Here is a 71720-nt window from a genome sequence, read left to right as displayed (position 1 = left end):
ATCTGTCTGAGTAAGGTAATCTCCATACAATCCTGTGGCTTTAATCACAGTTATGGTGACTTGAGCAGCTCCTCTCTGAGTGGGGCAGCAGTTGAGGGCCACATCTGGTTTGTTGTGGCAGGTGCAGCTGCACGGTTCCTTGGGGTTGGTCTTCACACCAATCTTACATGGGCTTGCACACTTTTTCAACAGAGCTCTCTGGAGGATGTAGTCCTTGATGGCATTGCGCAAATGCACTCGCTTTTGTGTCTTTGCTGGCAGCAACTCATGAAGGGGCTCGAGTGAGTAGGAAAGCACATCAGGGTGAGCAGGCAGAGATGAAACCCACTCCTTATATGCCTTGGGGTCATTATTTGATGAGAAGAGGAGATCGACATTCTGCGTGTGACCACCGATCACATTTGTTTCCCTTTTGGAGACAATAAAAACATGTTTTAGAATAATCTCACATTTTATTTATTTCATTTAGGCACTTTTTTTATCAATGGTGATTTGCAACAATATTGACAATAAGTGGGTGAGAGAGAGAGAGAGATGAGTGGTACAAACCTGTCACTGAAGCTGCTAGAAAAGCTCTTTTTGCTCAGAGTCTTGTCCTTGGATTGCTTGCAGTGATGAGCCTCGGTTTGCAGGTTTACCTTTATTCCCATGCTGACAGACGCCTCCACGTCGAGACACATCTTCACCTCATCCACACTCAGACCCTGCAGGGTTGCCTCGCACTCCTTGATGCTGGTCACAGAGTGAACCTCTCCACCCAGAGTCACCTGCACACAGCCACAGTTTCCGGTCAACAAAAGCACTCTTATATCCATTCTAGATCTGTAGAGTTATATTCATTGTTCATAAATAGATTAATACTGGAAATCTACTATCACATTCACCTTTGTGATATAATGAGTACCAAACTTGTCAATCAGCTTGTAATATAAGTGCTTTGTAGACTCATCATATATCTCAGGGAGATTTCCGAACTCGTTACTTAGCTCTGGGTGCAGGAGTGGACTGCTCGAAATCCTGTAGCTAGAAGACAGACCATAAAGTAGAACTCAAAAGCAAAGATAAATGATACTGTATTTGTAGAATTAAATATAAATCAGCATGAGACTGCATTGTCAAAACACGTTTTCACATCCTACCTGTAATATCCACAGGAGACAGCATGACTGGTGAAGCTGTACTTGTCTTCTTTGGTTTTCCCCATTGAATATTCAGCCAGCTTAGAGTTACTGCCTGCCAACATCAATGATCCCTGGACTTTTGGAGTTATTATTTGCAAGCCTATCTTCCAGTTGTTGTCAATAGAGGATGTGCTGGCACTGACCAAGGCTTCACTGGACTGGTAGACAGAGCTGGACACTTTCATTTTGCACTTCTGACTCGGTTTCCAGTCCAACACAGAAACTGGGAGTTTCTGCGTTTGACCTTTCAAGTAGGGGTTTTTACACAGAGTGCAGGATTTGTCCTTTTGGAGCCAGGAGCTCATGTCGATGACGAAGGCCCCTTTACGTTCCATGGTGGTGATGTCAAAGCCTTCTCCTGCTAGGTCAGATCCAGGAGCAAAGTCCACGTTGCGACACTGAGACTCAGTGGCCTTGAAGCAACTCTGGCTGGTTGGAGGCGGGAGATTTGTGGCAAACACGGCCAAAATCAGAAGTGTGTGCAACATGGCTGGATTTGGTGTTGTGTCCTGTTTCAGGATTAAAAGAATTCAGAGTTGTAAACATAAAAATATTTCAAATTACTCACTGCATAGACATCATGTATTTATACCACCTTTGCTTGCATCTTAATAAAATTAATCTGTCTCCTGTATGATAAATTATAATTAACACAGCTGAAGTGAGTTTCAGGCAGAAGGAAAAGATGTTTGTGTCACATTTGCTAATATTCAGCATGCACTTCGATACTTCTCACTATCGTCGTCGGCTGTCCATTGATAGTGATTATGACTGCTTCATTAGGATGCACAGAAACGTAGATGGGCTGCGAGGCCCACACCAGATTAACAGAGTTGCCTGCAGTGGTGACACAAACAATCCAGCTGAGCTGCCGTGGACTCCCTGGCCTCATGAGCCCACACATACTATTCTCCTCTCCTAATGAAGCACCTTACACAGTAAGGTAAGACAAATGATGTTGTGCCCCCATCAAGTTGTCTCTCTGGACCTCCAGACCTGATGTCAAATGGTGCACAAAAGTGCCATAGACCTGACGGGTATGGAATTTGCCCAGCAGTGACAACTCAAGTCAAGTTTATTTGTATAGCACTTTTAACAATAAACATTGTCACAAAGCAGCTTTACAGAATTTGAACGACTTAAAACGAGCTAATTTTATCCCTAATCTATCCCCAATGATGAAGCCTGTGGCGATGGTGGCAAGGAAAAACTCCCTCAGATGACATGAGGAAGAAACCTCGAGAGGAACCAGACTCAAAAGGGAACCCATCCTCATTTGGGCAATAACAGATAACATGACTATAACATTAACAGTTTTAAAATTAAGTCAGTTTTGTTGATGTTATAAACTCTTCATTGATGGGAACTTGAGTGCAAAACTGTTCATGACAACTGCAGTCCTAAAGTTAGTAAGTCAACTGTAGTCCTCAGCCATAAAAGCATTACTGTAAGAGTCCAGAGCGTCCTCCAGGTGTGACTTTCAACTGTCCATATGGGGCTGTCCTCTACAGGAGTGATGCGATGAGACTCCGACCAGACACAGGGTACCAGGATGGATCAGGCAGGTCTGAGGAGCAGAAGAGGTTCAGCATCTCAATCTCAGGACCGACATGTAACTCAGAGGGACAGATGGGGGGGGGGGGGGGGGGACACAGGTTGTTAGGTATGCCCAATGCCACCTGAATAAGTAGGAACAGTATATATATTGCACTGACTACAAGCAGGGACTCCGGCAAAACTAACTATGACATCATAACTAAAAGGGGAGAGCCAAAAGGTAACACAGGCATGAGGGAGCCCCGGGACATAAAGCAGCAGCCACTACACCATCAACAAACTCGAGTGAGCAAGCGAGTGGGGACTGACAGCATCCATACATCCCAGTTTACCAAAACACTCTGTCTGAGGATCCTCCAGATCTACACCTTTACCTCATAAACACCATTAACCCAAGGCTTGACTAAACAGATATGTTTTCAGCCGAGACTTAAATGCTGAGACTGTGTCTGATTCCCAAACATTACTTGGAAGGCTGTTCCATAACTGTGGGGCTTTGTAAGAAAAGGCTCCGCCCCCCGATGTAGCCTTCACTATACCAGGTACCAGCAGATAGCCTGCACCTTTTGATCTAAGTAGGCGTGGCGGGTCATAGAGGAGCAGAAGTTCACTCAGGTACTGTGGTGCGAGACCATTCAGTGCTTTAAAGGTCAATAGTAGTATTTTATAATCAATACAAAATTTGATTGGGAGCCAATGCAGTGTGGATAAGACAGGGGTGATGGGGTCATATTTTCTAGTTCTAGTAAGGACTCTTGCTGCTGGATTTTGAACTAACTGGAGCTTGTTTATGCACTTATTGGAACATCCAGACAGTAAGGCATTACAATAGTCCAACCTGGAGGGAGCAAAAGCATGAACTAGTTTTTCTGCGTCATGTAGTGACATTAAATTTCTTACCTTAGCAATATTTCTGAGATGAAAGAAAGCTATCCGGGTAATGTTATCAATGTGAGTTTCGAATGAAAGACTGGGGTCAATAATCACTCTGAGGTCTTTCACTGCTGCACGTGAAGAAACAGAAAGGCCATCCAGAGTTACTGTGGAATCAGAAAACTTACTTCTAGCTGCATGTGGTCCGAGTACAAGTACTTCAGTCTTGTCAGAGTGAAGCAGAAGGAAGTTAATAAGCATCCAGTGTCTAATGTCCTTCACACATTCCTCAATTCTATTAAGCTGGTGTCTCTCATCAGGTTTTGCAGAAACATACAACTGTGTGTCATCAGCATAACAGTGGAAACTAATACAATGTTTACGAATAATATCACCCAGAGGTAACATATATAAAGAAAAAAAGCAGTGGACCCAAGACAGAACCTTGTGGAACACCAAACTTTACCTCAGTATGTCTAGAAAAATCACCATTTACCTCAACATACTGATAGCGATCAGTTAAATAAGAGCTGAGCCAGGAGAGGGCCGTTCCCTTAACTCCCACAACATTTTCTAGTCTATCCAGAAGAATGGAATGATCAGTGGTATCAAATGCTGCACTAAGGTCAAGCAGCGAGACACAGCCCTGATCAGATGCCAACAGTAGGTCGTTTACTACTTTAACCAGAGCTGTCTCTGTGCTATGATGAGATCTAAATCCTGACTGATACATTTCATGGATGTTATTCCTATGTAAATAACTGCTGTGCCACAGCTTTTTCAAGGATCTTGGAGATAAAGGGGAGGTTTGATATTGGCTGATAATTTGACAGCTGACAGGGATCAAGGTCAGGTTTTTTAATCAGGGGTTTGATAACTGCTAGTATAAAGGATTTGGGTACATAGCCAATCCTAAGAGAAGAATTTATTATTTTTAGAAGCGGTTCAATTACTTCAGGTATTATCTGTTTGAATAGACATGTAGGTAAGGGATCTAGTACACAAGTTGAGGCTTTTGATGCCGAGATTAATGAAAGTAATTCAGTTTCTCTAAGGGGAGTAAAACATTCTAATTGCTGATCTGATACAGTTATATTGTTAACTACAGGGTCACTTACATTGTCTGACCTTAAATTAGTAGTTTGAATTTTTTGTCGGATATTCTCAATTTTGTCATTAAAAAGATTCATGAGGTCGTTGCTACTACATACTGCAGGTGTGCATGTGTCTATAGTGGACTTATTCCTGGTTAATTTTGCTACAGTATTAAATAGGAATCTAGGATTATTTTTGTTATCTTCTATTAGGGAGGAGAGATATGTTGATCTCGCAGCACTAAGAGCTTTTCTATACTTCAGGAAGCTCTCTTTCCACGCTAATTCGAACACTACCAATTTTGTTTGACGCCATTTACGTTCCAATTTTCGAGTGGTCTGTTTTAATGTGCGAGTGTCATCATTATACCAGGGTGCTAATTTTTTGTCTCTGACCATTTTCCTTTTAAGAGGAGCTACATTATCTAAAGTATGGCGGAATGTTGACTCTAAGCATTCAGTTGCCTGATCAAGTTCTGCAGGGGCTGACAGTGACCCAATCAAAGTTGATAACTCTGGGAGATCATTTATAAAGCTCTGTGCAGTAGTTGATATGAACGTACATTTAATACAGTAGCGTGGTGAGGTGCATATATTATTACGCAGACATATTTTGAATGAGATGAGATAATGATCTGAGATAACTTCAGACTGTGGAAGTGTGACTATATTTTCTACGTTTAACCTGAATGTTAGTATTAGATCGAGGGTGTGACCACCATTATGGATCGGTCCTATGACATTCTGATTAATCCCTACTGAATCTAAAATGGACACAAACACTGTTTTCAAAGGATCTTCTGGGTTATCGAAGTGAATATTGAAATCTCCGACAACTAAAGCTTTGTCTAAGGAAATAACCAGATCTGAGATAAAATCTGCAAATTCAGAAAGAAACTCAGAATATGGCCCCGGGGGCCTGTAAATAATAAGTAATGGAATTAACTGGGTAGACTTATTTTTTGAGGCTACATACATTATATGAGTATGAAGAACTTCAAATGTATTACATTTATAACCAGGTTTTTGTGTTACACCTAGATAATCATTATAAATAACCGCGACGCCTCCTCCTCTGCCAGTTACACGAGGCTGGTGTATATAACTGTATACAGGAGGACTTGCTTCATTTAATGCTATATATTCATTTGGCTTAATCCATGTTTCAGTTAAACAAAAGTACATTAAACTCCTGATCAGTAATGAGTTCATTAACCTTTAGATGTAAGAGATCTAATTTTTAATAGCCCCACCTTTAGATCAAAGGTGCTGGCAGTAGCTGTACAGTCAGTATGATCTAATTTTATATTGATTAGGTTACTGGAACAAACTCTCTGAGACAACTGACTTGCTGAGTAATTCCATCCATTGGCCATTTGAGTGGCTCTTCCGCATGCCATCTGGTTGCGTGCCATTGACCCTGTTGGGCTCATCTGCCACATTGCACCAAAAAGTGCCCTGCTGCCAGTGCCTTATTGATGATGTACTATTTAACCCATAGCTGGAACCCAGGCAGGTGCTACCACTCCAGGTCAGAGTGGATCTGGAAGCAATGGTGATTAAGGGGTAACTCCTCTTTCCCCGATACTCAAGTCCTCCTGGACCTGAGACTCACCACCGGTTGCAGTTTAAAGTCATACCCAGGACTTCTTAATATTACCACCATCATCAAGAAGGCCCAAAAGAAATTTGACGTCTTCAAAAAGCTGAAGTTATACTGCTGCTGATACAGTTCTATTCTGCAATGATTCAAAGTATGCTGACATCCTGCATAACTGACTGATACAGCAATAGTGACTCACACACCAAGAATAAGGCACTCTGTCCAAGCCCTTAAAAATAATTGGATATGATCTACCATTAGTGCAATCTCCCCTTTCGCAAAAAAGACAGATTCCTGATGACAAAAACGAGCCACTTCAGAAAGATCTTTGTTCCTTGTACCATCAGAGAACTCAACTCTTTGCTCTTCAAACAATAACTAGTGGATTAGTGAATGGATTATGGGGAAATTGATGTTTTTTTGTGAATGGACAGTGGAGTACCTGATGGAATTTATGAATGGATAATGGGGTAATAAGTGGATTGGTGAATGGATGATGGATTGGTGGATCCCTTGTCATTACTGTTCCATATAAATTCTAATCACTGCTGCTGCTGGTTAGTCTATCAGTATAAATGCAACATTTTTCACTTTTTTTCTTCAGATACATTCATACCAGCTCACAACCCAGTCCCAGCTACCTTTTTCCATTGTTCCGTTGTTCAGTTTTGATGCTCACATGCCTATGGTAAGCACTTTCCTTGGTGGACAGGAGTCAGCATGAGCACCCTGACCAGTCTGCAGTTCCTCAGCCATTACAAAGCAAGTTATGATGTGTTGTGCATTCTCACACCTTCTGTCATAGCCAGCATTAACTTTTCAGCAGTAGTGCAGGTGCTCTTCTGTGGTTCACTGATTGTCCTTCCATGGACCACTTTCTGATAGATGATAATCACTGCATACCGGAACACCCCCGTGACTTACAATTTTGGAGATGTGTTGACCCAGTCATCTAACCATTGCATTTGGCCCTTGTCAAAGAGGTGAGGATCCCTAATCATGCATTTTCTTTGCTGCCGTCCTCCCTGCTTTAGCCGTTCCATGTAAGCACATGGTAGAGCAGGGAGGTGTGCTCTCCCTGCCCCAAGGCTTTTCATGTAGGCACGTGGTAGGGCAGGGAGGTCCCAGAACAGAGCCACCTGCCAAATACGACTTGTTTCAAATATTGCAATGTAAATAATATTCCTTGATGAAAGTGGGTGGTTCTGACAGAATTAGTCAAGATACATGTTTGGAGAAAAAGAATTGCCATTAGAACTGAACATAATTGTCCATTAAAATTGAACATAATTCAAATGTTGAGGTCATTTAATTTACTTCGATGTGGAGATGAGCAGATATAACCTGTGTACTTTACATGAGCCTTCTAAATGAATCTTTCAGAGCCTTTCTTCTGTTCTCCTTTAGTTCTACATGGGGTATTTATACATGGGGCAGGCTTACTTATTGGTCTATGAATAGTTCAATAAATTTGGTGGCGTTTGAAAAACAAAGCATGAAATGATGTGTGTGTGGTGTGTTAGGCTGTCAGTGTTAATCATTACACTGCAGTGACGTTGAATTCTAGACACACAAACCTTACATTTTGATAGATCTCATCTCATCTCATCTCATCTCATCTCATCTCATCTCATCTCATCTCATCTCATCTCATCATCTCCAGCCGCTTTATCCTGTTCTACAGGGTCATGAGCTTTGTGTGTGTTCCTACAGTGTAAAAAATGATTTTTGAGAGTTGCGAAAACGTAAAACATTAATTTTTTGACTCTCAACACAACATCGAGATTTTATTTCATCAAGGCAAAAAGAAAACATGCACAGTTCATTCATGTGTATGTTGTCTTTTTGTCTTACCGTGTACCTTGTTTAGTGTGTTGTTTCCTGAACCAAGTGACCACCAACACAGATGTGTGGCAAGAAACATTCTTGTATCCTGTAAATATTGGATGTACTTATGTTTTAAAAATATGCAATCATGATAAAGTATGGGGCCTTTACTTATACAGTACTGTGCAAATGTCTTAGGCACCCTAGGTTTTTTTTAGTAGAAACTTGATTGTTATTGATTTTTATTTTATGACTTCTACATTATGGAGTCAGTACAAAAACATTTTCAATTCCAAACAATAGTTTTCCAGCACAAAATGAAACATTCCAGAAAAATCTTTGTACATCAGTAAAGAAATCAGCAAATTACATAAAAGACCACTTTTCAGACCAAGAACATAATGAAGATGGCTGTGTTTTGCTGAAATCATAAGAAGAAATGTGGCAGTCAACGTCTCCAGAAGAACTGTGGCTGGTTGTGCAAGATGCTCAGCAAAACTTCCAGCGCATTTCCTTATAAAACTGCACTCATTGTACCTGAGGCCAGGGTCATTACACCAAATAGTGACTTTGTCCCATGTTTCATTTATTACTGTTTACTGCTCTTTAGAGTATTTTTAATGCAGAAATATTTAATTTAATTATTTTTGAAGGCATCTTTGTTCTACAGCATTTCTTTGCATCTGCCTAAGACTTTTGCACAGTACTATCTATCTATCTATCTATCTATCTATCTATCTATCTATCTATCTATCTATCTATCTATCTATCTATCTATCTATCTATCTATCTTCCATATAGATGCTTTTGAACGGTTTCTTTCAGGTGAGGCAAATGCACAAAACCTAATTAATTATCAGCCTTTAATTAAATTAGGTGTGGAATACAAGATTAATTGCTAAACTATGCAGTTCCGAGGACTTCTGGGACTAAAACTAGACAACATTTAATTTGTCACATTTTCCAAGTTTTATTGTAACAGGTCTAAGTTCTGACCAAATTAATTTCGACCTTGAAATCAGCATTATGTAGCTTATAGTTACACTGATTTTTCCCCCAAATAGATAGTTCCTGATCTGTGATAACAGCTTTAGGTGAAGGACACTAACAGACTCAATAAGCTCATCAGGAAGGCCGGCCATGTTGTAGGCGAGGAACTGGACTCTCTGACAGTGGTGTTGGAGAAGAGGACACTGTCCGAAATAAAAACAATCTTAGACTGTCCTTCCCACCCTCTCCATGAGGAGCTGATCAGCCACAGGAGCGCGTTCAGTAAACGGCTGGTTCTTCCACGCTGCACAACTGAGAGACCCAGGAAATCATTCCTACCTGCTGCAGTCAAGCTGCACAGTGCCACTGTATAACTGTGCTACACTGTCTTACCATGTATACTGTATCCTTAACTCAGGTGCAATATATGTATATAAAATCACTTCATTTTGCTTTTACTTAAGTTATTGAGCTTATTTAAATTTATTTTTTTTATTTATTCTTTTTTCAGACGATTTTATCTTCTATTTTTAGACATGTTAACTTCTTTGATTCAGGAGCTTGGTAGCAAATTTAAATTTTCCTCCGGGGATTAATAAAGTAATGATTTATTATTATTATTATTATTATTATTATTATTATTATTATTATCAGAATCTGATTCTGATTTAGAAATATATTTACCATTCAGGAGATTTGCTGAAATTAGTCAATATGCATGGCTCAGGGAAAAAAAATTTGCCCATTAAAAATGCGTTTAATTCAAGCGTAGGAGTTGTTTCGCTTACCTTGACACGTAGATGAGCCGATATAACCTGTGTACTTTACTTGGGTCTTCTAAATGAACCTTTCAGAGCCTTTCTTCTGTTCTTCTTTAGTTCTACATGGGGTATTTATACATGGGGCAGGCTTACTTATTGGTCTATAATTAGTTCTATAAATTTGGTGGCATTTGAAAAATGAAGTGTGAAGTTTAAAGTGTGAAAAGTGTGTGTGTGTGTGTGTGTGTGTCACAGGCGATTGCTCTAAGACAACGAGGGAGGCTCAGCCTCCTCTAAAAATGACGAACATCGTGTAGGATGAATTGCGCTAGGCTTATGTTATAGCCGACCTTATAACATTGCTATTTCAGATCCAGAATCACCGAAATATATGTGCTCAACCCACTACAGGGCGAAATCATTCCATTATAACTTTCCCCAGTTCACCTAATGTGTGCGTGAGTTTTTCCCCCTCGTGACAGTGCGATGCAGCCCAGCCTCAGTGCACTTCAATGGCATTTGGGAGCGATGCACTTTTCAATCTCAAAATGCAAGACGGTTATTGGACAAATACTGCGAAAACGCCCGCCCACGGACTCCCAGCCTCACAGTGGGAGGGACATGGCAAAGCTTTCCACGAGGAGACTGGTGATTGGTGAAAGCGGCCGGATATTTTCTTTGATTGACAGCTCGTTTCAAATATAGACAGGCAGCGGTGAATTTCAGTTCAGTCCCATGCGGATTTGCAAGTGCTGTGGTGTATTGTAAGAGATCAGCTTACATTTCGATTTCATTCATTACATACGGTTTCTACCAGCTTTTTTAGTTTGTATATATTTTCATTGTAAATAAAGTGTAAATATAGTGTTGTCAAGTTTGCTATCTTAGTTCCAGAAATTTCGTTTATTTGAGTGACTGAACTTGAACTTGAGGGGGCTAGTCAGCTAGCAAGAAAGCTGCGCACGGATGCCAAGCATTGCTGATTTAATTTTGGCGAAGCCATTTGCCAGTCTTCCTTTCGAGGAAAAAATTAAAATTAAAGAGCAGGGTAGACCAACGCCTCAAACTGACTTGGTGAAAAAGGTAGGGAATAATACTCATTCCTTTCAGCTCTCCTGGTACGAGAAAGTGAATTGGCTAACAGCAAGTGGCCCACATCAACAACAGTAAATAGGCTACTTTAGTAATATGTCATGGATGGACCAAAAATATAGAATCTATTTAAAATGTTTATGCTGAGTATATTATATTGGAATATATGTTTTTCTGGATATGAATTAAACACAGCTACAATTTGGAAAACATTTTTAAACAAAAACACAGCCAAGAACATTTCACACTACAGACCTGGATTAAAAGTGAAGGGTTATCAAAATTGTCAATAAAACATTTCTCAGTCAAAATAAGTAAAATATAGGGAAAGTGTCATTGAATGAAATGTGTGGCCCCCAGCTCTATGTTTGGCTCCCCAAGGTCAGTGCTTGTGCCTATTCCAGAACACTCTGCTGTTACTGCTGAGGTTCCTGAATAAGAGCTGCTTTCAATAATGATCAATTTTTAAACAACATGCCACAATTTTAAAATATAAAATGTTAAAATATACCCCTCCCCCCAACACCACCATCATGTATATTGGACAGTAGGCTAATGGGCCAAAAGAACCTGTTATTTCACAGTTTGTGACCCTGCCAACAATCAGCCAGATCAGAGGCAAGAGTATGGGCAAAATTGATGTTTTTTTCTTTTAAAACCTGGAAATATCGTAACCGACCAGCCTCCCCTGTTTGAAAGACTACCAGCCGCCACTGGTGTGTGTGTGTGTGTGTGTGTGTGTGTGTGTGTGGTGTGTGGTTTTTTCTTTCCATCATTCTGGTAGAGGTTGATCTTGGTTTCATCTGTCCAAAGAATGCTCTTCCAGAACTGTGCTGGGTTTTTTAGATGTTTTTTAGCAAAGTCCAATCTAGCCTTTTTATTCTTGAGGCTTATGAGTGGCTTGCATCGTGCAGTGAACCCTCTGTATTTACTTTCACACAGTCTTCTCTTTATGGTAGATTTGGATATTGATACACCTACTTCCTGGAGAGTGTTGTTCAGTTGCTTGGCTGTTGTGAAGGGGTTTCTCTTCACCATGGAAATTATTCTGCGATCATCCACCACTGTTGTCTTCTGTGGGCGTCCAGGTCTTTTTGCATTGAGTTCACCAGTGCTTTCTTTCTTTCTCAGGATGTACCAAACTGTAGATTTTGCCACTCCTAATATTGCAGCAATTTCTCGGATGGGTTTTTTCTGTTTTCGCAGCTTAAGGATGGCTTGTTTCACCTGCATGGAGAGCTCCTTTGACCACATGTTTTCTTCACAGCAAAATCTTCCAAATGCAAGCACCACACCTCAGATCAACTCCAGGCCTTTTATCTGCTTAATTGAGAATGACATAATGAAGGAATTGCCCACACCTGCCCATGAAATAGCCTTTGAGTCAATTGTCCAATTACTTTTGGTCCCTTTAAAAACAGGGTGGCACATGTTAAGGAGCTGAAACTCCTAAACCCTTCATCCAATTTTAATGTGGATACCCTCAAATGAAAGCTGAAAGTCTGGACTTTATGTCCATTATATAACTATAACTTGAATATGTTTCAGTAAACAGGTAAAAAAACAAAATTTGTGTCAGTGTCCAAATATATACCTATGGACCTAACTGTAGCAAGGCACCCCAGCAATAGTAATGAAGTGGCAGTGGGGGGCGTGGTCAAGTGTCGGTTTGTGAATCAAGGGCGGGGCTAGGGAAGGTGAGTAGCAGAATGATCACACCTGTTGTCAATTAATGTTTTGTGTGTCTGTTTCAGTGATGACAGAACGGAGAAAAGGAGGGGGAGAACGAAGAGGTGAGGTCTCTCACAACCAGAGTGTTTGTGTGTGAGCTAAGGAGCTGAAGTTAGGGAAGATGAAAAGTTAAAACAGTCAAAATAAAGTCTGTGTTTGATATCATTCTCTGCCTGTCCGCGCTTCAGTATTCCACCCACCCAGGGATGTACTACAAACGCTTCGTGAACAGTGAGCTTAGCTGACCACCACTTCATGTCTTGTATATCTAATGAGGTGGATGTGATGTCGGCTGCAACCCAGCAATACTCTCACCTGGTTCTCATTACTTCAGCATTACCGTTGGCTATTTATAGACTCTTTTCTCACATATTGTGAAGTAATGCTCAGTATACTCTTGTCTGTCCCTACCAAGCCTTTTGTTCGTGTTGCTATTCTGGTTTTTGACTAATGTTTGTATTTTGGATTCTGCCTTCGGTCTCCTCCTCTACTAGTCTGTTTGTGCTTCGCCTGACCATAGCTTGTCTTCTGATTATGATTCTGCCTGATGTTTTGGATTTATTCACCAGTCTCTGCAAATTCATCTTACTGTCGCCTGCATTTCAGACAAAAACCTTCACATCTCACATTAGTTGTTGAAATCTACTCACCCCATTTCCAGAAAAATTGGGATATTTTTAAATGCAATAAAAACAAAAATCTGTGTTTTGATAATTCACATGAACCTTTATTTAATTGACAAAAGTACAAAGAAAAGATTTTCATTCGTTGTCCTGACCAACTTAATTGTATTTTGTAGTTATTAACAAAATTAGAGTTTGATGCCTGCAACACACACAAAAGTTGGGACCGAGGCAAAACAAGACTGAAAAGTTTGTAGGATATTCAAATATCACCACTTTGGAAGATTCAACAATAAGCAGGTTCTTTGGTAAGATGATTGGGTATAAAGGAAGCAGCACAAAACCTTAGGCTTTGGAAGCAAGGATGGAGCATGGCTCACCGCTTTGTGCCAAAATTCCTCAGAGAATTGTTAGTCAATTCAATAAGAACATTTCTCAATGTAAGATTTTAGGTCTTTCAATATCTACAGTACATAACATCATGAAAAGATTCAGGGAATTCAGAGACATCTCAGTGCTTAAAGGAACAGTCCACCGTACGTCCATAATGAAATATGTTCTTCTCTGAATTGAGACGAGCTGATCCGTACCTCTCTGAGCTTTGTGCGACCTCCCAGTCAGTCAGACGCGCTGTTACTCCTGTTAGCAATGTAGCTAGGCTCAGCATGGCCAATGGTATTTTTTGGGGCTGTAGTTAGATGCGACCAAACTCTTCCGCGTTTTTCCTGTTTACATAGGTTTATATGACCAGTGACATGAAACAAAGTTCAGTTACACAAATTGAAACGTAGCGATTTTCTATGCTATGGAAAGTCTGCACTATAATGACAGGCGTACTAACACCTTCTGCGCGCTTCGACAGCGCATTGATAACTTCACTCCTGTTTTTTTTCTCTCCCCCGCCCCCCCTAACTTCCGTCAATACAACCAACGTGACGGGGGCGGGGGAGAGGGGGAAAACAGGAGTGAAGGTATCAATGCGCTGTCGAAGCGCGCAGAAGGTGTTAGTACGCCTGTCATTATAGTGCAGACTTTCCATAGCATAGAAAATCGCCACGTTTCAATTTGTGTAACTGAACTTTGTTTCATGTCACTGGTCATATAAACCTATGTAAACAGGAAAAACGTGGAAGAGTTTGGTCGCATCTAACTACAGCCCCAAAAAATACCATTGGCCATGCTGAGCCTAGCTACATTGCTAACAGGAGTAACAGCGCGTCTGACTGACTGGGAGGTCGCACAAAGCTCGGAGAGGTACGGATCAGCTCGTCTCAATTCAGAGAAGAACATATTTCATTATGGAAGTGCAGTGGACTGTTCCTTTAAATCCCAGGTTTTTGTTTTTATTACATTTTGGAAAATATCCCAAATTTTCAGGACATGGGGTAAGTAAGTGCAAGATCATTTCACCTGTTACTCAGCATCAACTCTAAGGTTTTTAGACTCTAGAATATTTATGGTAAGGTCTGAAAGCTGGAAAGAAACATTTAAAGTCTGTTTTTTTATGGTGAATGTTGATGGTGTGATACTTTTGGAAAGCCCTTCCCCGGCGACCACCTCTACAGCTCGACAAGGTGTCAAATCAAAACCACACATGTAGCTTGTGCTCACTGGCTGGAAGTCACGTGGACTTTGGGGGTGATCTTGAAGCATGAAATCTTTTTTAGCCTGAGGGTTGTGAATACAAATTTTTACATTTTGCTTTGAAATACTTTAGCACTGGCTATGAATGAGAGTTTTATTAAACCTCAGAAAATTCAGAGCACTGCCTCAGTGAGCAGGTGAAGTTTTGCAAGAATGCACAAGAACACTATTCATAGCTGTGGCTCTACAAGTCATAACCATGGACACAGTGTGTGTATCCCCCATTTTCTTTTTCCCCCCCAAGTGTGAAATGATAACGTGTGTGTGTGTGTGTGTTGTGCAGTGTATTAGGCTGTTAGTGTTAATCGTTACACCTCAGTGTTGTTGAATTCTAGACGTTCAAACCTTATATTTTGGTCTATTTTGCTTACAATTTGTTTGTTCATCAACACTGTCAGATTACCAGAGATGTACAGAGCTGGTAGACTGTCGAGCGTGTGTGTGTGTGTGTGTGGAGAACAAAATATGTAATTTATGTTAATCTGACAACATTCTTTTGAACCAAAGAGAGTTTTTGAAAGCGATAGTCAGTCTGTTGTTCTGCTGTAGTGAACAAGTCTTCACTCAAGCTGTGAAAATAAAACACACACAGAGCTAGACTAATTTTCTGTAGGTCATGTGGGTTTTGTGGGTGTTCCTACAGTGTGACAATGCTTTTTAAAAGTTAAAAATTTAAACCATTATTTTGTTTGACTCTCAACACAAGTTTTCGTCAAGAATACTTCAGCAATATTTTGCATCATGAGACTTTTATTAAGCTTTCAAAAAGGCAAAAAGCAGCACAAATGAGCAGAAAAGGTTTAGTAATAATGTGCCAGTAATATGTGCACCTATTCTACTTGAAACTTTATAATCGTTGGTGTGAATATGCGATCGCTGCACAAAGAACACAACTGGTCTACAATTCAAGACCTTTAGCTTTGTGAATGTTGCTCTGGTTGAAGCGGGGAATGCATTCATCGAGGAGCACGCCCATCTCCAGCAGCATGCCTCTGGGAATCGGGCGAGCGTTTCGGGACACGTAGACTTTTTCCAGCTGTGGCTCCATGGGTGAGGGCTTGTACTCCATGCATGAAGGACCAGCCAAACCAGGGATGCACTTCACCTGCACTTCATAATACAGCATTCCATGATTGAGCTCACAGATTTTTTTGTCAGATTTCAGTGAAACTCTGCATTCCCCAAGAAGATCATCATCTGAATTACTGTCCTCATCCCACACCTGCAATGTCACACTGTGGTACTGAGTAAGCTCCACAGTTCCAAGATTGAAATTCTGGTTCCAAATGGGTGAGTTGTTATCTCGGATCCTGGACGTTTGGCCTCGATTGATCTTTCCATTGAGGAGGATCTTGACGTATGCATCTGTTTGACTCCACACATCTCCACGCAATCCTTCAGCTTTGATCACAGTTATGGTGACTTGAGCAGCTCCTCTCTGAGTGGGGCAGCAGTTGAGGGCCACATCTGGTTTGTTGTGGCAGGTGCAGCTGCACGGTTCCTTGGGGTTGGTCTTCACACCGATCTTACATGGGCTTGTGCAGTTTTTCAGCAGAGCTCTCTGGACGATGTAATCCTTGATGGCATTGCCCAATTGCACTTGCTTTTGTGTCTTTGCTGGCAGCAACTCATGAAGGGGCTCGAGTGAGTAGGAAAGCACATCAGGGTGAGCAGGCAGAGATGAAACCCACTCCTTATATGCCTTGGGGTCATTATTTGATGAGAAGAGTAGGTCAACATTCTGAGTGTGACCACCGATCACATTTGTTTCCCTTTAGGAGACAATAAAAACATGTTTTTGGAACAATCTAATATTTTATATATGTTTGGCATGATTTAACCAACTGAACCAAGTGTTAAATTGGTTAGAGAGAGAGAGAGAGAGAGAGAGAGAAGTGGTTTTGGAGACAATAAAAGACTTTTTTGGAGCAATTGAATATTTTCTATATATTTGAACTAGTGCAGGGTGGCACGGTGGTGTAGTGGTTAGCACTGTCACCTCACAGCAAGAAGGTCCGGGTTCGAGCCCCGTGGCCGGCGAGGGCCTTTCTGTGCGGAGTTTGCATGTTCTCCCCGTGTCCGCGTGGGTTTCCTCCGGGTGCTCCGGTTTCCCCCACAGTCCAAAGACATGCAGGTTAGGTTAACTGGTGACTCTAAATTGAGCGTAGGTGTGAATGTGAGTGTGAATGGTTGTCTGTGTCTATGTGTCAGCCCTGTGATGACCTGGCGACTTGTCCAGGGTGTACCCCGCCTTTCGCCCGTAGTCAGCTGGGATAGGCTCCAGCTCGCCTGCGACCCTGTAGAACAGGATAAAGCGGCTAGAGATAATGAGATGAGATGAGATATGAATGCAGTGAAAAGTGAGCTGGGTGAGTCCTGTTGGATTTTAACAGAGAACTTAGAAAATAGAAGAAATGCATCGACAAAGTAACAGTGTGGGAAATGAGGCCGAACCTGCGGACAATGACCGGTAATTTTCGCATTTGTCCGTCTGTATTTCAAAAGCATCAAACCGGATGGCCCATGAAAAATTGTAAAGATATGGGTTTAATCTTATTTTCTTCCAAACGTTACACTGGGCGAATTACTGTATGTCCTAACACAGCCTATGATTGGCCAATTGTGGACACTCTTGATGGATGACAAGTCAAGTAGGAGTGTATTCTGGCCTGACATCATGCAACACTGTTATCAGCTGGGTAGGTTCACAACTAATGTTAAAAGAAAATAGACTATTACAGGTTTTGTACCCTGACAAAGTGGGGTTTTTTTCCATCGTATTTTAACCCTCTGAGTTCGAGAGCTTCTCCAATAAAGTTTGGCAGGTTTAGAATGAGTAGGTCATAGATTTAGATAAATATCTTCATGAGTTTTTATCATACAAGCATGATAAACCTATTGACAGAAACTTTATGCTTAACATTTTCCTATGTGCCCACTGCCAAATAATACTACAGTTTTTAAATTACCTAAATTAGATGAAACATAAAACTTGTCCCCGTACTCAGTCACACTGGAGTCGGAGCGCTGAGCGCGCACTTGCACATTCAGAAAAGACTGTTCCCATGGTAACGGAATGATCATCATTTTCACTCAGTTTTGACTGGTTTCTCTTTCACGGTGTTTTCTTCTATTTTCTAAGTTCTAGTGCAGCAGATTTTAGTCTGAATGCCAAATGATATTCCCATGTCTAGTTCTGAGTCATTTTAAAAGTCATTTTGTTACAAAGTTACTTGGAATCTCTGACTCAAAATTTTAACTCTATTATGTAAGAATAGTTGTATTGTTAATGACTAAATTTCTTGTAAACTTATTATAAACATCGTATAAAAAGTCATTGTTGACATAATGTTTCATGAGTGTTATTATAGTACCTATATATGAGGACCAGTAAGTTGTAACCAACTGGAACATCCTTTGCCCCCCAGACTTATTTCTAGACATGGAACTGACCTGTGTGTGCTCCTGATTTCTTGGGTAGAACTTTAATCAGGTTTTTCTTGAATCTTCTGACAATCTTTTCTTGTAAATTATATTCAGTTTGTAGTGTAATTAGCAACTAATATCTAGTGTAATTTGGCCTGTGAAGATCACAAAAATATGCCTGGAAATAGCTGAGAAGCCATCTCCAGGCACCTAAAGCCCTTCAGCTTTAAAGCCCACATTGTTCTGGGCCTTTGGCCCGTCATTTGGACAGACTGAAATTTGGGCAGACAGACAACATGTGACAGTCTGCTTAAAATTCCTTATTTCCCTCACTGTAATAACATCCTGTATTCCTGGACTGCACTGTAGGCTCCATGTAAAGGGTGTGGCACCATCCTTTTATGTTTATGGCATCGTTAACACACGTTTACAAGCCAAAATGATAAGATGCTGCAGCAGACTTACTGCATACACACACGTATCAGCTGACTGTCTACTGCTCGTATTCATTAATAGGGTATCCCTGTACTTACTATAACCTGTGTATGTAGAAGAAGAAGAAACCTTTATTTGTCACATGCACACTTCAAGCACAGTGAAAATCATCCTCTGCATTTAACCCATCTGAAGCAGTGAACACACGCGCGCACACACACACACACACCCAGAGCAGTGGGCAGCCACACACAGCGCCCGGGGAGCAGTCAGGGGTTCGGTACCTTGCTCAAGGGCACCTCAGCCCAAGGCCACCCCACGTTAATCTAACTGCATGTCTTTGGACTGTGGGGGAAACCGGAGCACCCGGAAGAAACCCATGCAGACATGGGGAGAACATGCAAACTCCACACAGAAAGGCCCTCGCCAGCCGCCTGGTTCGAACCCGGAACCTTCTTGCTGTGAGGTGACCGTGCTAACCACTACACCATCGTGCCACCCCATGTACATGGTACACGTGCCGTTTGGGGGTGAGCCTCAATTTGATTTTTATGACAACAGTTCAATAGGTCTGTGAGAGATGTTGATTTTTGCAACGGCTCTGAAGAATATCTGCTTGAAATCACCTGAGTCTTGGGAACTGAGCCTCTGTCGAGACCCCGGACCCCTGCCCTTACTGGGTTGATGCCCCCCCTTCCCATTTTCCTGGATCCGCCCCGTTTGAAATAATTTAAGCAACTGAACCAAGTGTTCATTCAGGCACCTTATTTATCTACAGAGATTTGCAACAATATTGACAATAAATCAGTTAGAGGGAGAGAGAGAGAGAGAGAGAGAGAGAGATGAGTGGTACAAACCTGTCACTGAAGCTGCTAGAAAAGCTCTTTTTGCTCAGAGTCTTGTCCTTGGATTGCTTGCAGTGATGAGCCTCAGTTTGCAGGTTTACAGCTATTGCCATGCTGACAGACGCTTCCACATCAAGACACATCTTCACCTCATCCACACTCAGACCCTGTAGGGTCGCCTGGCACTCCTTGATGCTGGTCACAGAGCGAACCTCTCCACCCAGAGTCACCTGCACACAGCCACAGTTTTTCCAGAAAAGCATGTGCATTCTTTCTGAAACTGTGAAATTATATTTATTTTTAGTACTTTAAAATTGAGGTGGATAAGTCTGCTCCATACTCGATTGTGGAAATCTACTATCACATTCACCTTTGTGATATAATGAGTACCAAACTTGTCAATCAGCTTGTAATATAAGTGCTTTGTAGACTCGTTATATATCTCAGGGAGATTTCCAAACTCGTTACTTAGCTCTGGGTGCAGGAGTGGACGGCTTGAAATCCGGTAGCTAGAATACAGACCATAAAATAGAACTCAAAAACAAATTATGCTGTATTTGTAGAATTAAATATAAATCAACATGCAATGGCGCTGTCAAAACACATTTTCACATCCTACCTGTAATATCCACAGGAGACAGCATGACTGGTGAAGCTGTACTTGTCTTTTTTGGTTTTTGCCATTGAATATTCAGCCAGCTTAGAGTTACTGCCTGCGAGTATAAGTGATCCCTGGACTTCTGGAGTTATTATTTTCAAGCCTATCTTCCAATTGTTCTCAATAGAGGTGGTGCTGGCACTGACCAAGGCTTCGCTGGACTGGTAGACAGAGCTGGACAACTTCACGTTGCACTTTGGACTCGGTCTCCAGTCCACCACAGAAACCGGGAGCTTCTGTGTTTGACCTTTCATGTAGGGGTTTTTACACAGAGTACAGGATTTGTCGTCCTGGAGCCAGGTGCTCATATCGATAACAAAGGCCCCTTTCCGTTGCATGGTGGTGATGTCAAAGCCCTCTCCTGCCAGGTCAGATCCGGTAGCAAAGTCCACATTGTGACATTGAGTTTCATTTGCCTTGAAGCAACTCTGTCTGGTTGGAGAAGGGAGATTTGTGGCAAACATGGCCCAAATCAGAAGTGTCTGCAACATGGCTGGATTTTTTGTATATCCAGTTCCTGTAATCAAAGAATCGAAAATTTGAAGATAAAGCTACTTAACTGCATAGATGTAACATATCCTTACTATACTATATGAAAGAGTTGCCATCTTTTCAACATGCCTGTCAGTAAACCTGCTGAAGACACACAAACTACAAACATGGACATTCAGAACTACAATCCCCAAGATCCACTGCGCCCTCTGTCACGAGAGGATGAGTCACAGCTGACTCTCATCGCCCCAATCTTCCCCTACTTAAGCAACTCTCAAACGACACTCCCATGCAAAGTATTGTTCTGTTTCATCCAGTTCATACCAAGCCTTGTATTTCTTTGTCTGTCTCTCGATTTCCTGACCTTTGCTAGCTTCATTTCGTTTATGCTCTTTGTCTCTTCTTCTCTACATTGTTTGCCGATCACCTGGCCCTCACTTGCTTCCTGACCTCGCTTCTAATCTCTTGTTTTGGCACTGTCGACAGTCTGCTTCCCCGTTCTCCTCTGCATTTAGTAAGTGCCTGCACTCTGACAGGATACTTCACCACCATGGATGTAGCAGAAGAGGTGAAGCAGACTGCTTTGAATGGTCAGGGACACTTACTGGGAGAACATCAACAGATGCTACTGGATCTCAACACCCGTATGATGCAGCTGGCAACTGTGATGTCGCAGGCCCTCGTACCATGCCCTGAGTCTCTTCCTAGCCCTGTGCTACAACTTCATGCACCCAATAAGTTTGCCAGAGATGCTCTTGACTGTAAGGGTTTCTTGCTTCAATGCTCCATGTATTGAACCTCTCCAATAAACATAAGGTCGCTAAATTCCTTTCTTTCTTTACTCACTGGCAAAGCACTACACTGGGCGAGTGCAGTGTGGAGTAAAGACCACAAGCAAACCACATTATATGAGCAATTTCTCTCTATGTTCAAGAGAGTTTTCGACCATGAACCAGAGAGTATTGAAATCAATGAAAGTCTGCTCACCATTTCACAGGGTTCCCGAAATGTGGCTGATTATGCTCTCGACTTCAGAACATTAGCAGCAGCCAGTGGATGGAATGAACCTGCTTTGAAAGCCATCTTCTGCCAGGGTCTATGTCCCACTATTCTTTGTGAACTAGCTTGCCAGGACAAACAACTCATGCTGGACTCTCTTATCGATTTGGCCATTCGACTTGATCATCTGTTGGCACACCGTCCCTCCATTCAGGAAGGCACTAAGCCTATCACAGCTTCCGAGGACAGCTAGCCCATGGAGGTGTCACGCACCAGGCTGTCCTGCTTTGAGTGTGAGAGAAGGAGAAGGGAGGGTTTGTGCTTCTACTGCAGGAGCTCTGAGCATCAGCTGAACCACTGTCCCATTTGTCCATTCCGTACAGCTCCAGCAGAAGGTTCTACACACACTGTGAGTCTGGTGAGAAAATTTTATTCCAAATCTTTTAAAGTCCCAGTGTTATTGAAGTTGACTGACTCCACACACATCCTGTGTGCTTTTATTGACTCAGGGGCAGAAGGGAACTTTATCAGTCATTCTATCATGCAGAAACTCAACCTGCCTATGGTCCCCTTGCAGAGCGAGCTCAACATTAGAACCATCGATGGAGGACCAATAGGAGACGGCTTCGTCATCTCGTGGACCACACCGCTTCACGTCCAAGTGGGCATTCTACATTCTGAACAGATCTCTCTCTATGTCACTAATACAGTAAGTCACAACCTTACTCTCGGCTATCCATGGCTACAGCTACACAATTCCTTGATTTCATGGCAGAACAAGGAGATTCTTCAGTGGTCTCCAACTTGTTTTCAGAACTGTATCTATCATCTCCAAGTCAATCTTTCATCCACAACAGTGGAGATTCCTCAACCTGACTCCTTGGATGGTGTCCCAGAGTGTTACATGGATCTGCAGGAGGTCTTTACCAAGGGAAAGGCATGTGGGCTACCACCACATCGGCCCTATGACTGTGTTATTGACCTACTGCCAGGTATGTTACCTCAACGGGGGCATATCTACCCCCTGTCCCAGAAGGAATACACCGCCATGGAGGAGTACATTCAAGAAGCCCTTAAGCAAGGATACATCCGCCTGTCCAAATCTCCTGCTTCTGCAGGTTTCTTTATCATGGACAAACGAGGCAGCGGACTCTGACCCTGTATTGATTACAGAGGTTTGAATGAATGGAAGACCGCCTTTAGCAAGACCACCGGCCATTTTGAGTACCGGGTGATGCCGTATGGTCTTTCTTCGGTGCCTAGCGTGTTCCAATGCTTAATTAACGACGTGCTATGGGACATGCTAGGCAGATATGCCATCATGTACATTGATGACATCCTGATCTACTCCTCAGATGAAGAAAGTCACAAAAGACATGTCAGAACCGTCCTGAAAAGTCTACTAGAAAATCACCTCTACCTCAAAGTTGAGAAATGAGATTTTCATCAGAAGAAGAAGAAACCTTTATTTGTCACATGCACACTTCAAGCACAGTGAAATTCATCCTCTGCATTTAACCCATCTGAAGCAGTGAACACACGCACATATACACCCAGAGCAGTGGGCAGCCACACCAGAGCACCCGGAGAGCAGTCAGGGGTTAGGTACCCTGCTCAAGGGCACTTCAGCCCAAGGCCACCCCACATTAACCTAACTGCATGTCTTTAGACTGTGGGGGAAACCGGAGCACCCGGAGGAAACCCATGCAGACACGGGGAGAACATGCAAACTCCACACAGAAAGGCCCTTGCCGGCCGCTGGGTTAGAACCCAGAACCTTCTTGCTGTGAGACGACCGTGCTAACCACTACACCACCATGCCACCCAGGTTCGAATCTCCTTCCTAGGATACATTATATAGTCTGGCTAACGCGACTTCAAAGCTCTGCGAGCATTTGGTCTGGCAAAGATATTAAGCCCAACCGTTTCCCAAAGTGCGTGGTTGACCCGCCTCCCTGAAATGCCTCAGTTTGCTACTGGTCGAAGCCAGAAAAGGCTGTGACGAAGCTTAAACCAATCACATCACTCTTTCCTCTGACATATGTGATGCGACGGGGCTAACTGGTAGATTAAACTCTTACCGAAGCCGGTCGGGAGCAAGGCGAAAACGTCCTTCCTTTCAATAAATACCTCCAGGGCTGCTCTTTGCTCCGTTTTCAATGAGAACTTGCTCCATGTTCGTAATGTTTCTAGTGAATGAAGCGCTTCCGGCATAGATTCTATAAACAATCTATGGCTTCCGGTTGCAGTTCTACTACGTCACTGCCTTAAACACGCCTCTACCCAGGGCTGTTGGAGATGCTCAAAGTTGATTGGCTCCCGATTTTTCGGGAGTTTGGAAGAGCTGTAGATAGCTTGCCTTGCCAGACTAAGCTCGCAACAGGCCCTCGTGTTACGTCACGCTTAGGATGGGTGGGCCCAGGATATACATTATAAGCACTGAAAGAGTTTGCATGGGCTCCTCCAAGGTCTCCACGGTTACTTCCTGGCTCAAATCTACTTCAATAAGAGAGCTTCAGCATTTCTTGGGGTTTGCGAATTTCTATCGTCGGTTCATCAGAGGCTTCAGCACTATAGCTACCCCCTTAATGACCTTACTGAAGAAGGGTACAAAGCACTGCCAGTGGAACCCCAAGGCCGAGGAAGCATTTCAGCATCTCAAGCAGGCCTTCACATCTGCTCTGATCCTCCAGCATCCAGATCCCACTAAACCTTTTATTATAGAAGTGGATACATCTGACACGAGAGTAGGGGCGATTCTGTCTCAGCGGTTTGGTGAAAAACAGAGACTACATCCTATACCATTCTTCTAGAAAAAACTTTCTTCTGCAGAGAGGAACTACGATGTCGGCAACAGGGAACTGCTTGCCATTAAGCTAGCTCTCAAAGAGTGGTGGCATTGGCTCGAAGGGTCCGCTCACCCTTTTATTATTCTCATGGACCACAAGAATCTGGAATACCTCAAGAAAGCCAAGAGGCTAAACCCTCATCAGGCCAGGTGGGCACTATTCTTCACGAGGTTCAACTTTACCATTTCATTCCACCCCGGTTCCAAGAACACCAAGGCCAATGCTCTATCTCGCAGTTTTGGTTCCATGCACCAAGACTCTGTAAACCACCCCATTCTTCCAACTCAATGTTTCGTGCAATCCATCACCTGGGACCTGGACCAAGAGATAAGGAACACTCAACCACAAATTCTTCCTAATAACCTCCCACCTGGTCTACTCTATGTGCCCAAGCAATTTCGAGGTCGACTAATCACATGGGCCCATTCGTTACCCGCCACAGGTCATCCTGGCAGTCACTGCACCCATCTTATGCTAAAGAATAAGTATTGGTGGGAAAACATGCTGACTGAAATTAACCAATTCATAACTTCTTGTTCCACGTGTGCTCAGGCTAAAGTTCCTAGAATCCCTCCTGCTGGCAAATTGTGCCCCCTCCCCGTTCCTCAGAGACCCTGGTCCCATATAGCCATTGATTTCATAAGAGACTTCCCTCCCTCAAAAGAGAACAGAATGGAGTTACCATTATGGTAACTATTGACTGCTTCTCGAAGGCTGTCAAACTCCTCCCCTTACCAGGCATCCCAACAGCATCTCAGACAGCAGAACTCCTCTTCCAGTATGTGTTTAGGTACTATGGTATTCCAGAGGATATAGTTAGTGACAGAGGCTCACAATTCATTTCTCGCTTCTGCCCCTACTTTATGGAGAGGTTAGGGATCACAGTGAATCTTACTTCAGGCTACCACCCTCAGTCCAGTGGCCAGGTTGAGAGAGCCAACCAGGAAATTGGCTGCTTCCTGAGAATCTTCTGCATACACAACCAAGGGGACTGGGCACTGGGCCGAGTATGCACCAAACTCCCTCAGACACTCCGCAATGCAGTTAACACCGTTTCAGTGCATACTCAGCTAACAACCACTATTGTTCCCCTGGGATGATGCACCAAGCCAGGTACAGGCAGTGGATGATTGGTTTGCACGCAGCCAAATGATATGGGAGGCGGTTCATCAACATCTTGAAACAATCAATGCTAAGTACTATGACTACCATTACTGCTATAATTATTACTATTAATACCATTACTGCTATGACTATTACTGCTGTATTTTTATGACTGCTACTGTATTACTCATCCTCCAACTACCATTACTTCTATTAGTACTGTTTCTATTAGTAGGGTTCGCAAATTTTCAAACACCATTGTATAAAGAATATGCAGACAAACACAGAGGAGAAAATCCAGACTTCTCCCCAGGCAACAGAGTATGGGTGGCTACTAGAAATCTTAGAGAGCCCAACACCTGCAGAAAGCTTCAGCTACGCTACATTGGGTCATTCAAGATATTGCAGCACATTAACAAAGTTTCCTACCGCTTAGAACTCCCCATTCATAGCCGATTATCTCCCACATTTGACGTCTCCAACCTTAAACCAGCTATCCTGGGCCCTCTGGCTAAAAACACTCGAGTCCAAGAACACCATAAACACCTTCTAGAGGGAGAACACATCTACTGGGTAAATAAGATCCCCGACTCCAGACACAGAAGAGGAGAAGTCAAATACCTGGTAGTTTGGGAAGGTTATGGATCAGAAGAACAAAGCTGGGTTTCTGCAAAAGACATCTTACACCCTCTCCTCAGACAAGAATTCCATGCCCAACAGCCACGGAACAATGCAGGCCCAGAACAATGCGCTCGGGGGTCTGGGGCCCTAAGCTGAAGGGCTTTAGATGCCTGGAGATGGCTTCTCAGCTCTTTCCAGGCACATTCTGTGATCTTCAAAGGCCAAATTACATGAAACATTAGTTTCTAATTACACTACAAATTGAATATAATTTACCAGAAAATATCAGAAGATTCAAGAAAAACCTGATTAAAGTTCTACCCAAGAAATCAGTAGCACACACAGGTCAGTTCCATGTCTAGAAACAAGTCTGGGGGGGCCCATGGATGTTCCAGTTGGTTACAACTTACTGGTCCTCATATATAGGTACTATAATAACACTCATGAAACATTATGTCAACAATGACTATATGATGTTTATAATAAGTTTATAAGAAATTTAGTAATTAACAATGGAACTATTCTTACATCATAGAGTTAAAGTTTTCAGGATGAGATTCCAAGTAATTTTGTAACAAAATGACTTTTAAAATGACTCAAAACTTGACATGATCATATCATTTGGCATTCAGACTAAAATCTGCTGCACTAGAACTTAGAAAGTAGAAGAAAATAAAAACTCTATTAAAATATAAATCTACATCCTACAAAGCACTTGACGGTGACGGTCATTCTTATTATGAATGAAAAAACATGCACGTAATAATCATAATAATTAATAATAATAATAATAATAATAATATAACCACTGATTGGCAGTTTGGCACTTTATCTAATACTGTACTGCAAAGTTTCATGTAAACCGAACTCTTAATCAACTGACTGGATCAATCAAATACTGTCAACCCTAAAACACTGGTTCAACTGCTTCATCCAATAAAAACAAAAGTGAATACTGAGTGTATTATTATTGTTTTATTTAGTGTTCCACTCGGGGACAGGAATGTGCCTGTAAATTTTGGTGGGGCTAGGACTTTAGGTGGCCGAGTTACGAATTTTTGAAGCTCATAGGCAACGGTTTTAATTTTATGTACATTTGAAACTTTATATTTTAAAAAACCCTCTGTAATTTTCTTCTGGTCCCAAGAAGTTTTGTTAATAAGTGATAATTAAAATAAGTTAGCGTGGATCGTGGCGAATTTCTGTTTGGCTATTTTCATGACCAATTGGCGCGTGACGTCATTTAAGACAAACAAACCGCTTGAGTTGAGTCCACTTCCTGGAGGGGGCCGAGATGGCTGCCGTGTAAGGTGTGTTTCTGTCAAGCTTCTGCACAAAGTATATGAACTTGTAGAAAATACATACAGTAGAAAACCACCCTAACAACCTCAAAACGAACCATAGTTACCCTAGTGTGATGACCTGCTGCAACCTAATACAAAAACGAGACTTGAAAAGAATGCATAAAAACAATTCTACCAACTCGCAGCCACCAGGTAATGCCCTGATAGCCTCATGTCATGAATATGCTAAAGCTATATCAACAGTAGCTGTAGTGACAGAAGACAAATCTTACTCTCTACCTATAACCCCATGCAAATCACCTGCAGCTAAAAAGGGTTTGTACGGAATGGAGAGCGACTCGGCACAAGACAACGTTGTCATCGCCACTCTCTCTAAACTTATCAATAAGAGAGCTGATTCTCTTGAGATGCTAGTCAACATCAACTCGAAGAAGATAGATGAGAACTCGCTGAAAATAGAGGGGCTAAAAAAAGACACTGGACTTTGCATGAAACAAAATCAAATATACACAGAAGGTAGTAGCGAACGTAAACACTCATCTTAAAGACAAAGAAATTAAGGTTGCTAAACTTCTCACTCATGTGCCTGACTTGGAGGCATACTCCAGAAGATGGAACCTGAAAATCTATGGCTTGGCAGAAAGTAAGGACGAGAACGTGAGGAATAAAGTTTTGGAATTGTGCCGGGCCATCCTTCCAGACTCAAGGATAAACCCTGAAGAAGCCATCGATATTGTACATCGTCTTGGGAGGCCAGTGCAGAGCAACACTAATGACAAGAACAACACCATCGCCAAATCCGAAGATCTTCCACAACCCGTCAAGGAAGCCAGACTTAAGTTCTGGCCACTGATTAAGAAAGCGAGAGGAGAAAGAAAGGTGGCCTATTATGTTGGTGCAAGAGCCTTCATCGAGGGAAAGGAACTGACTGATCGTGGATGATGTGCAGTCTGCATAGCAGTGCCAGTGCGCTTCACACGAACGCCTCCTCACCCGTGGCTGCATTTACTGGTAGGTTTCGTTTTACAGCTGAGAGGAAGCTTTTGCGTTGAAAACTGTTAGTAGCCTAGGTTAAGGTTTTTTTTTTAGTGAGATCCTTTGTTCAGTTTGCTCAAAATAACAGTTTTTGATACTTATCTCATATTCCAAGAAGTTTTATCTCTTAAAGCATTTCATTGTGTATAGTTTTCTTTAACCCCCGGGGATTAAGAAATGTAACTAAGCGTAAAGCCTTATTTTTGTTTGCTAAACAGCAGAATACAGGTTTGTGATTTTGTCAGGAATCTCACTCCATTGTAAATGATGTTAGTTTCTGGAGAAGCCAGTGGGGTAATGATACCGGTATGTGGTTTGCTAACTGTAGTGAAAGGTCTGCAGGGGTTTTGACCTTAAAGCATAAATTTGGTGATATTCTACACACAGATGCAGATCCTAAAGGGCATTTTATTTGTCAAGTTATTAATTGTAACAAGGTTATTTTCATAATTTTGAATGTGTATGGGTACAATGCTAATGCAGAAAATATGCAGTTATTTATAGAATTAGAAAGTAAACTTAAACTCTGGTTAACTAAATTCCCAAATGCCCACATAGTAATGGGAGAGGATTTTAATGAAATCCTGAACCCTACCATTGATAGATATCCACCTGGTTGTCACGCTAGAAATTCCTATCTTAAACGGTTTATGGACACTTTCAATTTAGTGGATGTATGGAGAACCAAGTTTCCTGATGCAGCTGTGTTCACCTGGAACAACAAAGATAGTTCTAAACTATCCTGCATAGACTTTTGGCTGGTCTCTAGCAGCGTAAATGAAGAGAATATTCTAGTAAACATCTTGCCATGCCCTTTAAGTGGTCATAAAGCGATTTCTATATCTATTAAATTACTTTCTTTAGACAGTGATTGTAAAAAAGCCAGAAGCTCAACAGCTCCCTTTTAGGCTATGAACAAGTGAAATTTAACATCTCTGGTTTAATTTCGCATTTTTTTTAGTAAGGCTTCTATAGAAAATTCTTTTTGTCTTAATTGGGAGTTATTTAAATATGAGTCATCCAGATATTTAAGGAAATTTGGGAGTGACCTGGCCAAACTTAGAATGCTAGAGGAGAAAAATATCATAAATAATATTTCTTTGCTCTCTCAATTATCTCCAGATGCCCTAACAGAGGATGACAAGATAGAAATGTTCAAATTGCAAAAGAACTTGGATGAAGTATACAAAAGGAGGGCAGAAGGTGCTTTCATTCGGTCGTGAAGATGGTGGCTTGAGGAAGGAGAACAAAATTCTGCTTATTTTTTTAAGCTAGAAAAATACAGTGCTAAGCTTAACACCATCAATCAACTGAACATTGATGGTGCAGTAACTGATGACCCAAAACACATCTCTAAATTTTGTTCCATGTTTTACCAGAACTTATATACTACAGATTACTCTGAAACAGATACTTTAATTTTTTTTAATTTACTTAAGAATATCCCCCAGCTGAATGAGTCAGATAGGGATATTTGTGATTCTCCCTTATCTCTTAGGTCAGTAGTTGCATAAGCCTTCTTAAAGACAATAAATCACCTGGAAATGACAGTTTAACGTCGGAATTTTATAAAACTTTTTCCATGCAGTTGGCTCCTTTCTTATTACAAGTATTTAATGAAAGTATTTCAGGCAACACTCTACCATGAAGCATGACTCAGGGGTTAATAACTCTTATACCAAAAACCTTGTAAAGACCTGCTTTTTATTGATAATTGGTGTCCTATCTGCTTGTTGAACAATAACTATAAAATACTGGCTCTTATTTTCACCAAGAGGATTAAAGGAGTTCTGCCCCCCATTACTGATGAAGAGCAATCTGGGTTCATGCCTTATATCTCATCTCATTATCTGTAGCCGCTTTATCCTGTTCTACAGGGTCGCAGGCAAGCTAGATCCTATCCCAGCTGACTACGGGTGAAAGGCGGGGTACACCCTGGACAAGTCGCCAGGTCATCACAGGGCTGACACATAGACACAGACAACCATTCACACTCACATTCACACCTACGGTCAATTTAGAGTCACCAGTTAACCTAACCTGCATGTCTTTGGACTGTGGGGGAAACCGGAGCACCCGGAGGAAACCCACGCGGACACGGGGAGAACATGCAAACTCCGCACAGAAAGGCCCTCGCCGGCCCCGGGGCTCGAATCCGGACCTTCTTGCTGTGAGGCGACAGCGCTAACCACTACACCACCGTGCCACCCCCTCATGCCTTATACATTGCTGAAAATATAAGATTGGTCTTAGATTTACTTGATTTCTCTCACTTAATTTCAGATTTTCTTCGATATTTTTAAGGCTTTTGACACGGTGGAAAATTATTTTCTTTTTCATTCACTGAAGAAATTTGGATTTGGGGATTACTTTTGTAATGTCATCAGAACCCTGTACAATAATGCTAATAGTTCTATTAATCTTAAATTTGGATCTTCTGCGAGATTTAATGTACAGCGAGGCATTAGACAAGGATGTCCTATATCGCCCTGTTTGTTCTTGCTGGCAGCCCAACTTTTGTGTACTCATCTCAAGTTAAGCAACTTGCAGGGCATCACTATTGCTGACCGAACATTCACTATTAGTCAGTTGGCTGACGATACACCGTTGTTCTTAAAAGACAGCTCACAAGTTCCTCTAGCCATTGATATCATAAAATTATTATTATAAGGCTTCAGGTCTCCGTCTGAACTTAAAGAAAGGTGAGCTGTTGGCTATAAAAGAATGTAATGCTGACTCTATTTCAAACATTCCTGTAAAAGATTCTGTTATGTACCTAGGTATTACTAAAGATAAAAATGACTCTCAAAGGTCTTCTGTTAACCCTATTATTGAAAAGACTAGAAAAAAATTGAATCAATGGTTACTTAGAGACCTTTCTTTGAGAGGCAGCATCTTACTGTCAAAGGCAGAAGGGATTTCTAGATTAACAGATGCTGCACTCTCGTTCAGTGTTGACAAACAAATTTGTGATGCTATAGATAAAATTTTATTTAACTTTGTGTGAAAGAATCGTACCCATTATGTGAAAAAGTCAGTCTTAATGAACGAATATGGCAAAGGGGGCTTGAACGTTTTAGACTTCACGACGCTGAACTATACATTTAAAATCAACTGGATCAGGTGTTTTTTTCAGATGTCCAACTTCATTATGGAACTTCATTCCTCATTATGTTTTTTCTTCCCTAGATGGTCTTAACTTTCTTTTACAATGCAGCTATAGTATTGACAAGATACCTCTTAAATTGGCTTCTTTCCACAAGCAAATGTTGATGGCTTGGTCTTTAATTTACAAGCATAACTTCAGCCCCCATAAATTCTACATATGGAATAATGGATATGTTCTTTACAAAAATAGATCTATTTTCTTTAAACCATGGTTTGATAATAATATTATTTTTGATTAAACAGTTGTTTAACCAGCATGGCCAACTATATTCATACTCAGAATTTGTACACAGGTACGGAATCCCCATTCCTCCAAAGGAATTCTCAGTTGTATTTGATGCAATACTGTCAGGTATGATTACGCTCTTTGGAGGAGTGGGGGTGAGTCGAAATCTCCTACACTGGGCAGAGTGTGTGTGACACAAGTATTGGAAAGAGTTGTCTTTCACCACACAGGAATGTAAACAAAACTATTCGTATTCTTTTCCAACAAGATCTCATTACTACTCCTTGCTCTTTGTCACACTGGTCTAGTTTGGTGGGGGAGATCTGTTGGGAAAAAGTTTGGCTATTACCACAAAAATTATTTTTGACCAATAAGGTGAAAGAAATAGCTTTCAAAATGCTACATAGATTTTATCCTACCAATTTTTATTTGCAGAAATTAAAAAAAAGACATCATTGTCAATGGTTCTTCTTGTGGGGTAGAAAGAGAAACCCTTATTCATTTATTTTGGCTTTGCCCTTATTCAAAACTTTTTTGGCGTACGCTTACTCGTCTTATTATCGACTCCATTCACTCAGACTTTAATCTGAAATGGGAGAATGTCTTGTTTGGCTTTTATGACAGCAGAAATCTTGTCTCTCATTTTTATTTGGTTAATTTGTTCATAATATTGACAAAATACAACATTCATAAGTCTAAATTTCAGAATAAAAAAACTAATTTTACAGAACTTCGTATAGACATTAAACAGTATGTAACCACAATTTCTAGCAGCAATAATAAGAAGGCTGTCAAAACACGAACACTTTTTGTGCTATACAATGTGTTTTTATTATCTGGGTTTTTTTTGTTTTGTTTATTTATTTTGTAATGTACATCCCCGGCATAGTTGCACCAATGCTATTGTATTGTATACTCTTTGTATACTTGATTTGATCTAATAAAAAATAAAAAGTTGAGTCCACTTCCATTTACTTGCCTTGCCGTTCAGCTTGAGTGCAGACGTGCGTTCAAAACAGTATATTTTAACCATTTTATTCAATTTTAGGGTGCAAATTAGACACCAGGAAGATTGAATTCACTTTTTGGGTTGTTCTTCTAGACAATAAAGTTGATATTCTACGTTTCACCACTGACCGTTGCCTATGACCTTTAAAGGCTGGCTTGAGCCAGGGCTCATGTTACGACATAATGTATTCACCCAGTGTAACATTTGGAAGAAAATTAGAAGTAGATTAGACCCACATCTTTACAATTTTTCATGGGCCATCTGGTTTGATGCTGTTGAAATACAGATGGACACATTTGAATTATTTTTTATTGCCCATCTGGTCCAGTGCTTCTGAAATACAGAAAAATGTGAAAATTCCCAGTCACTGTCTGCTGGTCCGGCCTTATTTCCCACACTGGAAAATTTTTTTTTTAAAATATATATTTCATCCATCCATCCATTATCTTTAGACGCTTATCCCAGTCTATCCCAGCTGACTATGGGCGAGTGTGTGTGTGTGTGTATATATATGAGTATTGGCCTTATTATGTTCTACCTTTCTTAATTTAAGGATTGATATCTGTAACTTACATGTAGATTGGTTTGTTTCCCAAAACAAAATTTGTAATGCATGTCAAGAGTTATATAAAAATATTTACCATTGAATACATTTCCTGAAATACAGAAATCTAAAATATTAAAATTACAAAAATATCCATTAAAAGTGGATAAAGGTCGTGGGACTTACCTTAATGTGTGAATAAGCAGATATGACCTGTACACGCTACGTGTGTCTTCTAAGTGGACCTTCTAAAACTGTCCAGATCTTCAGATCTTCATGTCATATTTATACACATATGCAAGATAAGGGGCGAGACAATGTATACGTGTATGAATATATCAGTAACTTAATGATGGGTTTCATAAAAAGGGAAATAATGTGTGGGAAAGTTAAAAATCAGTCTGTCAATCTGCCCTGGTTGATGTAGCTTCCCACAACTTGTCAAAATCAAAACCACACGTTGCAGTTCTAATTTCCCCATAGCATTCAGCAGAAGCCCTTTTCCAGAGTGACTTATAGAACTGCTTTATTGTCTCTATCAGAAACTCATGCTCATGCTTGTTCAATAGGTCAGGGACGAAGAGTATCATCGCATCACTTTTTAAAGACCTTAGTACTTTGATGGGACACATCAACCAAAATGAAAAATGTAATCATTCATTAAATTAACATCTGTTGTAATCATGTCTACTCACACCTTACATCAATTACTCAGCTGGCTCTGTCATGAGATTTGAATACTAAAGATCCCTCCTGATGCAAAATTTGAAACACTCCCACAGTTATGGTGGACGTTTGGGAGGGAAGGAGAATTGGGGGGTGGGGGGGGATGCTCACTAGATAATGGCATGTTCAGAGAAGCAAGATGGCTCACTGGTTCCTGCTAATAAGCAATAGCTTTGCTTTGTACTGTAAGTGAATTATTGCAATGGACCAAATGGATTAAGCAAGTTATGGAAATTATTCAATGGATGAGGTTTTTTTTTTTACACTGAAAGACTTTGATGTAAATTTACAGTGAAATTTCAACAGTATTCTGCTATATTAATATCGTACAGTATCGTACTGTAATGTGCAATGCAATCTGGGAGAAAAAAAGGTGATTACAGTACTTTAAGAGTGCCATTACGTACAGTAATTTACTGTAAACTTTACTGTAAACAACTAAGCATCTTGGAAAGGTGAAGTGCAGGCTCAAAAATTTAAAAGTTAACCGACGTAACAATATCTTCTTGTTTTCTTGTAAAAGATGGTTTTGTAGCTTGTATTTTATTTTTGTTTATTTCAATCTTGGAGTATATCTGCCAGCCGGTCTCTGTCACTACAAAGCTGCAGCCGCACTACAACCTGCTCAGCTTTCTGTCACAGATGTTCAGAACTGTATGGACAACTCAACCTCTTCTGAGTACGTCACCATTTTGTTTGTTTGTTACTTGTGAAAATTGGAGATTTTTGCAAGTATGCTGATCGTCTGTTTATCCATTTGTTTGTTGGTGCTCTAGCATCATCATTTCTTGACCAATCTTCACCAAAATGCACAGGACAACTCACTGGAGTCACACAAAGACATCATTAGTTTTTGGTGGGTCAAAATCAAAGGTCAAGGTCACTAAGGTCAAATCTTGTAAAAACACCTGATCGGCCATAACTTCCATTTCTTTGTGATTTTCACAACTATCGTGCTCTGCATGACTTTTCGTTTGTTTGTTTGTTTGTTTTGCCATTATCCTTGTCATTGAAGTAAAAAATAATTGAGTTTCTCCATTTAAATTTAAAAAGAAAAAGCACAGTGAAATTCATCCTCTGCATTTAATTTAGAACACTGTTATAACACAGCTGTTGAAAAGCTTCATATTAGCAGTGTTCTCACTAAAATTAGCACATTTGTCTCAGTTTACAGCCAGTTTACAACATTAAAACAACTCTGTTGCTTTTGCTAGAAGATAGTTTTATCACACTGACTAATGTGCTGAGGTAGTAAGTCTAGTGTTTTGTGTTTTCCAGATTAGCAAAAAGAATTAGCTAGCATTAAAGTTACTTCAATAAGTAAATGCTAGTTAATGTGAACTAGTTAGCTAATTAATGTTAGGTAAAATAAGTGCACGTCAGCATTTTGTTTCAGTTTACATTAACATTAAAACAACACTTTGTTTTGCTAGAAGATAATTATAATGTGAGGTAGTAAGTCTAAGTTTTGTTTGTTTGTTTGTTTGCTTGTTTCACAATTGGCAAGAAGAGCCAGACAAGACATTTTTTCGATGACCTTTCTAGAACCATGCTCTAATTCACCATTTTTGTTCTTTGTGCCACTGTTGCAAACAGTTAGCTAATGTTAATTTTATCATAAAGTAGATTATGGTTATCACCATGTCAGGTTTGTTGGCCACATAATTATTTTCCCTACAAAAAAGAAAAAGTAAGAGATTACAATTCATTTAGCTTTTTCATGTTTGACAAATTATCTTTCACTTCAATGCTTGGTTTTCATTTGATTTTCCAAAAGGTTTCATTGTGAACTCTGTAGTCATAATTCGTGAAACAAAATTTGCATTTGTAAGGCATATGAAAATTCAAAAAAAAAAATTCTAGTTCATTCATTGTCAATCTGCATGCATCTGCAAGGTCAAATAACTCATTTTGTTGCTGTGTTTTTAAGCTGTTGTCCAGTTGACCGTCCCACTGGCCGATACCCCGTGTTTCATTGTGGTTGGTAAGTATGAGATTTTCACTGTGCATACAATGTGCAGCTTGCCCATGACCCTGTACAGGATAAGTACTTTGCTGGTGAAGTTGCTGCCAGTTAATTACTGTAAATTCACAGTGAAAAGTTTTACAGTGTATAGTTCCTGTTACACAGTGGCATTCAACCACACATGTTCATGTCAGAACACACAGAATAAGAACTGCCCCAGCAAGAAGTGCAACAGGAGGCAAGCACAGAGCAACTGTAGGTCTTTCAAAATTATACTGAGGGGAATAACTGGTTTGCAACAACACAACATTAGCTAGCAGTGTTACATGATTATCTTTGTTAGTGTCTTAATAGCCATTTTACTAGTAGTTACATGGGTCAAGGCAGGCTTTTGCTGAGGGATAACTAGCTGTCCTACCTCAGTTCATTTATTTTTTCCTCAGGCATAGAGCTCCTCTGCAGGGTTAATATAGGTAATGAAAACTTAGACTAAAACTAAAGCTAGCAGTGAGAAAGTAATTTTGTTTGTGTAAATGAAATAAAAATAAAAATGGAAACTAAATAAAAACAACAATGAACAATGCAGCATGAACTAAAACAAAGTAGAATTGCAGGTAAAATAAGCTTCATTTCCCCCCTTGAGACAGTAAGGCCTGGGCCATGTCAGCTGCATTGCATGCGTGTGATGGCTATTTCACTGGACTGCTGCGACTCGCATGCATGTGTTTGTCCACAACACCAATGTATTTGTTAATACATATTTGATTTCATTTTATTTTCATTTTAATTTATATTTTGTTTAGACAGACAAAGGGTAAGAAATGTGTGCTCAGTTGTAAAACAAAAAAAGTTTTTTTTTTTGTTTTTTTTTTGTTTTTTTATAAATGTCTCTGATGCTCAAGCCACATCTAAGGCTCATGTCTCACGCAAGCTGTGTGGTTGCTTTAACCTTTTAACATGGACACAGAAATAACAATGAAGACATTCTGTGACTGCCACACACACGCAATGCAGCCAGTGTGGCCCAGGCCTAAGGGCATGTCTTTTTATGCATTTTAGTTATGCTGTCATGGTTAGTTTTGCTGGAGTGTCTGCTTGCAGTCAGTGCAAAACATATACTGTTCTTACTCATTAGGTGACATTAGGCATACCTACCAACCTGTGTTTTCTCTCTCTCTCTCTCTCTCTCTCTCTCTCTCTCTCTCTCTCTTTCTCTCTTATCCCACCTCTCTGTCTGTCCTTCTGAGTTACATGTCGATCCTGAGATCGAGATGCTGAACCTCTTCTGCTCCTCAGACCTGCCTGATCCATCCTGATGCCCTACTTCTGGCTGGAGTTTCATCTCATCGCTCCTGTGGCAGAAGGCCCCCATATGGACAGTTGAAAGTCACACTTGGAAGATGCTCTGTACACTTACAGTAATGCTTTTATGGCTGAAGACTACAGTTGATTTGTTAACTTTAGGACTGCAGTTGTCATGAACAGTTTTACACTCAAGTTTCCACCAATGAACAGTTTATAACTTTAACAAAACAGACTTCATATTAAAACTATAATGATTTTCCTGTTTTCAAAGTTATACTTTGTGACTATATAGGACACAGTTATAGAAGCGAGTTATTTATAATCATGTTGTCTGTTATCACCCAAATGAGGATGGGTTCCCTTTTGAGTCTGGTTCCTCTCGAGGTTTCTTCCTCATGTTGTCTGAGGGAGTTTTTCCTTGCCACCGTTGCCACAGGCTTCATCATTGGGGATAGATTAGGGATAAAATTAGCTCATGTTTAAAATCATTAATTTTCTGTAAAGCTGCTTTGAGACAATGTCTATTGTTAAAAGCGCTATACAAATAAACTTGACTTTTTCTGGTGGGAAAGTGCTAGCAGGGCGCTGGGGAGCATTTCATCCCAGGTATTCATCAAAAAACATGTTGATTTTGTTTCTATGACAACAATATTTTGAAACATCTCAACACTCTAAACGCCCAAGGATTAGTTGTCTGAAAAGGAGTGGCTCGAAGCATCTTTTTCTCTAGGTGGCCATCTGCAGCAGCACACACTCTCTCCTGTTTGGAAACAACTGAAGAAAGATGCTGGTGCTCGGAAAAGAAAAGAAAAAACACCTTCCAAAAGTAAGAATTCAAATTCAAAACATTTTTGGGCTATTTACGATATTTTGGCATTTGGGTGCTGATTTTCATACAGTACACTGATAAAGGCCTCTCTATACACCGATCAGACATAACATTAAAACCACTGACAGGTGAAGAAGTGAATAACATTGATGATCTCATTACAATGGCACCTGTCAGTGAGTGGGATATATTAGGCAACAAGAGAAAATAGCACAGTCACTTCTTGAAGTTGATGTGTGGATCCAAACCACCCTCTTCAGTCTCCCTTTTAACAGGATTTTTGAAATCTAGATTCTCAAACCTTACATACTACTATGTTTTGCTTCATAATTCATCAGCACTATCAGATTATCCACTGGAAACTTGGTGTTTAAATACATTGTCTCACCCAAGATGTACACAACTGGCCAAATATCTGTGTGTGTGTGTGTGTGTGTGTGTGTGTGTGTGTGTGTGTGTGTGTGTGTGTGTGTGTGTAAAACAAAATAGATACTGTATGATTTATGTTAATCTAAACTTTCTTTAGAACCAAAGAGAGAAAGCAATAGTCAATATGTTGTTCTGCCCTGGTGGACACACCTTCCCTCAAATCAAAACGACATGTATCAGTTCTCATTTTCTGAAAGTCTTGTGGATTTTCTTGGTGCTTTTTAAAAGTTATAAATGTAACCCATAAGTTTATTGGCCATGCTACTATTATGCAAATGTCTGTTTTTTCCATATATGTTTTTTTTCAAGAATACTTAAGGCATATTTCAAGAGATTTTTATTAAGCTTTCAAAAAGGCAAAAGGCAGCACAAATGACCAAGAAAGTAATAAAATGAGCAGGAAAGTAATTAGTAATAATGTGCCAGTAATATGTGCACCTATTCTACTTTAAACTTTATGATCGTTGGTGTGAATATGTGATCGCTGCACAAAGAACACAACTGGTCTACAATTCAAGACCTTTAGCTTTGCGAATGTTGCTCTGGTTGAAGCGGGGAATGCGTTCATCGAGGAGCACGCCCATCTCCAGCAGCATGCCTCTGGGAATCGGGCGAGCGTTTCGGGAGATGTACACTTTCTCCAGCTGTGCCTCCATGGGGGAGGACTTATATTCCATGCATGAAGGACCAGCCAAACTGGGAATGCACTTCACCTGCACTGCATAATACAGCATCCCATGATTGAGGGGACAGCAGTTATTTTCCACTCCAGATTTTAATTTAACAGTGCATGCCCCGAGACGGTCATCATCCCAGCCGCTGTCCCTGTCCCACACCTCCAGCTTCACACTAGTGAACTGAGTCAGGTCCTCAGTTCCAAGATTGAAATTCCAGTTCCATGTTGGCGAGTTCTTGTTCCAGATCACAGATGTCTGGCTGACGATCTTTCCATTGCAGAGGAGCCTGACATAGCCATCTGTCTGTTTAAAGTAATCTCCCCATAAATCTCTGGCTTTGATTGCAGTTACAGTGATCTGAGCAAATCCTCTCTGAGTGGGGCAGCAGTTAAGGGCCACACCTGGATTATTGTGGCAGCTGCAGATGCATGGCTCCTTGGGATCAGTCTTCACTCCGGTCTTGCATGGGCTAGTGCAGTTTTTCCACAGGCCTCTCTGGAGGATGTAGTCCTTAATGGCATTGCGCAAATGCTTTCGGCTCAGGTTCTGCGCCGGCAGCAATTCATGAAGTGGCTCAAGTGAGTAGGAAAGCACATCAGGGTGAGCAGGCAGAGATGAAACCCACTCTTTATATGCCTTTGGGTTATTACTTGATGAGAATAGGAGGTCAACATTCTCCGTATTTCCACCGATCACATCTGTTTCCCTTTAAGAATGAGAGAAACATGGATGCCAGCAGTATTGAATAAATTCCAAAATAAATTCATGGTTCAATTGATTACTAAATTTTGAAATCCCCCCCAAACAAGTTAATTTGAATAAAGAGCCTCTGGATAGAAGTTGAAGACATAAGGACAAATAAGTCCCAACAAAAAAGTTGTGGAAGTGGGCATTTATTACATTACAACAGATCAATTGGTTATGTGGGACAAGCAAAAAAACAAATTGTTTCATTAGTTCAAATACGCTGCTTTGTTTAATAATGCATTTACTTCTTTCCTTGTTTCATCTTCAGTAACTGCTTTGTCCTGATCAATGGTACTGTGACTTAAATCACTAATTTCTTTACATGTTGATTTTGACAAGTAGAACCAGCTAAGTTTGTAAAACAAGCAGGTTCAAACAGCATTAACTGTTAGAGCAGGATTGGCAAAACTTCCTGCAAGAGTGGGATTGGTCAAACCTTCTGTGCAAGTTTTGCACAGAAAGTTTGACCAGTGGTCACACTTGGTAGGTTTCCAAGTCGCACTTAAAAGATGGCTCTGGACACTTACAGTAATACATTTATGTCTTGACTTGCTAATTTTGTGACTGTGGTGTTGTCAGTAAACCCGCTAAGAGAGAACAAACTACAAACATGAACACTCTGGACTACAGCTCCCAAAACACACAGCGCCCTCTGTCTCCAGCATACTGATTCTCAGCTGGCTCTCATTTTCTTAACCACCTGTTCCTCTAGTTAAGCTCCTCAAACAAACACACCATTGTGAAGTATCGTCCTGTTAGCTCAGTTCATACCAAGCCTTGTATCGTTTCTGGCTGCCTCTTGTATTTCTGACCCTTTGCTATTTCTTCCAAGTTTTTGCTCTTTGTCTTCCCTATATTACGTTGTTCGCTGATCGCCCAACCCACGCTCGTTTACCGACACTGATTCCAGTCCGTCGGCTTGACTTTTTTTTTGACTATCTGCACTCTGTTTTCCTCTGTGCATACATTTGTAAGTGCCTGGTTTCTAACAGGTGTCGTGAACAGTTTTGTGCTCAGGTTTCCATCGGTGGGTGGTTTGTGGCTTCAGCGAAGTGGATTTCTTGTTGGAACTGTAATTATTTCCTGGTTTCACAGTTATACTTTGTGACTCTATAGGACACCGTTATAGAAGTGAGTTATTTATAATCATGCTATCTGTTATCACCCAAATGAGAATGGGTTCCCTTTTGAGTCTGGTTCTTCTTGAGGTTTCTTCCTCATGTCATCTGAGGGAGTTTTTCCTTGCCACCATTGCCACAGGCTTGTTCATTGGGGATTGATTAGGGATAAAATTAGCTTGTGTTTAAAGCCTTTAATTTTCTGTAAAGCTGCTTTGTGACAATGTCTGTCTGTTGTTAAAAGCATGAAACAGACTTGACTTGCAAATGAACAATATTGGTCAAACTCTGCAGGAGTAGGAGAGATTGGTCAAGCTTGCTGCAGATGTGGGTTTGGTCAAACTTTCTGATGGAATGGGCAGGATTGGTTAAATTTTCAGTGGCAGTGGGATTGGCCAAACTTGCTATGAGAGCAGGATTAGTCAGACTTTCTGTTAAATTAGAATTGGTCAAACCTTCTGCAGGAGAAGGATTGGTGAAACTTTCTGTGGAAGCAGCCAAGATTGGTCTAATTTTCTGTGGAAGCAGGATTTGTCAGACTTTCTGCATGAGCAGGATAAGTCGAACTTTTTGCTCGAGTGGCTGGGGTTAAAGGCAGAGTGCTAACCTCCTAGCGGTTTTCCCTGGGCAATGGCTGCTGCAATGACCCTGGGTTGCGATACCATCGGGAGCGGGGCGGTGAACTAGCAGTTTTCCCTGCAAAGGCTCCCCCTGCTCCTGGCAGGTTCAACCATGGTGGGACGGTTCCCAGGGGAGCTGCTGCTGGCTAATAGCACCCGCACTGCCTCAGCCCCCAATGGGCAGTTTACAAATCCAGCTGAGGTTGTGTGGTGAGTGTGCAACCCCCCACATAAAACAAACCGGCTACAAAACCTCGCAAATGAAACCCAAACTGGGCTGACCCCAATGGAACCCCGACCATGGACTGGATGGACCTACAAGTTAAGCCTAATGGAACTACAACAATAAGAGTTGCAACCTGGAACGTACTGTCCATGAAAAGGGAAGGATCAGGAGAGCTGGTTGCCAACAAACTGGCACGCCTGAGTGTCGCAGTAGCAGATCTTACAGGAGTATGCTGGCCTGGATCTAGCACACATGTAGCAAATGACTATAACTTCCTTTGGTCGGGCAGGGATGACGGCCAACATCGCCAAGGGGTTGCACTTGCCCTAGCTCCACTTGCCTCCCAAGCACTAGTCCACTGGAAACCAGTGAACAACAGACTGCTTCTTGCCTGCCTATGCCACAGCCATGGCAGAATTTCTGTCATTGTAGCCTATGCCCCAACCAACATGGCAGCAGACGAGGAAAAGGACGAGTTTTTCACCCAGTTATCATCGCTTATGACTGACATCTCCAGAAACGACATCGTTTGGATCCTTGGTGACATCAATGCTACAACCGGGCCCGATAAAGCCGGGTTTGAGAGTGCCCTAGGCCCCCATGGAACTGGCACCTGCAACAACAACGGCCTGAGACTCCTAGAGTTCTGCTCCAACTTTTGCCTATGAACAGAGCGCTCCTTCTTCCAGCACAAGCTCATACACAGCATGACCTGGATCAGCAACGATGGCCACACAAGGAAAGAAGTGGACCACATCTTTACCAGCTGACACTGGCACACCTCAACAGACTGCCATGTCTACTGCAGTGCCAAGCTGGGAAACTCTGACCACAGGCTGCTCGCCATGACGGTCTGTCTTCGACTGAAAAGGAACCACCCCACCAAAGCACAGTGCAAGGTCGATGTCTCCAAACTGCGGTCTCCTGAAGTCGCAGCCCACTTCCAGCTGGACCTTCACAACCGCTTCGCCGCCCTGCCTACAGACCCAGATGAGGACAATCCAGAGAAGCTCTGGAATGACCTCAAGCAAAGCATCATCACTGCTGCAGCCAGGGTGCTTGGGCACAAGAGAATGAAGAAGAGGAAGGACTTCCTGTCAGAGGAAACTCTCAGTGTTGTGGAGGCAAGAAGAACAGACAGACTGGCAGGAAACCGCAGGGAGTGCAGACATCTTAACGCCAAACACAGCAAGCTGCTCCGCAAGGACAAGCTGAACTGGCTCAACAACCTAGCAGAAGAAGCAGAGGCGGCTGCCCATAGAGGCGACCAAGGCTCCCTCTACAGGGCCCTAAGGACCCTCTCCGGGAAGACATCACCACCTACTGCCTGTGTGAAAGCCATGGATGGAACCATCCCAGACACTCCAGATAAACAGATGGCATGGTGGAAGGAGCATTTTCAGAGCTTGCTCAACCGTCCAGCGCCACCCCCCTCTCCCCAGCTGGAAGAACTAGCTGCCTCGGCCAGGGAGGACAATTCTGTCCCTACTGGTCCCCCCACTCTAGCTGAAGTGGTCAAGGCCATACGGAAACGCAAACCTGGCCGGGCCGCAGGGGCCAACGGAATCGCCCCAGAGTTGCTGCTGCATGGTGGACCCGCAGTAGCAGGTCAGCTCCAACAGCTGTTTACCGCCAATTGGAGTACAACTGGAGTAACGAGACCATTCTGGGCAGACTGGCTGCAAGATGTCATCCTTCCCTTCTGGAAGAAGGGGCCCAAAGACCTCTGCAGCAACTACAGAGGGATCACCCTGCTGAGCGTCCCAGGGAAGGTGTTTGCCAACATCATCCTTGTGAGACTGCGCCCACTTCTCATCCGCAAGCAGAGAAAGGAGCAGAGCGGCTTCACACCAGGTCGCTCCACAGTGGACAGAATCCTGACCCTCCGACTGCTGGCTGAAAAAAGAAGGGAGTTCAGGAAACCTCTCTATGCAGCCTACATGGACCTGAAACAAGCCTTTGATTCCATGGACAGACCAGCCCTTTGGAAGATCCTCAAGATCCTTGGCATCCCGGTCAAGCTGCTAAACCTTCTCTCTCTCCTCTACCTCCTCCTGTGTGAGAGTAAACGGGCTGCTGTCAGACAATTTCAACATCAACAGCGGCATCCACCAGGGCTGTGTCTTGGCCCCGACAGTCTTTAATACAGCTATCGGCTATGTCATGGGGAGAACTGTGGCTCAGTGTGCCTGCAGTGCTAGCTTTGGAGACATTACCATCACAGACCTGGATTACACAATGTGGCAATCCTGGCTGAAGTCATGGAAGCCCTCCAACTTGCCCTGCAGGCCATGGATACGGAAACCCAACCGCTCGGCCTGATGATCAGCTGGGAAAAAACCAAGGTTCAGTGCCTCAGTGACTATGAGACACCCCAAGCAGGACTGGTGATTAACTCCCACCCCATGGAAGCTGTTGACAGGTTTTGCTATCTCGGAGGCACAATAATGTCTGACTGCAAGAGCGATTCTGACATCCAGCTTCGCATTGGTCGTGCCCCCTCTGCGATGGCAAGCCTTGACAACATATGGTCCAACAGGAAACTCTTGGTCCAAACTAATGTCAGGCTGCATAACAGCCTCGTGCTGTCCATCCTCGTGTATGGAGCCGAGACCTGGACTCTAACAGCTGCCCAGGAACATTGCCTGGATGCCTTCGACACCAACTGCCAACGAAGGATCTTGGGGATCAGGTGGTATGACCACATTTCCAATGCCACCCTGCGTGAGATCACCAACCAGCCTTCACTCATTGTCCAACAAGATCCGCTCGGCCCGTCTCTGCCTTTTTGGCCATATCGCCAGGGCGGAGCCACCCCTGGAACCAGCCGTGCTACTGAGGGAACCGACCCCCACCACCTGGTCCCATCCCAGAGGCCGACCCAGACGCACATGGTCCGACCAGCTGAGCGACAACCTGCAGGCTGCTGGCCTCAACATCGCCACCGCCTGGGAGGCTGCCAGGAACAGACCCGCTTGGAGAGCCATATGCAGAGGTGCCACGCTCCTTTCAGGAGCATGCGGAGCTGAGGTGAGTGAGGGCTGGAGTTGGCCAAATTTTCTTCAGTAGCAAGATTGGTTACATTACATTAATGGCATTTAGAAGAGTGATGTACAATGTACACAGAGCAGTCTGGGGAGCAGTTAGGGGTTAGGTACCTTGCTCAAGGGCACTTCAGCCATTCCTGCTGGTTCAGGGAATAGAACCGGCAACCTTTTGGTCCCAAAGCTGCTTCTCTAACCATTAGGTCATGGCTTCCCATTGGTGAAACTTTCTGTTGGGTAGCTGAGATTGGTCAAATTCTCTGTGGTCTTCCAGTGTTGTTACAGTGTTGTAACTTTTGTTGAAGGACTTGACATGCACAAAAAGTTATCAGGTGATTTTCCACTGCCCCTGCCAAGAATCTGGTGTTCATTGAACCACAGTTACTTAGAAAACCTTAAGAAAGCTACATACCTTTCACTGAAGCTGCTGGAGAAGCTTTTTTTGTTCATAGTCTTGTCCTTGACCTGCTTGCAATGATGGTACTCAGTCTTCTGGCTTACAGTTCCGAGACTGGCAGATGCCTCCACATCCAGACATGTCTTCACTTCATCCACGCTCAGACCCTGCAGGGATGCCTGGCACTGCTTGATGCTGGTCACAGAGCGAACCTCTCCACCTAGAGTCACCTGTACACAGCCACAGCATTTCCAGTCAACAAGACCATAATTGAATTCATTCTCGAAAAAAATGGACTACTCTAAATCTGAAGTGGACAAGGCTTTCTTTCCTACATGCGAGAAGAAGACAATATGCATGGCTGTTTAAAGTCTGTGGAAATGTATTCTCATTCACCTTTGTGATGTAATGAGTACCAAACTTGTCAATCAGTTTGTAATAGTGGTACTTTGTATGATTGTCATATGTTGCAGGGAGCCTACTGAATTCATCCTTCAGCTCTGGCTGCAGGACTGCATGGCTTGAAACCCTGTACCTACAATTTTGAACAGAAAATAGAATACAAATATAACAATAAATGTGCAGAATTTGTATAATTAAATATAGATTGTGCATATTTCAACATATGGAATTGACATAACACATGTTTTCACATCCTACCTGTAATATTCACAGGAGGCAGCATGGCTGGTGAAGCTGTACTTGTCTGTCTTGGTTTTCGCCATTGAATATTCAGCCAGCTTGGAATTACTACCTGCCAGCATCAATGATGCTCCATTTCTTATAGTCGATATTTGCAAGTCTGCCTTCCAGTCGTTGTCAATAGAGGAGCTGCTGGCACTGACCAAGGCTTCGCTGGACTGGTAGACAGAGCTGGACACCTTCATTCTGCACTTCGGACTCGGTCTCCAGTCAACAACAGAAACCGGAAGCTTCTGTGTTTGAGCTCCCATGTAGGGGTTTTTACACAGAGTGCAGGATTTGTCATCCCGGAGCCAGGAGTTCATGTCGATAATGAAGGCCCCTTTCCGTTGCATGGTGGTGATGTCAAAGCCTTCTCCTGCTAGATTAGATCCGGGAACAAAGTCCACGTTGCGACACTGAGTTTCACTTGCCTTGAAGCAACCCTGTCTGGTTGGAGGAGGGAGGTTTGTGGCAAACATGGCCCAAATCAGAAGTGTCTGCAACATGGCTGGATTTGTTATATATCCAGTTCCTGTAATCAGAGAATTGGAAATTTTGAAGATAAAACTACTTAAATGCATAGCTGTAACATATCTTTAGTATACTATATGAAAGAGTTGCCATCTTTTCAACACGCCAAAACTTAGCACCTCTATGCCCAAGCACACATTTAAGGTCAAAGTTCAACTATACTTACCCCAACTGATTCTTCTAGCTATACATTATATTTGACCTTGCTGGAATCAGTAGCTGTTGGTTCTTTAAAACAAGTATGTAGACATCGTTACAGTCTGAAATCAGTTTCAATGCAGATTTCTCCTGCGACATAATTTGAGTTTTTACTTCTCAGGAATTTCAGTAACACTTTCAATCAATCCCTTTCTGATACATAGACTGTGTATAATTTATGAAATACTGTATATTATCCATCCAGGACACTTTTTCAATGGAATAAAAACGTTCTATTCCCTTCTAGCGGGTTTCATTCATTTGGTTTAATAGCATGCAATATTGTTAGCATATTGCTTATCCTACATGTATTATGTCACTCTACCCGATGGAGAATGAGCGTTGAATATGGTTTATGATATTGCATGGTTGCCAAGACAACATAATGTCACACATCAGCACTGTTGCAAATATCCAGTGAGAGTTTTCTGCTGTGCATAAGCATTTTTTTTGTTCACCGGCGGCGCCCACAGTAAACTGTTGCAGTGAATTGAAAATTTTGAGAGTAACCCCCCTGTTAACTTTTTGTAAAATCTATAATTGTTGCATCACATGTGTATGTATTATAATATTGGCTGGCTTTTTTTCATGGTCTATCAGGTATATTCCATTCAGCTACTCGTCTTTAACTCGTTCAGTATACTGCTAGCTGAATGGAATATATCTGATAGACCACAAAAAAAAGCCAGCCAATATTGTTTAATTATAAATATAATGTTGGCGGCACGGTGGTGTAGTGGTTAGCGCTGTTGCCTCACAGCAAGAAGGTCCGGGTTCGAGCCCTGTGGCCGGCGAGGGCCTTTCTGTGCGGAGTTTGCATGTTCTCCCCGTGTCCGCGTGGGTTTCCTTCGGGTGCTCCGGTTTCCCCCACAGTCCAAAGACATGCAGGTTAGGTTAACTGGTGACTCTAATGCCGCTTTTCCACTACCAATGCGGCTGAGTTGGGCTGAGCTGTGCCGTGCTGAGTGGGGCTGTTGGAGTTGCATTTCGACTACAACCGCGCTGAACTGTGCTGGCTGGAAGTGGGTGGACACATTGGGTGGAGTTAGCGAAAGTGGGTGGACGTCACGTGATGTCGTTAGGCGGTGCAAACAGTGACATCAGTGACCTTTTAAGCGGTAGTCTCACGACCCAGATAGTAAACAATAAACATAGAGGACATGGAGTCGTTAGTGTTGCTGGTCTTGGTGCTGTGGCTTGTTGTCACCGACAACGCCAACAGATACTGGCAAGAGCGTATAGATGAGACGAGGTGCATAAGGCTTCATAAATCTTCTTCCAGGTTTACGGTGTTTACAGATCCCAGCGTGCTCGTGGGGCGTGTGTGGGCATGTGAGGACACTCCTCCTCACCAATCAGTGCACAGGGGAGTGTCTCCTCACGCCCCTAGCCCCACTCGGCTCGGTTTGGCTCGCTTCAGCCCCACTCCAAAACCGTGCGAGTTTTGGGTGCTGAGTAGGGCTGAAGCGAGCTGAGTCGTGCTGCTCTGAGGTAGTTGAAATGCGAGCCGTGTCGGGCTGAAGTGAGCTGAAGTGAGCTGAAAAAGGGTAGTGGAAAAGGGCCATAAATTGACCGTAGGCGTGAATGTGAGTGTGAATGGTTGTCTGTGTCTATGTGTCAGCCCCGTGATGACCTGGCGACTTGTCCAGGGTGTACCCCGCCTTTTGCCCATAGTCAGCTGGGATAGGCTCCAGCTTGCCTGCGACCCTGTAGAACAGGATAAAGCAGCTACAGATAATGAGATGAGATGAGAATATAATGTTAGCCCTGTGATGACCTGGCAACCTGTCCAGGGTGTACCCTGCCTCTCGCCCATACAGTGGTGCTTGAAAGTTTATGAACCCTTTAGAATTTTCTATATTTCTGCATAAATATGACCTAAAACATCAGATTTTCACACAAGTCCTAAAAGTAGATAAAGAGAACCCAGTTAAACAAATGAGACAAAAATATTATACTTGGTCATTTATTTATTGAGGAAAATAATCCAATATCACATATCTGTGAGTGGCAAAAGTATGTGAACCTCTAGGATTAGCAGTTAATTTGAAGGTGAAATTAGAGTCAGGTGTTTTCAATCAATGGGATGACAAGAGTTCCACTCTTAAGGAACTTAAGCTTTTGCCTGTGTCAGATTTATTAGCCATAAGAGACACGGTACTGATGTACAAGTGTATGAACAATCTCGCGCCTGATTATCTTACTAGCCTGTTCAGGAAACGCTCCAGCATACACCAACATAACACTAGGAACAGCGACAATCTGAATATTCCTAAGTGCTGTACCATTAAGGCATCTGGGCCAGGACGGCTTGCCATCATTGATGAAACAATGAATTCTGAATTATACCAGCGAATTCTAAAGGAAAATGTCAGGACATCTGTCCATGAACTGAATCTCAAGAGAAGGTGGGTCATGTAGCAAGACAACGGCCCTAAGCACACAAGTCATTCTACCAAAGAATGGTTAAAGAAGAATAAAGTTAATGTTTTGGAATGGCCAAGTCAAAGTCCTGACCTTAATCCAATGGAAATGTTGTGGAAGGACCTGAAGCGAGCAGTTCATGTGAGGAAACCCACCAACATCCCAGAGTTGAAGCTGTTCTGTACGGAGGAATGGGCTAAAATTCCTCCAAGCCGGTGTGCAGGACTGATCAACAGTTACCGCAAATGTTTAGTTGCAGTTATTGCTGCACAAGGGGGTCACACCAGATACTGAAAGCAAAGGGTCACATACTTTTGCCACTCACAGATATGTAATATTGGATCATTTCCCTCAATAAATAAATGACCGAGTATAATATTTTTGTCTCATTTGTTTAACTGGGTTCTCTTTATCTACTTTTAGGACTTGTGTGAAAATCAGATGTTGTTTTAGGTCATATTTATGCAGAAATATAGAAAATTCTAAAGGGTTCACAAACTTTCAAGCACCACTGTAGTCAGCTGGGATAGGCTCCAGCTTGCCTGTGACCCTGTAGAACAGGATAAGTGGCTACAGATAATGGATGGATGGATGGAAGGGATGGAAATATAATGTTTATAAAAATGAATACATATGAAAACCTTTATATATTGTTGCAAGTGCATGCTAAAATATATTTAATAGGGTTAAGACATTGGACTACTGATCAGGAGGTCACCCTCTGGATAAGGGCATATGTCAAAAGCCATGAATATAATAAAGATGTATGCTATTTCTGTTGAGATCAAAATTTGAAGAAAAATTGGAAGCCATTACTGGTCTCAGTGCATCTAAACATCATAGAATGTTTCATTTAAGTTTCTATGTTATTGGCAATGTGTTTTCAAGATGACTTATAGCTAATAATAATAATAATAATAATAATAATAATAATAATAATAATAATAAATATTGAATAATAGACATTGATATTCTAAGGTACAATGCATTTTCATAATTTATCAATAAATAAAACATGTATAAACTCCTATCAATGTTTGATAAAATGTAAATGTATTTATAGATTATTGGAGGGCTGAGCACTATAGTGAGAACCCAAGCACCTTTTTTTTATTCATTTATTATAAATATAGCCATATTAGTTAATTTTTTGCACTTTCAGACACTGTGTATTGTGGTAACACTTTTCATGATTGGTTTAACAAATATTGCTAATTATACTGTTAAATATAAATGATACAACTGGACTAAAATCATGTAGATAACGATCAAGAGGATAGTTAAAGTTCACATCAAGCATCAGAATAAGGAAAAATTTTCCCCAAAACATTAATAAATGTGTGCCAATAGTTCTGGAATTATATTTGTCATTCAATAGATTTGCTAAAATAGTGCACACTACATTGATATAAATTGTGAAAATATCCATTAAGAGTGGATTTAATTCAGCCTTATGGGTTACTGCACTTACCTTGATGTGTGTGAGCAGATATAACGTGCACTCTATGCCAGTCTTCAAAATGAACCTTCTAGTTCTTCTTCAGTTATTCCTGGGGTATTTATACTGAGACAGAATGTAATAGTTCCTGATGTGGGTGGAGCACAGAAAGCATGGCAGGCAAGAATTGATGTTTACACAAACCACTTTATTTAGCTTTTCAGCTTGCTTTTCACTCACTCACTTACTCACTCACACATGCATTGTGGTTGGGGAGAGAGCTCCTTTTCTCTGCTCTTTCTCTCCTTTTATGCTCCCTCCCTGTAACAAACAAACACACACACACACACACACACACACACACACACACACACACACACACATTAATTGACAGCAGGTGGAATGACTTAGCCACTTACTGTCCCCGACCCCGCCCTTCATTCACAGACTGCTGCTTGGCCGCGCCCCCACTGCCACATACCCCCACTGCCCGACTCAGGCCGGGGAGCTGTCTGGCCTGAAGCTGACCCCCCCCCCATGGGACAGGAAGTCCGCCACCACCATCTGTGCCCCCAGCCTGTGGATCATCTTAAACTTAAATGGCTGGAGGGCAAGATACCAACGGGTGATCTGCGCATTGGCATCCTTCATGTGGTGGAGCCACTGGAGGGGCACGTGGTCTGAACAGAGAGTGAAAGGGCGCCCCAGCAGGTAGTATTGGAGGGTGAGGACTGCCCACTTGATGGTGAGGCACTCCTTCTCAACTGTGCTGTACTTGCTTTCGTGCATCGACAGTTTCTGGCTGATGTACAGCACGGGGCCCCTCCACCTTCTGGGACAAAACAGCCCCCAGCCCTCTGTCTGATGCATCACTCTGCAAAATAAAGGGGAAAGGGAAGTCAGGGGAGTGTAAAAGTGGCCCCATACACAGTGCAGCTTTTACTTCAGAGAAGGCCTGTTGGCACTGCTCCATCCACTGGACCAGATCTGGAGCCCCCTTTTTAGTGAGATCGGTTAGCGGGCTGGTGACGTCCGAATAATTTGGTAGGAACCTACAATAATAGCCAGCGAGCCCCAAGAACCATCTCACCTCCTTTTTGGTCTTGGGCCTTGGGCAGGCCACAATCGCTGCAGTCTTGTTAATTTTGGGACGCACCTGCCTATGACCCAAGTGGAATCCCAAATACCATACTTCCACCCGCCCAATCGCACACTTTTTTGGGTTAGCTGTGAGCCCCGCTCGCCTCAGCGACTTTAGAATGGCCATCAGGTGTTCCAAGTGCCGCGGCCAATCATGACTTTAGATTATTATGTCATCTAGATAGGTGGCCACGTAGGCAGCGTGAGGGCGGAGGACCCTGTCCATAAGCCGCTGGAACATAGCGGGCACCCCAAACAACCCAAAAGGCAGCATGACAAATTGGTGTAAACCAAATGGCATGGAAAAGGCTGTTTTCTCTTGGGATAGAGGAGTGAAGGGGATCTGCCAATATCCCTTTGTTAGATCCAGTGTTGAATAAAAGTGAGCAGCGCCTAACTGATCAAGCAACTCATCAATGCGAGGCATTGGGTATGCGTCAAATTTAGACACCACATTGACCTTTCTATAGTCCACACAGAACCAGACCAACCTGTCAGTCTTGGGAACCAGGACCACCGGGCTGCTCCAGTCACTGTGGGACTCCTCGATTATGCCCATTTCGAGCATGGCCTTGAGTTCATCCCCAACCACCTTTTCCTTGTGTTCGGGCAAGTGGGAAGGGTGGCTACACACTACCACCCCTGGGGGCGTTTCGATGTGGTGTTCTATGAGGTGGGTATGACCAGGAAGGGGCGAGAACACATCGGAAAATTCCTTTTGCAACTTGGCTACCTCTGTGAGTTGGGCTGGTGAGAGGTGGTCTCCACAAGGGACCTGAGTGGGCCGAGATGTTATCTTTTTCACCTCCGGCCCCAGCTCCGCCTTCTCCAGGACTACCGATGCCAATGCCATGGGGACCCCCTCATTCCAGCATTTTAAAAGGTTGAGGTGGTAGATTTGCAGTGCCTTGCCCCTATCCGTTCACCTCACCTCATAGTCGATGTCCCCGACTCGCCGTGTGACCTTGAAGGGCCCTTACCATTTGGCGGCTAATTTAGAACTCGACGTGGGCAATAATACGAGCACTTTGTCTCCCGGCGTGAACTCTCTAAGGTGCACGCCCCTGTCATACAGCCGGCTTTGATGTTCTTGTGCCTGCCGCAAAGTCTCCTGGGTTAGGTGCATGAGGGTGTGGAGTTTTGCGTGCAGGTCAAGAATGTACTGGATTTCATTTTTACTAGGTGAAGATCCCTCCTCCCAATTTTCCTGTAGCACGTCCAGAATGCCACACGGCTTACGCCCATATAAAAATTCAAAGGGAGAAAACCCCGTGGAGGCTTGCGGGACCTCTCGTACTGCGAATAACAGGGGCTCGAGCCACTTATCCCAATTACACACATCTTCACTTACGAATTTCCAGATTATGTTTTTGAGTGTTTAAATCGCTGTACTAAGCCATCCATTTGTGGGTGATAGACACTGGTGCGGATAGACTTAATCCCCAGTAACCCATACAGTTCATGCAGTGTGCGTGACATAAACGAGGTGCCTTGGTCTGTCAGGATTTCCTTTGGAATCTCGACCCAGGAGATAAAGCGGAAGAGCGCTTCCACAATAGTGTGTGCTGATATATTGCGGAGAGACACTGCTTCCAGATATCGCATTGCATAGTCCACTAGAACTAAAATAAAGCAATATCCCCGTGCTGACCAATCTAATGGCCTGACGAGATCCATCCCAATTCACTCAAACGGGGTCTCGATTAGAGGAAGAGGGTGCAATGGCGCTTTTGGAGTGGCTGCGGGATTTACTAATTGGCATTCACGGGATGCCGCACACCACCAACAGACATCCCCGCGAATCCCTAGCCAATAGAGCCAGGCCATTATTTGGGCTAGTGTTTTATCTGGCCCTAAGTGTCCAGCCATGGGATTAAAGTGAGCCACATGGAATATGAGTTCCCTATGGCTCTTTGGGATTAACAACTGGGTTATTTGTTCCTTAGTTTGAGTGTTCTGCATCACTCAGTACAATCTATCTTTAATAAAAGCAAAATAGGGGGAGGTCGGTGCCACGCTTGGCTGAAGAATTTGACCATCAATTGCTCTCACTTGGTCAAACGCATGCCGCAGAGTATCATCTCATGACTGCTCTAACGGGAAATCCCCAAGGGAATCCCCGAGAGAGGGAGGAGGAGCAGGCTACTCCTCACTCTGATGCGGTGTTGACGTAGACGGCTCTGTGACAGCTTCTCCAGTCAATGCCACACTGGGATCTTCCCGGGACCTACTAGTGCAGGACCCACTACATGTTAAATATTCCATTAGTTTTTTTTTTTAGATATTTTTTTGGGCTTTTTGCACCTTTATTGGATAGGACAGTGTAGAGACAGGAAATGAGCGGGAGAGAGAGAGACGGGAAGGGATCGGGAAATGACCTCGGGCCGGAATCGAACCCGGGTCGCCCGCATTCATGGTATGGCGCCTTAACCACCTGAGCCACGACGCCCCCATTCCATTAGTTTTTTAAACCCCGGCCAATCAGTACCCAAAATCAATGAGTGGGTGAGACGAGGACTAACCACCGCCTTTACTCTATGCATTTGGCCCCAGAATAGAATACGGACAGACACGAAGGGATAATTGTGAACATCCCCATGCACACACAACACTTTCACCGCTTGTGCTCTCCCCAATGCCTCACCTTGCACCAGGCGTCAGTGAATTGAGGTCTGATTACAACCGGAATCCACCAAAGCGTGATATGTAGCCCATTGAATACTCACTGGTATGCAATACGTTACGGCCCAATCGGGGGCAGTTTCTGGTGTGTCGGGGATCCGGATTACAGCTCCCACCTCCCTTGCAGAGCTCTGACTCTGGAGATGCTCCGATTCCCCACCGCGCCAGCACACCGGCCCAGGCTTTCCCTCTGCACTGGTGTTATGGGTGTCACTCATCTGAGGGGGAGACAACACAGACACGGAAGAGGGAGATGGGAGGACACCACGAGTGCAACGGGCCAGCTGGGGAGGAGCCTGCCGCTGCCTCCGTGGCAGGGGAACGGCATGGGGAGGGGGACGAGAGACGGGGGGAAAGAGAGAGAAGAGAAGTGAGGGGAGACGTCTCATCTGCCTGCCGTCGGAGCTGCCTCCAGATGGTCCTCTGCCAGCTCGATGGCTCATTCCAGCGATGCTGGGTGATCACAGTGGACTCATTCCGCCATTCCTTCCGGAAGTCAAGAGATAAACTGTTCCAGTGCCACCAGATCGATGATCTCATCAGCGTCATGGTCTTCCACCCTCAGCCCCTGCCAGCAGGCATCCTGGAGTTGCTGGCCGAATGCAAATGGCTGGTCGACCTCCTCCAATGCCAGTGTCCGGAAGTGCTGGCGATGTTGCTCCGGGGAGCGGCCGATCCGCTGCAGGATGGCTTTCCTCAGGTCAGCATACACCAGTCGGCTGTCAGCAGGGAGCTGCTGCACTGCAAGCTGCACCTCGCTAGTCAGGAGCGGGAGGAGGCGTGCTGTGCGCTGCTCCAGTGGCCACCCCCATGCCTCGGCTGCTTGCTTGAAGAGGGCGAGGAACGCTTCGGGATTGTCCTGCGGTCCCATCTTCATGAGGGTGCAGGCAGCGGTGCCCGACACCCCTGCTGACGCGAGCAGGTGCTGGAACGCCTGGTGATTTTCTTGCTGGACCAGCATCAAGGCTTCGAAGCGTTGCTCCTGTTCCTTTCGGAGGGTGATCAGCATTTGATGCTGGTTCTGCTGGGTGGTAGCGAGGGCAAGGATGAGCTCTTCGAATGGGGAGGACTCCATGGGGTGGTTCCCTTCTGTGCTCCTGGGTTTCAGCACCGCTGTAACAGTTCCTGATGTGGGTGGAGCACAGAAGCATGGCAGGCGAGAGTTGATGTTTACACAAACCACTTTATTTAGGTTTGTGGGTGTTTGGAAAAAACAGCGTGGTCTAGGTTTGTGGGTGATTGGAAAGAACAGCGTGAAAGCATTGTGTGAGGTGTGTGAGATGTATTAGTGTGTGAGGGGAGAGGTTTATTGAAACTCACTCGTTTACAATGACCTCATTTAGGTAATGCATTTATACAAAGTGACATACAATTGAGACAGGATACAACTCAGCTATTGAGGGTTAAAAACCTTGCTCAAGGACCCAGCAGAGGCAGCTCGGTGATGCTGGGATTTAAACTTACAACCTTTCAATTGGTCACCTAATGCCTTAAACAAATAATTTAGAAGGTTTCAGAATGACAAAACCTGAAAAAGAGAGATGTTCATATCATCAACAGCTTAAAGCCTGTAGACCAGAAGCTAGATTTATTAGTTAACATGACACCACAGTGCTTTTAAATGCTGGATTGTGATTGGTCAGAAGGTGTTGATTGATGTTCTAAAATAGCAGCTCTGAAAGTAATGAAGCTGCAAATTACAGGTTTATATAATGCATTTGTTCTAGCACATACAGTATATTTTTTTCTAACAGCTCATTCATAGGGACTTGTAAAGTGGATACTCCACATAAACAGATCTTAAAAATGGGTGTAATCTCTTCTCTGTTGGGAGATGTAGATGTAATTGTGGCAGCGTGGGGGGGGGATGGTCAAGTATCAGCTGTGGACGGAGAGGAGGCAGGTTGAACCGACAGCTAATACATGATGATTCTCACTTGTGTCTTATTATTGCCAGTCTACTTGTTTATGTCTCTTTGTGCTTTCAGTAGCTGCTGTAACCAGAGAGAGACAGAGAGAGAGAGCTGGTGGTGCTTGCAAACCATACACGAATGCATGCACATTCAAGTCAAGTCAAGTTTATTTGTATAGCACTTTTAACAATAAGCATTGTCACAAAGCAGCTTTACAGAATTTGAACAACTTAAAACATGAGCTAATTTTATCCCTAATCTATCCCCATTGAGCACGCCTGTGGTGACGGTGGCAAGGAAAAACTCCCTCAGACGACATGAGGAAGAAACCTCAAGAGGAACCAGACTCAAAAGGGAGCCCATCCTCATTTGGGCAACAACAGACAACATGACTATAACATTAGCAGTTTTAACATGAAGTCAAGGGTGGCATGGTGGTGTAATGGTTAGTGCTGTCACCTCACAGCAAGAAGGTCTGGGTTCGAGCCCCGTGGCCAGCGAGGGCCTTTCTGTGCGGAGTTTGCATGTTCTCCCAGTGTCCGCATGGGTTTCCTCTGGGTGCTCCGGTTTCCCCCACAGTCCAAAGACATGCAGGTTAGGTTAACTGGTGACTCTAACTTGACCGTAGGTGTGAATGTCAGTGTGAATGGTTGTCTGTGTCTATGTGTCAGCCCTGTGATGACCTGGCGACTTGTCCAGGGTGTACCCTGCCTTTCGCCTGTAGTCAGCTGGGATAGGCTCCAGCTTGCATGTGACCCTGTAGAACAGGATAAAGCGGCTAGAGATAATGAGATGAGACGAACATGAAGTCAGTTTCACTGATGTTATAACTCTTCATTAATGGAAACTTGAGTGCAAAACTGTTCATGACAACTGCAGTCCTAAAGTTAGCAAGTCAACTGTAGTCCTCAGCTATAAAAGCATTACTGTAAGAGTCCAGAGCGTCCTCCAGGTGTGACTTTCAACTGTCCACATGGGGCCGTCCTCCACAGGAGCGATGCGATGAGACTCCAACCAGACACAGGGCACCAGGATGGATCAGGCAGGTCTGAGGAGCAGAAGAGTTTCAGCATCTTGATCCCAGGGCCGACATATAACTCAGAGGGACATATTTGGGGGGAAGGGGGGGAGGAGAGAGGAAAATACAGGTTGTTAGGTATGCCCAATGTCACCTCAATAAGTAGGAACAGTATATATATTGCACTGAGTACAAACAGGGACTCCAGCAAAACTAACTATGACAGCATAACTAAAAAGGGAGAGCCAGAAGGTAACACAGGCATGAGGGAGCCCTGGGACATAAAGCAGCAGCCACTACACCATCAACAAACTCGAGTGAGCAAACGAGTGGGGACTGACAGCATCCATGCATCTCAGTTTACCAAAACACTCTGTCTGAGGACCCTCCAGATCTACTCCTTTACCTCATAAACACCATTAACAAAAGGCTTGACTAAACAGATATGTTTTCAGCCGAGACTTAAACACTGAGACTGTGTCCGATTCCCAAACATTACTTGGAAGGCTGTGGGGCTTTGTAAGAAAAGGCTCTGCCCCTAATGTAGCCTTCCCTATATGAGGTACCAGCAAATAGCTTGCACCTTTTGATCGAAGTAGGTGTAGCGGGTCATAGAGGACCAGAAGTTCACTCAGGTACTCTGGTGCGAGACCATTCAGTGCTTTAAAGGTCAATAGTAGTATTTTATAATCAATACGAAATTTGATTGGGAGCCAATGCAGTGTGGTTAAGACAGGGATGATGTGGTCATATTTTCTAGTTCTCATAAGGACTCTTGCTGCTGCATTTTGAACTAACTGAAGCTTGTTTATGCACTTATTGGAACAACCAGACAGTAAGGCATTACAATAATCCAACCTGGAGGTAACGAAAGCATGAATTAGTTTTTCAGCTTCATGTGGTGACATTAAATTTCTTATCTTAGCAATATTTATGAGATGAAAGAAAGCTATCTGGGTAATGTTATCAATGTGAGTTTCGAATGAAAGATTGGGGTCAATAATCACTCCAAGGTCTTTTACTGCTGCACGTGAAGAAACAGAAAGGCCATCCAGAGTTACTGTGTAATCAGAAAACTTACTTCTAGCTGCATGTGGTCCTAGTACACAGACATGCCACAGAGTGTGAACTTTAACATGACAGAGCAAACCCTGTTTCTCTTTCGATTACGTTCATTATGTCTTATATTGAATATGGTTAGTTTTTTTCTTTTTTTATCAGACATCTAATTTTTAGGTTTGTTTACCTGACGTTTCGACGTACGACTGTCGTCTTCCTCAGAGTGTCACTGGATGTTGTTGGTGACGCATCTTATCAGCTGATGTTTCCAAAGGCGTGACCTTCCTGTCTGGTTTGACAGGTCGGTCACGCCTTCTACTGTCTGTTCGTCCCCTGCAAGATGGCACTCCAGGTATGGGAGAGCATGTATGCTCCCTCATCTCGGTTGATGGTCCCCCGGACGCATCCCAAGGGAGGTTTTCTGGGCATGCCCCACTGGGAGGAGACCCCGGGTCTGACCCAGGACACGCTGGAGAGATTGCATCTCTCAGCTGGCCTGGGAACGCCTTGGTATTCCCCCAGAAGAGCTGGTGGAGGTGGCTGGGGAGAGGGAAGTCTGGGCTGCTCTGCTTAGGCTGCTACCCCCATGACCCGGATCTGGATAAGCGGTAGAAGATGGATGGATGGATGGATGGATATTTGTTAAAAAAATTTTTCAAAAGATGCATGAGAGATATGGATCAAGAGAGGAATGAGAGCCCACAGAGACTGCTTATGTATAAGGTGCAGAATTTTGCGCTACACCCCTGCCTACCATATATGACCTTGTTTTTGTATTATGGCTTTGAGTATTGTGTGTATACTTACAGTACAATAAACTTCTTGCGCTTGCAAACTTCTGTGGCTTACCCTCCTTGTGGAGGGTGTCAGTGATTGTCTTCTGAACAGCTATCAAGTCACCACATCAAAATCTTCAACTTGTGTATTAGATCCCTTACTTACACAGCTCTTCAAACAGATAATACCAGAAGCAATTCAACCTCTTCTAAAAATAATCAATTCTTCCCTTAGAATTGGCTATGTACCTAAATCCTTTAAAGGTCATAGGCAATGGTCGGAGGTGAAATGTAGAATATCAACTTTATTATTTACAACCCTGGTTCCAAAAAAGTTGGGACAAAGTACAAATTGTAAATAAAAACGGAATGCAATAATTTACAAATCTCAAAAACTGATACTGTATTCACAATAGAGCATAGACAACATATCAAATGTCAAAAGTGAGACATTTTGAAATTTCATGCCAAATATTTGCTCATTTGAAATTTCATGACAGCAACACATCTCAAAAAAGTTGGGACAGGGGCAATAAGAGGCTGGAAAAGTTAAAGGTATGAAAAAGGAACAGCTGGAGGACCAAATTGCAACTCATTAGGTCAGTTGGCAATAGGTCATTAACATGACTGGGTATAAAAAGAGCATCTTGGAGTGGCAGCGGCTCTCAGAAGTAAAGATGGGAAGAGGATCACCAATCCCCCTAATTCTGTGCCGACAAATAGTGGAGCAATATCAGAAAGGAGTTCGACAGTGTAAAATTGCAAAGAGTTTGAACATATCATCATCTACAGTGCATAATATCATCAAAAGATCCAGAGAATCTGGAAGAATCTCTGTGCGTAAGGGTCAAGGCCGGAAAACCATACTGGGTGCCTGTGATCTTTGGGCCCTTAGATGGCACTGCATCACATACAGGCATGCTTCTATATTGGAAATCACAAAATGGGTTCAGGAATATTTCCAGAGAACATTATCTGTGAACACAATTCACCGTGCCATCCGCTGTTGCCAGCTAAAACTCTATAGTTCAAAGAAGAAGCCGTATCTAAACATGATCCAGAAGCACAGACGTCTTCTCTGGGCCAAGGCTCATTTAAAATGGACTGTGGCAAAGTGGAAAACTGTTCTGTGGTCAGACGAATCAAAATTTGAAGTTCTTTATGGAAATCAGGGACGCCGTGTCATTCGGACTAAAGAGGAGAAGGGCGACTCAATTTGTCATCAGCGCTCAGTTCAGAAGCCTGCATCTCTGATGGTATGGGGTTGCATTACTGCATGTGGCATGGGCAGCTTACACATCTGGAAAGACACCATCAATGCTGAAAGGTATATCCAGGTTCTAGAGCAACATATGCTTCCATCCGGATGACGTCTCTTTCAGGGAAGACCTTGCATTTTCCAACATGACAATGCCAAACCACATACTGCATCAATTACAGCATCATGGCTGCGTAGAAGAAGGGTCCGGGTACTGAACTGGCCAGCCTGCAGTCCAGATCTTTCACCCATAGAAAACATTTGGCGCATCATAAAACGGAAGATACGACAAAAAAGACCTAAGACAGTTGAGCAACTAGAATCCTACATTAGACAAGAATGGGTTAACATTCCTATCCCTAAACTTGAGCAACTTGTCTCCTCAGTCCCCAGATGTTTACAGACTGTTGTAAAGAGAAAAGGGGCTGTCTCACAGTGGTAAACATGGCCTTGTCCCAACTTTTTTGAGATATGTTGTTGTCACGAAATTTAAAATCACCTAATTTTTCTCTTAAAATGATGCATTTTCTCAGTTTAAACATTTGATATGTCATCTATGTTCTATTCTGAATAAAATATGGAATTTTGAAACTTCCACATCATTGCATTCCGTTTTTATTTACAATTTGTACTTTGTCCAAACTTTTTTGGAATTGGGGTTGTAGAAGAATGACCCAAAAAGCGAATTCAATCTTCTTAGTGTCTAATTTGCACCCTAAAATTGAATAAAATGGTTAAAATATACTGTTTTGCCAAATTTCCAAAGGTTTGTTTACATCTCACTTTTGCGCACTTTCACCGCCATGGGACCGTTGTCATGTCATCATTTAAGGCAAATAGACTGGGAGCAGTTCTGTGTTTACCTGCGAACCGAGCACATGTGTATGGACGTTGGTCATGAGAGGTTGTGTAAAATGTCTGAAAGTGCGAGCGATTTTGAAGTAGGAACTCTCCAAATTGAATATCGAGAGATGAAACCATGTATGTATGAACCTATGGCCGTTGTGAAGCAATCAGTGAATGTGGCTCACTGGTTTGACCGTGTGGCCTCGGAATCAGACAGCGACTCGGCCGACTCTGATCGCGGTGACCCCGGACCTCAACAAGACTCGCGCCCAAACGATTTATCCTGGTAGTTATAATAAATTCCTACTTTCGTCGTAATACTAAATAAGAGCCCTTTTGAAGAATAATTAAACTGCCCTCCCTAGTGGATATAGGGAACAATTACTGGACAGTGCACTGGTAGGCCACATTAGCCTGCCATCTGCGGCATTATACTATTTATAGCCGACTCTAAGTGAGGAAATATCCCTTTGTCTCATTTCCACAATGATTGTACAGGATCCCTCAGGATTCTTGACTTGTCAATTGCAAGCAAAAATAAAAATGTTTACCTCCAATCTTCTCCTTTTTGCTTGAGCATTGCTGGTCTGTTTCTTCTTTTACTGCTTGATTTTGTTTCACTTGCACAATCCACTCTCTCCGCCTCATCTCCTCTTTCGGAAAAAGCAACCCACTCGTTCCGTCTTTCTCCTTTTTTGGAAAAAGCCAACCCTCTCACTCCGCCTCTTCTCCTTTTTCGGAAAAAGCCAACCCACTCGATCCACCTCTTCTCCTTTTTCAGAAAAAGCCAATCCACTCTCTCTGCCTCTTCTCCTCTCTCGGAAAAAGGTAAAAACTTCTTCCTGAACCAGTACCATTGTTACAGTGCATTGCAAGGCATGGGGGTTTTTCTATGGAAATTCCCAAACGCACGTCTGCACTCAAGCCGAACGGCAATGAAAATACACAGAAGTGGACTCAATTCAAGCGGTTTGTTTGTCTTAAATAAGGTCACGCACCGAGTGGTAACAAAAATAGCCGAACAGAAATTCGCCACGATCTGCACTAACTTATTTTAATTATTACTTATTAACAATACTTCTTGGGACCAGAAGAAAATTACAGAGGGTTTTTTAACATATAAAGTTTGAAATGTGTATAAAATTAAAACCGTTGCCTTTGACCTTTAAACTAGCAGTTATCAAACTCCTGATTAAAAAACCTGACCTCAACCCCTGTCAGCTGTCCAATTATAGGCAAATATTAAACCTCCCCTTTTTTCTCCAAGCTATGAGAAAAAGCCATGGCACAGCAGTTCTGCTCATATCTACATAGGAATTGTTAGGGTTTTGCTGGGATACGAACCTGGTTCGTTGGTGTGATGATCCAGCAAACCCCCACTAGGCCACCAGGGGAATGACTCAAATACAGAGGCGTGAGGCGGAAGTAGAAAAAGTAACAAAAGGTTTATTTATACTATGTACACTATATACAATCCAGGGCAAAACAAAAAAAACAAAAACAAAGAGTATAATTCAAAAAGAAAAAGGCAAAAATGCAAAAGCTCAGAAGATCCACAAAACACAGTACAAAGGAAACTGGAGATAAACATAACAGCACAAAGACTCCGTGACAAGAGGACTGAACTCAGGGGTATAAATACACAAACTAATTAAGGACACAGGTGAAGATAATTAGGACTAACAGGCAATTAACAAAAAAAAAAACACAAAACACAGGAACAGTGGCGGCCTCTAGAGGCCAAAATAAATATGACACGAAAAGGAAATAACAGCGGCCTCTAGAGGCCAAAACAGTCCAAGTCCTAACAGGACCCCCCCCTCTAGGAGCGTCTCCTGACGTTCCCAGGGCGATCCGGATGGGCCGAATGGAAGTCCCGACACAGTTCTTTATCCAGGACATCCCGAGCAGGAACCCAGCAGCGCTCCTCAGGACCATAGCCCTCCCAGTCCACCAGATATTGCAACCCGCCGCGGACCCGGCGGGAGTCAAGCAGGCGATGCACAGTGAACACAGTCTGCCCCTGGAAGATGCGGGGGGGTGGGGGGTTCCTAGGGGCAGGGGCATACGTAGACGTCAGTACAGGCCGCAACAGGGAAACATGGAAAGTAGGGTTGATCCTCAGAGTCCGGGGCAACTGAAGCCGGTAGGAGACAGGGTTCACCCTGCGCACCACCTTGAAGGGGCCAATGTAGCGAGGAGCAAGCTTGCGGTTCTCCACCCGCAGCGGAAGGTCCTTAGTGGACAGCCAAACCCGCTGCCCAGGGCGGAAAGTGTGTGCAGGTCTTCTGTGGCGGTTGGCCTGAGTCTGGTTGGTTCTGGAGGTCTGTATGAGGGTCTTCCTGACCTTGCTCCAGGTCTTGCGACACCGTCTCACATATTGGTTGACCGAGGGCACCCCCGCGTCCTCCTCCTGGTCCGGGAACAGAGGTGGCTGGAACCCGAATTGGCACTGGAATGGCGACAGCTTGGTGGCCGATGACTGCAGGGTGTTGTGGGCGTACTCTGCCCATGGCAGCCAGGTGCTCCACGATGTCGGGTTATCCATAGCCAGGCCTCGCAGGGTGGTTTCCAGGTCCTGGTTGAGCCTCTCCGTCTGACCATTGGACTGTGGGTGAAACCCAGAGGAGAGGCTGGCAGTGGCTCCGATGACCTTGCAGAACCCGTGCCACACTCGGGAGGAGAACTGGGGCCCTCGGTCTGAGACGATGTCCTGTGGAAGACCAAAGACTCGGAAGACATGATTAAATATAAGTTTCGCTGTTTCAAGAGCAGAGGGGAGTTTGCACAGAGGTATGAAGCGGCAGGCCTTGGAGAATCTGTCAACAATGACCAAAATGACCATGTTACCTTGTGACTCAGGGAGACCCGTGATGAAGTCGACTGCCACGTGGGACCAGGGACGCCGGGGAATGGTCAGAGGATGCAGGAGACCCTGGGGACGCTGTCGTGGGTTCTTGGTTCTGGTGCAAACCTCACAGGACAGGACAAATGACCTTACTTCCTGCTCCATGTTAGGCCACCAGAAGCGTCTTTTCAGGAAGTCCAGGGTCCTCCGAGCTCCCGGGTGGGCGGTGAGAGGGGAAGAGTGACCCCACTGGAGAACCTTGGCCCGGGCTTGATGTGGGACGTACAAGAGGCCCGGTGGCCCCGTCCCAGGACCGGGGTCCTGGCGTTGGGCTCGTCGAACAGCCTCCTCAATACCCCAGCGGACAGGGGCCACAATCCGGGACACCGGGATAATAGGCCCGACTTCATTCTCCCTGTTAGTGGCAGAGAACAGCCTGGACAGTGCGTCAGGTTTGGTGTTCTTGGAGCCGGGACGGTATGAGAGGGTGAAGTCAAACCGACTGAAAAACAGGGCCCACCTAGCCTGTCGAGGGTTCAGTCTCTTGGCTTGCTGGAGGTACTCCAGGTTCTTGTGGTCAATCCAAACCAGGAATGGATGTTGCGCTCCCTCCAGCCAGTGCCTCCACTCCTCAAGGGCCAGTTTGACCGCTAGCAGTTCTCGATCCCCCACATCGTACCGGGACTCCGCAGGACTCAGGCGGTGGGAGAAGTAAGCGCAGGGGTGCAGCTTTCCTTCCGAACGTTGAGAGAGTACCGCGCCGACACCACTGTCCGAGGCGTCCACCTCCACGATGAATGGTTGGGAGGTGTCCGGGAGGACCAGAATGGGTGCCGTGCAGAAGCGGGCCTTGAGGTCTTTGAACGCCTTTTCTGCCTGAGGAGACCAGCCATAAGATCCACCTGTCCCTTTGGTGAGGTCTGACATGGGTGCTGCCACAGAACTGAAGTTCCTGATGAACTTGCGGTAGAAGTTAGCGAATCCTAAGAACCGCTGAACCTCCTTAAGGGACTTGGGAGTAGGCCAGTCCCGGACGGCCAGGGTCTTGGCAGGGTCCATTTGGAGTTGGCCTGTCCGTACAATAAATCCCAGAAAGGAGACCTCGGGAACATGAAATTCGCATTTCTGGGCCTTGGCGAACAGATTGTTCTGTAGCAGCCTCTGGAGAACCTGGCGGACATGGTGGCGGTGCTCCTGCACGGTCTTGGAAAAGATAAGGATGTCATCGAGGTAGACAAAGACGTACAGGTTAATCATGTCCCTTAAGACGTCGTTGATTAGGGCCTGAAAAACAGCTGGTGCGTTGGTGAGTCCAAAGGGCATTACCTGGTATTCGTAGTGCCCAGACGGGGTGTTAAAGGCAGTCTTCCACTTGTCTCCCTGTCGGATACGGATGAGGTGGTATGCGTTCCGTAGGTCCAACTTGGTGAAGACGGTGGCGCCTTGGAGCAGGTCGAAAGCAGTGGACATCAGCGGAAGGGGATATCGGTTGCGCACAGTGATCTTGTTCAGGCCCCTGTAGTCAATACATGGTCGAAGCCCCCCATCCTTCTTGCCGACAAAGAAGAAGCCGGCACCAGCAGGTGAGGTGGAGGGTCGAATGAACCCAGAGACCAGGGCGTCTTTGAGGTATTCCTCCATAGCCTTGCGTTCTGGCTGAGAGAGGGAAAACAGTCTGCCACGAGGAGGGGTAGTCCCAGGGAGCAAGTCGATGGCACAGTCGTAGGCCCAGTGCGGAGGAAGAACGGCGGCCCTGCTCTTGCTGAATACCTCCTTGAGATCCCAGTACTCTGTGGGAACTTGAGATAACTCGGTGAGATCAGGGGGCTCGGCAGGAGACACAGGAGAGCTAGAGAGCAGACAAGAGGCATGGCATGCAGGGCCCCATTCCACAACCTGGCTTGTTACCCAGTCTATGCGAGGGTTGTGGCGAGTAAGCCAAGGAAGGCCTAGAATAACTGGGAACTCAGGTGAAGGAATCAGGTGCAGGGATATTTCTTCCTTGTGACCTTGAGACTGGAGGAAGACTGGAGAAGTAACTTGAGTGACTCTTCCATCACCTAACGCTTGGCCATCGAGGGCAGACACAGACAGAGGGACTTCAAGAGGTGCAGTAGGTATATTGATGCTTTGGGCGAAGTGAATATCCATAAAGTTCCCAGCCGCCCCTGAGTCTATCAAAGCTTGACAAGAGTGGACAGACTCACCCCAGGAGATGGAGACCGGGATGTAGATTCCTTGGCCAGGGAGTCCGGGAGAGAGGGTAGGCCCCGTCACAACCCTCCCTCGGCTGGACGGGGCGGTCCTTTTCCCAAGAGTTCGGGACATGATGCTCGGAAGTGACCAGGCTTGCCACAGTAGATGCAGCACTTGTCCCTCCTTCTGCGCTCCCTCTCAGATGCGGAGAGGCGAGTACGACCCACTTGCATGGGTTCTGGACAGTCACTGAAGGAGGTAGACGGTCTCCAGGTAGAGGTAGGGAGGCTGGGGGGGCTCAAGGCTTGGTGGCGTTCTCTCATCCTGTTGTCCAGACGAATAGCATGTGAGATGAGGGTTTCGAGGTCACTTGGGCATCCAATAGAGGCCAGACCGTCCTTGATGGGGTCAGACAGACCATGGTGGAAGGCTGACACCAGGGCAGTCTCGTTCCATCCACTTACTGCTGCGAGTGTTCGGAACGAGATGGCGTAATCTGCGACGCTTCCTCCTTGCCGGATGGACATGAGCTTTCGGGCTGCGTCGGTACTGATGTCTGCCTGATCGAAGACCCGAAGCATCTCTTCAGAAAACAGCTGGAAATCAAAGCACTCAGGTCCCTGTCTTTGCCAGATAGCAGTAGCCCAGGCTCGCGCCTTACCAGCTAATAAGGTGATCACAAAGGCAATCTTGCGGCGATCCGTAGTGTAGGTGGTAGGCTGAAGCTCAAAGGTGAGTTGACACTGGGTAAGGAACTCTCGGCACTCACTGTGCTTGCCGTCATACCTCTGTGGTGCAGGAAGGCTGGGTTCGCGAGGTGAAGAAGGCAGCATGGCAGGAGGCACTGGAGCAGGAGTGGGAGCTGGATCAGGAGCAGGAGATGCAGGCAGAGATGTCAGCTGTGCCAGGGTTTTCCCAATTTGCTGAAGCAGTTCCTCGTGGCGAGCAAGGGCCTCACGTTGGCTGGTGAGCGTACGTCCATGAGCGTCCATGGTCGCTCTGAAGCGTGTCAAAGCTGCCATAATTCCCTGAAGGTTGGCCGGGTAGACAGTTGAAGCAGCCTCTGCTGAGTCGGTCATGACGGAGTCTTTCTGTTAGGGTTTTGCTGGGATACGAACCTGGTTCGTTGGTGTGATGATCCAGCAAACCCCCACTAGGCCACCAGGGGAATGACTCAAATGCAGAGGCATGAGGCGGAAGTAGAAAAAGTAACAAAAGGTTTATTTATACTATGTACACTATATACAATCCAGGGCAAAACAAAAAAAACAAAAACAAAGAGTATAATTCAAAAAGAAAAAGGCAAAAATGCAAAAGCTCAGAAGATCCACAAAACACAGTACAAAGGAAACTGGAGATAAACATAACAGCACAAAGATTCCGTGACAAGAGGACTGAACTCAGGGGTATAAATACACAAACTAATTAAGGACACAGGTGAAGATAATTAGGACTAACAGGCAATTAACAAAAAAAAACACAAAACACAGGAACAGTGGCGGCCTCTAGAGGCCAAAATAAATATGACACGAAAAGGAAATAACAGCGGCCTCTAGAGGCCAAAACAGTCCAAGTCCTAACAGGAATAACATCCATGAAATGTATCAGAAAGGATTTAGACCTCATCATAGCACAGAAACAGCACTGGTTAAAGTAATAAATGACCTACTGTTGTCTCCTGAGTTTCCCTCTCAGGAGTCTCTTGAGTCTCCCTTTTTACAGTGATGCTGTTGAAATCTAGATTCTCAAACCTTACATAATGGTAGGTTTTACTGAATTATTCATTAGCACTATCAGCTTATCCACTGGAAGTTTGGTGTGTAGGTATCATGCCGCCATCTTGTGTCAGAACCACAATTCCCAGGCAACTTCCGCGTGACCTACGTCACGCGTGGGCGGGATCATCTACGTCAGTCCGCCATGCACGCATAAATCCAAGCGGAAGCTCTGCCATTTTGTCTCTCGCCTCTGGTTTCCGAGGAGTCTGGATGCATAAAGAGATGCTCTCCAACCCGAAAACACTTCTTCCTTGCAAGATTCACCATCCAGCGCGTTCTGTGCCTAACCACTGGCCAAGGTAAAAGTCCAGAATAGCGCGATCTTTAAACTCAACCTGAGTTACAACCGGTTTACTTGTATTAGAAGTGACGTCACGACTGCAGCCCAGGCAGTTAAAAGTTAAGAAGCGATTGAACCCTTTTTAACTCAAAAGCGCTGTGCATCTTATTCTGATCAGAGACTTTTCCTCACGAACGCTGAGGTTTGGACCAAGAATCCTCTGCTTTCTACGGGAACCACCCAAGTGCTCCACTGGACCCGAAAGTTTCTACGCCTCCATCACGAGCGGCTCACGTGCTCCCACGGCGAGGCCCGAGACTACACCGGCGAATAGTTCTTCATATCTTGCTAAAGGCAGGATTAAGTAAGATTTTGGCATTTGGGCATAATTAGGATAGTCTTAGGAATTTGCTTTTATTTGAAATAGTGTGAATTTAAACCCAGGTTTATCTGTTACACTGTTAGACACGCAGCATGTTGATTTATTTTGGTTCTATGTTCTCTCAATTGTTTAATAGGCTGTGCATGCTCCTCTCTGACTAACACTAATTTCCTTATCATACATTTTGACCTTGTCAAGGTTTCAGTGAGTTTGGTAATGTTATGAGTGTGGAATCTTTTTGTTACTGAGAAAACACATGCTCAACAGGCCTGACCAGGCCTGATACACTTTAGATAGCTTCCCTTTGTCTTTAGCAACACGTTCTCAGTAGGCCTCACCAGGCCTAACAAACACACTTTAGCTAGGCCATAGGGCCTTTCACAAACACACACTAGCAACACAAGGCTAATCTAGGCCTCCACTACGTGTAGTTAGCTACACGAGGCTAAACACATGGTCAAGTCCTTCACACACACACACACACACACACACACGTTAGCAACAGAGCTAATCCTTTGTTCTATTTAGATAACATTCTTTTGTTTTAGCTAGCAACAAGCTAGGCCATATACACACACACATACCACACATGTATATACACACCTCACTGCTTGTATATATTGATTTATTATTTTTATCTTTGTTATAATAAATTCATTTATTAAACAAACTGTGTTTGTGTGAACAACATATGAAGTCCCCAGTCTCTCGAAGAATTCAAAAAGGTGCATATAAAAGTTATGTAATATGGTAAGTGATCGTAATAATTTGGAAATATACCATAATTTAGCTGTTTGGTAATTTATTATTAAGCACCAGGATTAATGGTATGATTCCCTAAATGATTCATTGAACGATTCACTATACGATTCACTAAATGATTCATTGAACGATTCACTAAATGATTCATTGAACGATTCACTATACGATTCACTAAATGATTCATTGAACGATTCACTTCAAATGAGTGATTCTATGGTATGATTCAATTCAAATTAGTCAAAGTAAACGATTCAATGAGATTGATTCATTTTAATTATTATCCTTCAAATTTAATGAGACTGATTTAATGAGATTGATCACTTAATATCAATAATTAACTGATTGCACCCACAGTAAATTGGTGCCCCGTGTGAGGAGATTGGTTTGTTGACTTCTGGAATATTGTTCAACAACAAATAAACTCCGTTTAATTCAGCAACTGCCAAGGTATAACACAGGTGACTTTAATGGTGAATCATTAACAGTGTGTTAATCACAGAGCTGAAATTCAGCTGTCAACCACAGTTAGCTGATAAACTGGTTTAATTGATTAGTACATTAGAGTAATATCTAATCCAGGTACTTAATTAATATTATTAACAATCATTGTTAACTAATATATTATTAATTGAGCTAATTAATACAAGTGAAACATTAGTGAAAAACAAAGTAGCTAAGAAACCACAAATCAATTATTTAGCAACTTGGATTAAATTAAATTCTAACCTAATCAACACCTAGTATTTAATTTCCTTGAAGTTAATTAATACATTTCGAACAAAATGTCGCATTCCCCATCAAGTGAGTCAGAAGGGCCCCTCCTCTCTCTTTTCGACATTGTAGGCGATTTAGGCCAAGTCCCGGAGGATAGGAGAAATTACTTCTGTGATCTGGACCAAAAGGCTCACTTTGATGAAATACACATAGCCGTTAGGGAACTTAAGGAGCGTACTATGACTCTCCCAGAAGGGCTACCCAAATTGTTCATGATCTACTATAAGGAAATGGAACATGTGTGTATGACCCTCGAACAAGAGAAAAGAACACTAAAACGACAAGTGGCCGAAGCTCAAAGGAGAGCAGAAAGCGCGGAAAGTAGCCTCGTGGGCCTGAGAGCCACACAAGATGAACTAAAGTGCGAAATAGAATGCCTCAGAGAAGAAGTGACGCAAGCATGTCGCTCAGATGAGGGATCGGCCAAACCCTCCTAAGAACAGAGTTCCGCTCTGGAGGAGGAAGAACCTGAGCTTAGAACGGTAGATCAGACACCACACTCAAGCTCAACTCGCGTGAAAGCCGCACGATCACCACCTCGTGGCGCTGGGAGTTTTTACTTTACTCCCCACTACACCCCTTCGCGCGTCAATATCGCTGCAGCCTCTAGCACGCAGAAAACGCCGCGCTACGTACCCTCAGACTCCTCTGACGGAGAGGTCGCCTACAAGCCGAAACGCAGACATAGGCAATATGAGAGCAGCTCAAATAGCGAAGACAGCGAGGACCCCTATGGGTCAAAATCAAAACGCCTCGTCGCAGAACGCAAAACTAGGATCCGCCAAGTCGATGTCCTTGCGAAAGACATAGGGCGTTTTGAGCCGGAAAATCATAGACACCGAAGCGTTAATGATTATTTCCGGGAAATCGAACATAGCCTCCTGGACCTGCCAGAGGCTACGTCGCATGAAAAGGCCAGACTAGTCTGGAAAACTTTAGGTAGTAGCGTACGAGCATT

General features: G+C 43.5%; 3 protein-coding genes and 1 long non-coding RNA gene across 7 annotated transcripts in view; 1 reads left to right on the top strand and 3 right to left on the bottom strand.

Moving 5' to 3' along the window:
• LOC132869357 (perforin-1-like) overlaps positions 1–1693 on the bottom strand; it is a 2205-nt gene extending 512 nt beyond the window's left edge. Inside the window, exons 1-4 of the mRNA XM_060902700.1 lie at positions 1140–1693; positions 885–1023; positions 550–767; positions 1–409 (exon numbers count right to left, since the gene is read on the bottom strand). The exon at positions 1–409 is cut by the window's left edge and continues 512 nt beyond it. Coding sequence (XP_060758683.1) covers positions 1–409; positions 550–767; positions 885–1023; positions 1140–1669 — 1296 coding nt within the window. The 5' untranslated portion in view covers positions 1670–1693. The remainder of the gene's footprint in view (positions 410–549; positions 768–884; positions 1024–1139) is intronic.
• A 14102-nt stretch (positions 1694–15795) lies between these two features.
• Positions 15796–20846, bottom strand: LOC132868946 (perforin-1-like). Its single transcript, XM_060902281.1, has 4 exons — positions 20302–20846; positions 20053–20191; positions 19695–19912; positions 15796–16748 (listed from the first exon to the last, which is right to left on the bottom strand). Exons 1-4 carry the CDS (start codon positions 20829–20831, stop codon positions 15875–15877), a joined length of 1761 nt encoding a protein of 586 aa, XP_060758264.1. The 5' UTR covers positions 20832–20846; the 3' UTR covers positions 15796–15874.
• A 14145-nt stretch (positions 20847–34991) lies between these two features.
• Positions 34992–36401, top strand: LOC132868947 (uncharacterized). The gene is made up of 3 exons (XR_009650899.1): positions 34992–35096; positions 35194–35273; positions 36348–36401. It is a non-coding gene; the product is annotated as an uncharacterized LOC132868947 (long non-coding RNA).
• A 2869-nt stretch (positions 36402–39270) lies between these two features.
• Positions 39271–51127, bottom strand: LOC132868944 (perforin-1-like). 4 transcript variants are annotated; one of them, XM_060902269.1, is made up of 6 exons: positions 51084–51124; positions 47157–47278; positions 46436–46991; positions 46172–46310; positions 45791–46005; positions 39271–40329 (listed from the first exon to the last, which is right to left on the bottom strand). In XM_060902269.1, exons 3-6 carry the CDS (start codon positions 46963–46965, stop codon positions 39453–39455), a joined length of 1761 nt encoding a protein of 586 aa, XP_060758252.1. In that variant the 5' UTR covers positions 46966–46991; positions 47157–47278; positions 51084–51124; the 3' UTR covers positions 39271–39452. The 4 variants fall into 4 exon arrangements, with proteins under 4 accessions (XP_060758252.1, XP_060758253.1, XP_060758254.1 ...); XM_060902270.1 differs by having other exon boundaries at positions 47157–47218; positions 51084–51119; XM_060902271.1 differs by lacking the exon at positions 47157–47278 and having other exon boundaries at positions 51084–51127.
• Positions 51128–71720: the final 20593 nt, after the last annotated feature.

The sequence above is a fragment of the Neoarius graeffei genome, chromosome 20, assembly GCF_027579695.1.
Source record: "Neoarius graeffei isolate fNeoGra1 chromosome 20, fNeoGra1.pri, whole genome shotgun sequence".
Classification (NCBI taxonomy): Eukaryota; Metazoa; Chordata; class Actinopteri; order Siluriformes; family Ariidae; genus Neoarius; species Neoarius graeffei.
The sequence above is the reverse complement of the archived record's forward strand: the minus strand, read 5'-3'. Positions and strand labels throughout refer to the sequence as shown.

Excerpts from the sequence above, each read along its gene's own strand:
- LOC132868946 (XM_060902281.1), bottom strand. The coding sequence starts at position 20,831 with ATGTTGCAGACACTTCTGATTTGGGCCATGTTTGCCACAAATCTCCCT. Across the intron at positions 20,192-20,301 it reads GTCTCCTGTGGATATTACAG|CTACCGGATTTCAAGCCGTC; the intron begins GTAGGATGTGAA and ends TCTGTATTCTAG. Across the intron at positions 19,913-20,052 it reads GTACTCATTATATCACAAAG|GTGACTCTGGGTGGAGAGGT; the intron begins GTGAATGTGATA and ends GGCTGTGTGCAG.
- LOC132868944 (XM_060902268.1), bottom strand. The coding sequence starts at position 47,040 with ATGCATTTAAGTAGTTTTATCTTCAAAATTTCCAATTCTCTGATTACA. Across the intron at positions 46,006-46,171 it reads GTACTCATTACATCACAAAG|GTGACTCTAGGTGGAGAGGT; the intron begins GTGAATGAGAAT and ends GGCTGTGTACAG. Across the intron at positions 40,330-45,790 it reads TCCAGCAGCTTCAGTGAAAG|GGAAACAGATGTGATCGGTG; the intron begins GTATGTAGCTTT and ends TCATTCTTAAAG.